Raw genomic sequence first — 72,089 nt, forward strand, 5'->3', positions numbered from 1 at the left:
TGGATAAGTAGGATGGCAAAGTGAACAAGGGTATATTTGATATACAGGTTATTGATGTCTACCTTACTAGTGTTTATAGTAGCCCCTGGGTATTTGATACTAGTTCAGTTGCTAAGAGTAGTAACTCGAAACGGGAGTTACAAAATAAATAGAGACTAGTTAAGGGTGAAGTGACGATGTGTATGGGAAGTGGTTCCAAGATTGATGTAATCATCATCGCACACTCCCTATACTTTCGAGATTAGTGTTAAACCTAAATAAATGTTATTTGGCGTTTGTGTTGAGCATAAATATGATTTGATCGTGTTTATTGCAATACGGTTATTCATTTAAAGTCAGAGAATAATTGTTGTTCTGTTTACATGAATAAAACCTTCGATGGTCATACACCCAATAAAAATAGTTTGTTGGATCTCGATCGTAGTGATACACATATTCATAATATTGATGCCAAAAGATGCAAAGTTGATAATGATAGTGCAACTGATTTGTGGCACTGCCGTTTGGGTCATATCGGTGTAAAGCGCATGAGAAACTCCATTAAGATGGACTTTTGGAATCACTTGGTTATGAATCATTTGATGCTTGCGAACCGTGCCTTTTGGGCAAGATGATTAAAACTCCGTTCTCCGGGACAATGGAACTAGCTACTGACTTGTTGGAAATAATACATACCGATGTATGCGGTCCAATGAGTGTTGATGCTCATGGCGGGTATCATTATTTTCTGACCTTCACAGATGATTTAAGCAGATATGAGTATATCTACTTAATGAAGCACAAGTCTGAAACATTTGAAAAGTTCAAAGAATTTCAGAGTGAAGTGGAGAATCATCGTAACAAGAAAATAAAAGTTTCTACGATATGATCGCAGAGGAAAAATATTTGAGTTACGAAGTTTGGCCTTCAGTTAAAACAATGTGAAATACTTTCACTACTCACGCCATCCAGAACACCACAACGTAATGGTGTGTCCGAACATCATAACCGTACTTTATTAGATATGGTGCGATCTATGATGTCTCTTACCGATTTTACCACTATCATTTTGGGGTTATACATTAGAGACAGCTGCATTCACTTTAAATAGGGCACCATCAAAATCCGTTGAGATGACGCCTTATGAACTGTGGTTTGGCAAGAAACCAAAGTTGTCGTTTCTTAAAGTTTGGGGCTGCAATGCTTATGTGAAAAAGTTTCAACCTGATAAGCTCGAACCCAAATCGGAGAAGTGCGTCTTCATAGAATACCCAAAGGAAATTGTTGGGTACACCTTCTATCACAGATCCGAAGGCAAGATCTTTGTTGCTAAGAATGGATCCTTTCTAGAGAAGGAGTTTCTCTCAAAAGAAGTGAGTGGGAGGAAAGTAGAACTTGATGAGGTAATTGTACCTTCTCCCTTATTGGAAAGTAGTTCATCACAGAAATCTGTTCCTGTGACTCCTACACCAATTAGTGAGGAAGCTAATGATGATGATCATGTAACTTCAGATCAAGTTACTACCGAACCTCGTAGGTCAACCAGAGTGAGATCCGCACCAGAGTGGTACTGTAATCCTGTTCTGGAAGTCATGTTACTAGACCATGACGAACCTACGAACTATGAGGAAGCGATGATGAGCCCACATTCCGCAAAATGGCTTGAGGCCATGAAATCTGAGATGGGATTCATGTATGAGAACAAAGTGTGGACTTTGGTTGACTTGCCCGATGATCGGCAAGCCATCGAGAATAAATGGATCTTCAAGAAGAAGACAGACGCTAACGGTAATGTTACTGTCTACAAAGCTCGACTTGTTGTGAAAGGTTTTTGACAAGTTCAAGGAGTTGACTACGATGAGACCTTCTCACCCGTAGCGATGCTTAAGTCCGTCCGAATCATGTTAGCAATTGCCGCATTTTATGATTATGAAATTTGGCAAATGGATGTAAAGACTGCATTCCTGAATGGATTTCTGGAAGAAGAGTTGTATATGATGCAACCTGAAGGTTTTATCGATCCAAAGGGCGCTAATAAAGTGTGTAAGCTCCAGCGATCCATTTATGGACTGGTGCAAGCATCTCGGAGTTGGAATATATGCTTTGATGAGTTGATCAAAGCATATAGTTTTATACGGACTTGCGGTGAAGCCTGTATTTACAGGAAAGTGAGTGGGAGCACTACAGCCTTTCTGATAAGAATATGTGAATGACATATTGTTCATCAGAAATAATGTAGAATTTTCTGGAAAGCATAAAGGAGTATTTGAAAGGAGTTTTTCAAAGAAAGACCTCGGTGAAGCTGCTTACACATTGAGCATCAGAATCTATAGAGATAGATCAAGATGCTTGATAAGATTTTTCAATGAGTACATACCTTGAGAAGATTTTGAAGTAATTCAAAATGGAACAGTCAAAGAAGGAGTTCTTGACTGTGTTGCAAGGTGTGAAGTTGAGTAAGACTCAAAACCCGACCATAGAAGAAAATAGAAAGAGAATGAAAAGTCATTCCCTATGCCTCAGTCATAGGTTCTGTAAAAGTATGCTATGCTGTGTACCAGACCTATTGTATACCTTGCTCTGAGTTTGGCAAGGGAGTACAATTTTGATCTAAGAGTAGATCACTGGACAGCAGTCAAGAATATCCTTAGTGAGGACTAAGGAGATGTTTCTCGATTATGGAGGTGATAAAAGAGTTCGTCGTAAAAAGTTACATCGATACAAGATTTTACACTGATCCAAATGACTCTAAGTCTCAACCTGGATATTGAAAGTGGGAGCAATTAGCAGAGTAGCTCCGTGCAGAGCATTGTAGACATAGAATATTTGCAAAATACATACGGCTCTCAAAGTGACAGACCCGTTGACTAAACTCCTCTCACGAGCAAAAACATGATCATACCTTAGTACTCTTTGGGTGTTAATCACATAGCGATGTGAACTAGATTATTGACTCTAGTAAACCCTTTGGGTCTTGGTCACATGACGATGTGAACTATGGGTGTTAATCACATACAGATGTGAATATTGGTGTTAAATCACATGATGATCTGAACTAGATTATTGACTCTAGTGCAAGTGGGAGACTGAAGGAAATATGCCCTAGAGGCAATAATAAAGTTATTATTTATTTCCTTATTTCATGATAAATGTTTATTATTCATGCTAGAATTGTATTAACCGGAATCATAATACATGTGTGAATACATAGACAAACATAGTGTCACTAGTATGCCTCTACTTGACTAGCTCGTTGAATCAAAGATGGTTAAGTTTCCTAGCCATAGACATGAGTTGTCATTTGATTAACGGGATCACATCATTAGAGAATGATGTGATTGACTTGACCCATTCCGTTAGCTTAGCAGTTGATCGTTTAGTATTCTGCTATTGCTTTCTTCATGACTTATACATGTTCCTATGACTATGAGATTATGCAACTCTCGTTTACCGGAGGAACACTTTGTGTGCCACCAAACGTCACAACGTAACTGGGTGATTATAAAGGTGCTCTACAGGTGTCTCCAAAGGTACTTGTTGGGTTGGCGTATTTCGAGATTAGGATTTGTCACTCCAATTGTCGGAGAGGTCTCTCTGGGCCCACTCGGTAATACACATCACTATAAGCCTTGCAAGCATTGTATCTAATGAGTTAGTTGCAGGATGATGTGTTACGGAACGAGTAAAGAGACTTGCCGGTAACGAGATTGAACTAGGTATTAAAGATACCGACGATCGAATCTTGGGCAAGTAACATACCGATGACAAAGGGAACAACGTATGTTGTTATGCGGTTTGACCGATAAAGATCTTCGTAGAATATGTGGGAGCCGATATGAGCATCCAGGTTCCGCTATTGGTTATTGACCGGAGAAGTGTCTCGGTCATGTCTACATAGTTCTCGAACCTGTAGGGTCCGCACGCTTAAAGTTCGGTGAAGATTTGTATTATGAGTTATGTAATTTGATGTACCGAAGGTAGTTCGGAGTCCCGGATGAGATCGGGGACATGACGAGGAGTCTCGAAATGGTCGATACGTAAAGATCGATATATTGGACGACTATATTCAGACATCGGAAAGGTTCCGAGTGATTCGGGTATTTTTCGGAGTACCACAGAGTTACGGGAATTCGCCGGGGAGTATATGGGCCTTATTGGGCTTTAGGGGAAAGAGAGAGGGGAGGCTGCGCGCCCCCCAAGGCCTAGTCCAAATTGGACTAGGGGGTATTGAGGAACGTAGTAATTTCAAAAAATTTCCTACGCACACGCAAGATCATGGTGATGCATAGCAACGAGAGGGGAGAGTGTTGTCCACGTACCCTCGTAGACCAACAGCGGAAGCGTTATCACAACGCGGTTGATGTAGTCGTACGTCTTCACGATCCGACCGATCAAGTACCGAACGTACGGCACCTCCGAGTTCTACACACGTTCAGCTCGATGACATCCCTCGAACTCCGATACAGCCGAGTGTTGAGGGAGAGTTTAGTCAGCACGACGGCGTGGTGACGACGATGATGTTCTACCGACGCAGGGCTTCGCCTAAGCTCCGCAACGGTATTATCGAGGTGTAATATGGTGGAGGGGGGCACCGCACACGGCTAAGAGATCTCAAGGATCAATTGTTGTGTCTCTGGGGTGCCCCCCTGCCCACGTATATAAAGGAGCAAGGGGGAGGCAGCCGGCCAAGAGGAGAGGCGCGCCAAAGGGGGGAGTCCTACTCCCACCGGGAGTAGGACTCCTCCTTTCCTTGTGGGAGTAGGAGAAGGGAAGGGGGAAGGAGAAAGAAGGAAGGGGCCGCCCCCCCCCCCTCCCTAGTCCAATTCGGACTAGCCCATGGGGAGGGGTGCGGCCACCCTTTGGGGTCTATCTCTCCTTTCCCGTATGGCCCATTAAGGCCCAATACGAATCCCCGTAACTCTCCGGTACTCCGAAAAATACCCGAATCACTCCGAACCTTTCCGAAGTCCGAATATAGTCGTCCAATATATCGATCTTTACGTCTCGGCCATTTCGAGACTCCTCTTCATGTCCCCGATCTCATCCGAGACTCCGAACTCCTTCGGTACATCAAAACTCAATAAAACTGTCATCGTAACGTTAAGCGTGCGGACCCTTCGGGTTCGAGAACTATGTAGAAATGACCGAGACACCTCTCCGGTCAATAACCAATAGCGGGACCTGGATGCCCATATTGACTCCCACATATTCTACGAAGATCTTTATCGGTCAGACCGCATAACAACATACGTTGTTCCCTTTGTCATCGGTATGTTACTTGCCCGAGATTCGATCATCGGTATCTCGATACCTAGTTCAATCTCGTTACCGGCAAGTCTCTTTACTCGTTCCGTAATACATCATCCCGCAACTAACTGATTAGTCACAATGCTTGCAAGGCTTATAGTGATGTGCATTACCGAGTGGGCAGGGAGGAGTAGAGGGCCTGGTGGTAGGAGCGGCCCCCAGACTCCACCGAGGAGGGGCTAGACTCCATCCAACAAAGCTCGCGAGAGCGGCCAATGGCAGGGGGGAGGGGAACGGGAGGCCATGGTGGGCGGCGGCGGCAGTCATCGTGGGGTTGGTGGACGACGGGGCCGGAGTGGCCGACGGTGGTGGCGCGGCCGTAGGAGCGAGGGGCTGGGCGCAGGAGTGAGGAGAGGGAGGAGCAGTCTATAAAACTCGGTGTTTAAGTCATAATGACCTGTGGCTCAAAGGCCAGAAGATGCGGGGTTGTGAGCCACGTGGTTGTTGTTGTCGCGTTCGTGGTGGATACAATCGGGGTTGTTAGACCTGAGAATGTGGCCATCGATGCTACCATCATGACCTGCTAGAGAGATATTGCTTGTTGCATCTCGTCTTGTGAGGCCTCCTCGGAGGTTGGTTGACTATCTCCGGTCTCTTCAAATGGATCTTATTCGGGCTTGACCTTTGCATCTCTGACCTCTACGTTATGGGTTGTTGGGAGCCCCACGTCGTTGTCGTCAGGAATGGAGATCACCTCATCTTCACCAGTCGCGTTGTCAAAGAGCGCGATGAGATCAGTTGTGTTGGTGCTGCAGTTAGAGACGAAGCCGTCGATGATGTAGTCCTCAGGTGAATGGTTGATGAAGCGGTTCCTGCAAACCATTGCGACGATGTGTGAGGTTTGGTGGGCTAGTGGAAGGCCATGACCTCGGAATATCAGCTTGCCCTAGCCGTCGTGGCCCTGGCGTCAACTGACAGGGCTACCGCTATGTCGTCGGCCTCTGAGTCAGAGGCCGGAGGTGAAGGCGTCATGTAGCCCGGCGCGTTTGACCAGCCATCGGCCTCCTGGCCGATCTGATCCTTCAGCCACTCTTGGTTTGTCTACTGGTACTTGGCCCCGGTGCTCCGGGTCCAGAACGGCCCGCCTAAACTACTCACGGGTGATCATGGTGACCTTCTAATTGATGAAGATGGCCATCGTGATGATTTCCCCTTCTGGTAGAATACCGGAAAAGGCCTCTAGATTGGATCGCCATAGAACAGGGAGGTGCGGGGCATAAAAAGAATAACTCCTCCGTTCTTAGGGTTTTCGGAGCAAAATAAAAATATAGGTGTCAAGAGGCAGTGGCAAGGCGGTCCATGGGGCCCACACTCCCCTTGGTTGTGTGGTGGGGGTGCATGGAGGCTATGGGGTTCCCTCTAGTGGTTCCCAAACACTATGGAAGCTTCCTGGTGAAAAATAATTTCTGGAAAGTTTTGGGTATTTTTGGAGCTCCATAAAATTGATTTTCCTGATATGATATGGCCATCATCATCTTGTGCTTGTGATCTCCATCTCCGAAGCACCGTCATGATCACCATCATCACCGGTGCGACACCTTGATCTCCATCGTAGCATCGTTGTCGTCTCGCCAACTATTGCTTCTACGACTATCGCTACCGCTTAGTGATAAAGTAAAGCAATTACAGGGCGATTACATTGCATACAATAAAGCGACAACCATATGGCTCCTGCCAATTGCCGATAACTCGGTTACAAAACATGATGATCTCATACAATAAAATATAGCATCATGCCTTGACCATATCACATCACAACATGCCCTGCAAAAACAAGTTAGGCGTCCTCTACTTTGTTGTTGCAAGTTTTACGTGGCTGCTACGGGCTGAGCAAGAACCGTTCTTACCTACGCATCAAAACCACAACGATAGTTCGTCAAGTTGGTGCTATTTTAACCTTCTCAAGGACCGGGCGTAGCCACACTCGGTTCAACTAAAGTTGGAGAAACTGACACCCGCCAGCCACCTGTGTGCAAAGCACGTTGGTAGAGCCAGTCTCGCGTAAGCGTACGCGTAATGTCGGTCCGGGCCGCTTCATCCAACAATGTCGCCGAACCAAAGTATGACATGCTGGTAAGGACTATAACTTGTATCGCCCACAACTCACTTGTGTTCTACTCGTGCATATAACATCTACGCATAAAACCAGGCTCGGATGCCACTGTTGGGGAGAGTGTTGTCCACGTACACACAGGATCATGGTGATGCATAGCAACGAGAGGGGAGAGTGTTGTCCACGTACCCTCGTAGACCGAAAGCGGAAGCGTTATGACAACGTGGTTGATGTAGTCGTACGTCTTCACGATCCAACCGATCCAAGTACCGAACGCACGGCACCTCCGAGTTCAGCACACGTTCAGCTCGATGACGTCTCGCGAACTCCGATCCAGCAGAGCTTCACGGGAGAGTTCTGTCAGCACGACGGCGTGATGACGGTGATGATGTTGCTACCGACGCAGGGCTTCGCCTAAGCACCGCTATGATATGACCGAGGTGGAATATGGTGGAGGGGGCACCGCACACGGCTGGAATAGATCAATAGATCAACTTGTGTGTCTAGAGGTGCCCCCCTGCCCCTGTATATAAAGGAGTGGAGGAGGGGGGAGGGCCAGCCCTCCTATGGCGCGCCCTAGAGGAGTCCTACTCCCACCGGGAGTAGGATTCCCCCCTTCCAAGTAATAGGAGTGGGAGTCAAGGAAAGGGAAAAGAGACGAGAAGGAAGGAGGGGGCGCAGCCCCTCCCCCTAGTCCAATTCGGACTAGGCCTTGGGGCGCGTAGCCTCCCCTCTCTCTTTCCCCTAAAGCCCAATAAGGCCCATATACTCCCCGGCGAATTCCCGTAACTCTCCGGTACTCCAAAAAATACCCGAATCACTCGGAACCTTTCCGATGTCCGAATATAGTTGTCCAATATATCGATCTTTATGTCTCGACCATTTCGAGACTCCTCGTCATGTCCCCGATCTCATCCGGGACTCCGAACTACCTTCGGTACATCAAAACACATAACTCATAATATAAATTGTCACCGAACTTTAAGCGTGCGGACCCTACGGGTTCGAGAACTATGTAGACATGACCGAGACACGTGTCCGGTCAATAACCAATAGCGGAACCTGGATGCTCATATTGGCTCCTACATATTCTATGAAGATCTTTATCGGTCAAACCGCATAACAACATACGTTGTTCCCTTTGTCATCGGTATGTTACTTGCCCGAGATTCGATCGTCGGTATCTCAATACCTAGTTCAATCTCGTTACCGGCAAGTCTCTTTACTCGTTCCGTAATACATCATCCCGCAACTAACTCATTAGTTACAATGCTTGCAAGGCTTATAGTGATGTGCATTACTGAGTGGGACCAGAGATACCTCTCCGACAATCGGAGTGACAAATCCTAATCTCGAAATACGCCAACCCAACAAGTACCTTCGGAGACACCTATAGAGCACCTTTATAATCACCCAGTTACGTTGTGACGTTTGGTAGCACACAAAGTGTTCCTCTGGTAAACGGGAGTTGCATAATCTCATAGTCATAGGAACATGTATAAGTCATGAAGAAAGCAATAGCAGAATACTAAACGATCAAGTGCTAAGCTAACAGAATGGGTCAAGTCAATCACATCATTCTCCTAGTGATGTGATCCCGTTAATCAAATGACAACTCATGTCTATGGCTAGGAAACATAACCATCTTTGATCAACGAGCTAGTCAAGTAGAGGCATACTAGTGACACTCTGTTTGTCTATGTATTCACACATGTATCATGTTTCCGGTTAATACAATTCTAGCATGAATAATAAACATTTATCATGAAATAAGGAAATAAATAATAACTTTATTATTGCCTCTAGGGAATATTTCCTTCAGGTTCTACTATTCATGAATTTGGTTCAAAGGAATGGAGCAAAGGAAAAATGTAGGATTTGTTCCTTTAGTGTTTCCTTGAAAGAAAAACCGTAAGAATTTTAATTTCCACTTGTCCTCCTTTTCAAATTACTATTCATGAAGCACAAGACTAAGAGATAGTAGCATAATAGCATTATAACCATACATTTTCTTGTGGTTTGACTTAATCTCACCATGCTTCTTTGCATCTTGTGATCTTCCAATTTGTGTGAATCAAACACCCAGATTGGCAGAAATCCTGTGTTTTTAAATTCTCTGTTTTGCACGTGCATTCCTATCCTATCCCTGTCTATTTCCTATCCCTGCATTGTTAGAATCCTCAAATTCAAACAAGCCCTTACACAATTTACTTCTGTTATAGATATGTGTCAAAGAAAACCTTGTGTGATTTGTCCTGCTTCTGCTGCGCTGTGTTCCACCCCAGCTCAGCTGCTCCAACGACGGAAGGGTTCACCACAGCAGGGATCCGCTCTCCAGACTGTCTTTCGCCGCCTCAGATCTTCTTCCCCGCTGCCGGCAGTCACGACAATTGCATTACCATCATCAACTGAGCAGATAACCTTGAGGACTACACGGGTTCGCAAGAGAGGTCGCACTCTTCTGTGTCTGCTTACGTTACGCATCACTTAATATGATGACATGCTACTTTATCATCGTGTTCACCTATTAGACTCCGAGTCAGGTCCAAACTAATGCTGAAACTTGAGTTTTTAAATGGTTGTGGGGTACATATTGGGGCAGCAATCAGTACTATTTGTCTACTATCTAGTTAATCTCGGGGTGTCTACTATGAGTTTCATGTTGGGTGCAAACAAACATTAAAGGAGCCATTATATGTATTTTTTAACTAAAGCTATTGTCTGCCTGCTATCATTGGTTTTGGGTCTATCCACAGTTTGCTACCATCACTCTGGATTTGTGCATGCACTCCTTACATAATATCACTATGTTATATTCCTATGCATGTCAGTTATTGTACACAATGGAACTGAACATGTAGAGCAAAAGAGACGAGCCTTGCGTGGCAATAAAATTTCATGTAGACTTCGCTCCATGGTGGGCGCAAAGGCAGCCCCCCTCCACCCATTTCGGATCATAATCAAGAGGAAGATAATTGTTCTGAGGGGTATTCAGAAGGAGAAGACCACTCCTATTTACCCCCTGAGGCCTTCGCTCTAACTTGGCATGCTGATGTTGGTAATATCATGCATAGGGTGCCTTGCATTGCTTACTGTATATATCAAATATGTCATCTACTTAGTTTAGACATGCTTTGTGTCAATGCCATCTGTTTAGTTTCTTTATCGTATATGTGAATCATGCAAGGCCATCTTGTTTAGCCAGGCATCATATATGTGAATTTTGCAATGCCACCCTGGTTAGCCAGTCATCTTATATGTGAATTATATCATGCCATCATTTTTTTATTACGTGTTAAATTTGTCAACAATTTTAGTACATTCAATTACTCTTCCTGTGCATCAGCCATTCGGCACGGTCATGGAAAAATCTGAAGCGGAAACGAGGTTTCAGAGCAGACAATGTTATCTGACGAAGCGCATGTCTTGATGGTTACGGATAGCTCCTTAGAGGAGGATCCAGAGACAGATGACCAGTCCTATTCCCCCCCCCCCCCGAGGTGCATGCTCTAACTTGGCAGGGTTATGTTGCTCATATCGTGCGTATGGTATCTTGCATTGCTATGTCATTTGCTTAGTTTAGACATGCTTTGTGTGAATGCCACCTGTTTAGTGTCTAATTACCATATATGTGAATTATGCGATGCCATCTTGTTGCAAGACATTATATATGTGAATTATGCAATGCTATCTTGTTGAAAGGCATTATATATGTGAATTATGCAATGCCATGCTGTTTAGCCAAGTGTCATATATGTGAATTATATCATGCTCTCCTTTTTTGTATTTCTCGTTGCATTTGTCGACAATGTTTGTATATTCAACTGCTCTTCCTGTGCATCAGTCATTTGAATTGGTGATGGAGAAATCTGGAGTGAAAACAAGGTCTTCAGAGCAGACAATGCTACCTGCTGAAGCAGATATCTTGCTAGTTATAGATAGCTCTTCAGAGAAGGATTCAGAGGCAGATGACCAGTCCTATTACCCCCCTGAGGTGTATGTTCAAACTTGGCAGGGTTATATTACTCATATCATGCATATGTTGTATTGCAGTGCTTAGTTTTTACATCATATACACAATATTGAATGCCATCTCCTTAGTTGACACATCATATATGCGATTGCCCTCTGCTCACTTGCTTAGTATATAAATCATATATTTGAATTATATCATGCCAAGATGTTTACATAGACAGCATGTATCTGAATTATGGCATGCCAACCCATTTTCTAAAGACATAATATAGTTATATCATCTCATCCTGATTACATAGTCATCATATTTTGAATTATGTCATTCTATCCATGAGTTATATCATGCCATCATGTTTCCATCGACGGCATGTTTGTGATTTATGGCATGCCAACAACTTTAACAGACACATCGTATAGTTATATCATGTCATCCTGTTTACATAGTCATCATATTTTGAAGTATGTCATTCTATCCTATTTAGTTAGCCATCATACATGTGAAATTGTGTCATGCTATCCTGTTTAATTAGCCATCATATATGTGAAATTATGTCTTGCTATTCTGTTTGGTCAGACAACATAAATGTGAATTATTTCATGCCCTGTTTTCTTCCCTACTATCCATTGCACCTCTCTATCTTACAATGTATGTACATTCAATTACTTTTCTTGTTTATCAGCCATTTCAATTGGAGGGGTGATGGCAGTATCTGTGGGAGTAAAAACATGGTCTTCAGAAAAGATCGTGCTACCTGTCGATGCAGATAGAACCATGGTTGTACTTGCCCAAGAATCAGCCCCACCACACATAACCCAGACTCACGCAGATTGAACCTCTACCCAGTTGGACAGAGAACCAGCTACACCCCTTCTAACCCCAACCCCAGCAGATAGTAACCCAGTTCCAGTTGACACAGCACTGTCTCCACCACAGAGCACCCAAACACGAGCAGTTAGTAAGGCAACTGCAGTGCCCAAAGCATGAGGACCACCACTCCGAACCCCAAGTCAACGCTTGAAGCAGAAGAAGAATTGTTCTCAGGTCAGGTTTCGTAGCTATGGTTCATACTACTTTGGTCTTGCATCACTGTATTTACTCATACCAACTAATTTCAAATTTGAAGGATGCAATTGAAACTCCAATGGCGCAACAGGTATGTTTTAAACCTGTTTCTTTAACATGTTTGCTGTTGTAACTTGCTCTATGTTGATTTCAGTTTCAATTGAATAAACAGTTATGTTCTCATGCCATGCACATTACAAGTGTTGTTATTGCTGTGTAGTTTCCCACACTTATATTCTGTCTATGCTGCTTTGTCTTAAATAGATATGATTCGAACTGTATCTATCTTGATTTGGCAACATAAACTAGAATGATATAGACCATACAGTGACCATACTACATAGATATATGTTTGTTTCATGTTGTTATCCGGTCCACCTTACTACTGAACTGGTTTACCAAAATGAGTTTCATATACTACATTGTAAACCTGTGATGTGTTTGTTTGTTTCTCTTTTAGAACGCAGATAAAATATTGGAGAAGAGTACCCCGTTATGCAATGGTAAAGGAAGTAGGCAGATAAGGTTCAAGATAGTGAGACATCCCTGTTGGTCTCCAAGAAAGCTGATAAAAACTATATTGAAGACACTGAGACAACCCCAAAGTCCTGTCTTGATGTAGTGTTCGAGTTACTGGCTACTACTGCTGGCACCAGCTCATCGAACTCGCTGCCTGAATTAGTTCGGCTTCTTGAGTCTCAACTTCAAGTTCAAAGACATCGATCAGATGTTATGCGACAGGAAGCCGAAGGACTGAGGAAGTCCCTGCAGAATTCAGATGCATACTTTCTGGTGCAACATCAAGTGTTGGAGGATTTAAGCGCCAAACAAGGGAAAGTTAATAAGCTTGCTCGGCATCTTGCCAGCATTATGGGTACCCAGGATATTGTTTCTTGAGCTCTTCTGAAGTGGTTTTAGTTCTGGACTTGTTTTGCTGCGGCGTTTATTTGCACCGGTCGCCAACTTTGACAACCAGTGTATATGATATGCTGCTTTGTTCCCTATATTTGCACTGGTGGCGAACATTGATGCCCAGTGCATGTAATATGTGTAATAGCCGTGATAGCCTAGCGTAAGTTTCTTGCTTACTTATTTCCTTGTTGTCTTGTTTATTTGTTTGCTTGTAGTCAGTGCAGTTCTTTTTCCGCGATTTGCTAGTGGCCGCAATAACCTATTTTTTAAAACTAGGCCACAATAACCATGGGCTACATATTTACTGTAGTTACCATGGGCCTCCTACGGGCCATAGAAACAATGGGCCTTCTAAGGGCCGTAGAAACAATGGGCCTTCTACGGGCCGTAGCATCAATGGGCCTTCTACGTGTCGTATGATCGATAGGCCAAACATGGGCCAATAACAGACTGCGTTATGGGTCGTAAATGGGCTAGATTTGGAATCGTCCGTTCATGGGCCGACAATAACGGGCCATCGTTAATCGGCCTATTTGATGACACTACGAAAACGGCCCAACGGATTAACGGGCCGATCGTAATCGCGGGCTGAATTTGGCCCACAAGCAGAAAAGGCCAGTAATGGGCCGTAAGTAATCGAATGCTGGAAATGAGCCCAAGAATAAATGGGCCCTGAGAAGGCCGAAAGATAACACGGGTTGGAAATGGCCCAATGGAATAATGGGCCGTTAATGGGTATAAAGAGGTACACTGTTCATTGTGGGCCAGATTCACCATGGGCCGTTAATGGGCCAAGAGTTACAAATGGCCACGTATGGGCCGAAAGACATCATGGGCCATACATGGGCCGAAAGTTACAACGGGCTGAAATCATATTGGATGGCCCAGATGAAGCTACTGGGCTTGATTCCGATAGGCCATAACGGGCCGTGAGTTAGCGGGCCGTAAATGGGCTATACGAACAGGCCGTTAACAGGCTTTCCATCGGCCGGCCCGTTACCTTTTGACCAAGTCAAACGGGCCGGTGTTTTCACCGGAATGGGCCTCTGTTGGGCCGTGCCACGTGTCGACGTATCATAGGCGCCTTCTGTCCAATGAATGGATGACATCTGTCCCAACGGTGAGCCAACACGTGTTTCCTCCGGCCAATGAGAATTTTACACGTGGAAAATCCTCATTGGTCCGGGCTGTTAGCGGGTTATCGGATCCAAAACTGGACCCGATAGCTTAACGGCGACCCACTACGGTGGATGCCACGTGTCAGTCAACCTTGACGAAATCACTTCCATGATGCGCGATTTATCGTCATGGAAGTGGACACTTCCGTGATGATAATTTTGGTAATGTCATGGAACACGTCTACGACAGCACATGTATGATTATCTTGATTCTGTCATAAAATCGTCATGGATGTACATGCATGACAGAAAACATGACCTACTGTGACAAACACGTATCATCACGAAAGTGTATTTTTTTGTAGTGGTATAGGATGATGGAATCCTATCGTAATTGCACTCTAGAGGGAAATTTCAAGATTTTACTTCATAACTTTTATGTTGGGCTTAATATGTCCCATAGGCAACTCTTGGATTTCGCTGCCAAAGGAAATTTTATTGAAATTGATCCCATCATCGCGTATGAAATTATAGAGGGAATAGTAGGAGTACTACCCCCACAAAAGGGATTGCATCATACTCAAGAAGAGACGCAAGTTTTTGAGAAACTATGCAAAGTAACAAATTTTTTGCAAAAATCTCTTGAACCTCTCAAAAATGTTAGCGGGAACCTTCACCACATGAATATGTTGATCACTCCTTGCAATAAGCGGTTGGATGCCCTAGATCTAAAAATCTCCGAAAATGACGGGAAGCGAAAGGAACCTCCCGGATTCGAGCATAACTCCAATAAAAAGATAAAGGCCAAAGATGATAATACTTAGATCTATTTGTGTTTTTATGCCTAGCTAAGGGCGTTAAACCATAGCGCTTGTTGGGAGGCAACCCGGTTTTATTTTTTGTTCTTGCTTTTTTAGGTCCTCTTTTGCTTTGAATAAATCATCTAGCCTCTGGTTAGATGTGGTTTTGTGTTTTAATTAGTGTTTGTGCCAAGTAAGACCTATGGGATAGCCTATGATGATAGTTAATTTGATCTTGCTGAAAAACAGAAACTTTTGCGCTCACGAAAATAATTTTTATTTTTTTCTGGAGAGTGATTTTTAGTTGATTTTTTTGTAGAAGATTAATAGACAAATTATCTAGGACTTCCTATTTTATCAGGATTTTTGGAGTTACAGAAGTATTCAAAATATCCAGATTGCTACAAATTGTTCTGTTTTTGACAGATTCTGTTTTTCGCGTGTTGTTTGCTTATTTTGATGCATCGATTGCTAGTATCGGGGGGTATGAACAATGGAAAAGTTGGAATACAATAGATATTACACCAATATAAATAAAGAATGAGTTCACAACAGCCCCTAAAGTGATGATTTATTTTCTTATACTAACGGAGCTTACGAGATTTTTTGTTGGAGTTTTGTGTTGTGAAGTTCTCAAGTTTTGAGTAAGGATTTGATGGACTATGGAATAAGGAGTGGCAAGAGCATAAGCTTGGGGATGCCCAGGGCACCCCAAGGTAATATTCAAGGATGTCAAAAAGCCTAAGCTTGGGGATGCCCCGGGAAGGCATCCCCTCTTTCGTCTTCGTCTATCGGTAACTTTACTTGAGGCTATATTTTTATTCACCACGTGATATGTGTTTTGCTTGGAGCATCTTGTATGATTTGATTCTTTGATTTTTAGTTTGCCACAATCATTCTTGCTGTACACACCTTTTAAGAGAGACACGCATGAATCATGATTTATTAGAATGCTCTATGTGTTTCACTTATATATATTTTGAGATAGGCAAAATTTGCTCTAGTGCTTCACTTATATCTTTTTAGAGCACGGCGGTGATTTTATTTTATAGAAATTGATGAACTCTCGCACTTCACTTATATTATTTTGAGAGTCTTTAGAACAGCATGGTAATTTGCTTTGGTTATAAAATTAGTCCTAATATGATAGGCATCCAAGAGGGATATAATAAAAACTTTCATATAAAGTGCATTGAATACTATGAGAAGTTTGATTCCTAATGATTGTTTTGAGACATGAGGATGGTGATATTATAGTTAGTTGTGAATTTGAGAAATACTTGTGTTAAAGTTTCTGAGTCCCGTAGCATGCACGTATGGTAAACCGTTATGTAACGAAGTTGGAGCATGAGATGTTTTTTTGATTGTCTTCCTTATGAGTAGCGGTCGGGGACGAGCGATGGTATTTTCCTACCAATCTATCCCCCTAGGAGCATGTGCGTAGTACTTTGTTTCGATGACTAATAGATTTTTGCAATAAGTGTGTGAGTTCTTTATAACTAATGTTGAGTCCATGGATTATACGCACTCTCACCTTTCGGCCATTGCTAGCCTCTCTAGTACCGCGCAACTTTCGCCGGTACCATAAACCCACCACATATCCTTTCTCAAAACAGCCACCATACGTTCCTATTATAGCATTTCCATAGCCATTCCGAGATATATTGCCATGCAACTTTCCACCGTTCCGTTTATTATGACACGCATCATCATTGTCATATTGCTTTGCATGATCATGTAGTTGACATCGTATTTGTGGCAAAGCCACCGTTCATCATATTTTTATACATGTTACTCTTGATTCGTTGCACATCCCGGTACACCGCCGGAGGCATTCACATAGAGTCATATTTTTGTTCTAGTATCGAGTTGTAATTCTTGAGTTGTAAGTAAATAGAAGTGTGATGATTTTCATTATTAGAGCATTTTCCCATGTGAGGAAATAAAAAAAGGAGAGAAAGGCCAAACAAAAAAGAAGGCCCAAAAAATATATAAAAAATAAGAGAAAAAGAGAGAAGGGACAATGTTACTATCCTTTTTGCCACACTTGTGCTTCAAAGTAGCACCATGACCTTCATGATAGAGAGTCTCTTATGTTGTCACTTTCATATACTAGTGGGAATTTTTCATTATAGAACTTGGCTTGTATATTCCAATGATGGGCTTCCTCAAATGCCCTAGGTCTTCATGAGCATGCAAGTTGAATGCACACCCACTTAGTTTTTTTTAGCTTTCATAAACTTATAGCTCTAGTGCATCCGTTGCATGGCAATCCCTACTCACTCACATTGATATCTATTAATGGGCATCTCCATAGCCCGTTGATACGCCAAGTTGATGTGAGACTATCTCCTTCTTTTTGTCTTCTCCACAACCACTGTCTATCCCACCTATAGTGCTATGTCCATGGCTCACGCTCATGTATTGCGTGAAAGTTGAAAAGGTTTGAGAATGTCAAAAGTATGAAACAATTGCTTGGCTTGTCATCAGGGTTGTGCATGATTTAAATATTTTGTGCGATGAAGATGGAGCATAGCCAAACTATATGATTTTGTAGGGATAAGCTTTCTTTGGCCATGTTATTTTAAGAAGACATAATTATTTTGTTAGTATGCTTGAATTATTATTGTTTTTATGTCAACATTAAACTTTTGTTTTGAATCTTACTGATTTGAACATTCATGCCACAATAAAGAGAACTACATGGATAAATATGTTAGGTAGCATTCCACATCAAAAATTCCGTTTTTATCATTTACCTACTCGAGGACGAGCAGGAATTAAGCTTGGGGACGCTTGATACGTCTTCAACGTATCTATAATTTTTGATTGTTCCATGCTATTATATTATCTGTTTTGTATGTTTTATATGCATTAATATGCTATTTTATATGATTTTTGGGACTAACCTATTAACCTAGAGCCCAGTGCCAGTTTTTCTTTTTCCTTGTTTTAGAGTTTCGCAGAAAAGGAATACCAAACGGAATAAAACTTTCACGATGATTTTTCTTGGACCAGAAGACACCCAGGAGAGTTGGAGTGCAAGTCAGAGGAGCCTCGAGGCAGCCACAAGGGTGGAGGGCGCGCCCAGGGGGGTAGGGTGCGCCCCCCGACCTTGTGGGCCCCTCGTAGACCCCCTGACCTAGATCTTCCTCCTATATATACTCTTATACCCTAAAAACATCGAGGAGAGCCACGAAACCACTTTTCCACCGCCGCAACCTTCTGTACCCGTGAGATCCCATCTTGGAGCCTTTTCCGGTGACTTGCCGGAAGGGGATTCGATCACGGAGGGCTTCTATATCAACACCATCGCCTCTCTGATGAAGAGTGACTAGTTTAGTTCAGACCTATGGGTCCATAGCTAGTAGCTAGATGGCTTCTTCTCTCTCTTTGATTCACAATACAAAGTTCTCCTCGATGTTCTTGGAGATCTATTCAATGTAATACTCTTTTGCGGTGTGTTTGCCGAGATCCGATGAATTGTGGATTTGTGATCAGCTTATCTATGAATATTATTTGAATCTCCTATGAATTCTTATATGCATGATTTTATATCTTTGCAAGCCTCTTCGAACTATCGATTTGGTTTGGCCAACTAGATTGGTTTTTCTTGCAATGGGAGAAGTGCTTAGCTTTGGGTTCAATCTTGCGGTGTCCTTTCCCAGTGACAGCAGGGGCAGCAAGGCACGTATTGTATTGTTGCCATCGAGGATAAAAAGATAGGGTTTTCATCATATTGCTTGAGTTAATTCCTCTACATCATGTCATCTTGCTTAAAGCGTTATTCCGTTCTTTATGAACTTAATACTTTAGATGCATGCTGGATAGCGGTCGATGTGTGGAGTAATATTAGTACATGAAGAATCATTTCGGTCTACTTGACACGGACGTGATGCCTATATTCATGATCATTGCCTTAGATATCGTCATAACTTTGCGCTTTTCTATCAATTGCTCGGTAGTAATTTGTTCACCCACCGTAATAAATTATATCTTGAGAGAAGCCTCTAGTGAAACCTATGGCCCCCGGGTCTATTTTCCATCATATAAGTTTCCGATCTACACTTTCAGTTTCCTATTTTCTTTACTTTGCAATCTTTACTTTCCGTTGCATGAACCAAAAATACCAAAAATATTACTTTACCGTTTATCATCTCTATCAGATCTCACTTTGCGAATAACCAAGAAGGGATTGACAACCCCTTTGTCGCGTTGGTTGCAAGTTGGTGTTTGTTTGTGCAAGTATTCGATGGCTTTTGCGTTGTCTCCTACTGGATTAATACCTTGGTTCTCAAAACTGAGGGAAATACTTACTCTACTTTGCTGCATCACCCTTTCCTCTTCAAGGGAAAAACCAACGCAAGAGAGATAGCATCTGTTCCCAACGGATTCGTTCTCTTGAAAAAAAACATAGAAAACCAGACCGACACAAACCTAGAGGACACAGCCAAGAAACCGACAGATCCTAATTGGCGCACGGGTCGCTGCTGAGCGACCGCGTGCACACCCTAGCTTCACACTGCGTTTGTTTGGGCCGGCCCAGCTAGCCGTTACCGGTTTTGGAAAGGTTCTAGAACATTCCCAAACTCGTTTTTTTCTTATTTTTCTTTCTTTCGTTTTTTTCTCCTTTTATTTTTTGGCTTTTCGATTCTATTTTAATTTTCGTTTTTATTATTTTCTAAATTTTGGGAACATTTTTTCAATTGGTGATTTTTTTAATTCAAACATGTTTTCAAATCAGGGAACATTTTTTGAAATTCAAATTTTATGCATCGAAACCTTACAAATGTCCATGTATTTTTTAAAATGCCATCATATTAAAAAAATGTTCACTGAATTCAAAAAAATCTCAAATTCATAATTTGTTCATCCAACTCAAAAAAAATCACTAAATTTAAAGGTTTTTCATCAAATAAAAAAATTCATCAAAAGTGAAAAACTATTCATCTGGAATTCAATTTTTTTCATACAAATACAAAAATTCTCATCAAAATTCGTAAATTTTTCATTTTTCCAAAAATTTTAACATGTTTTTGAATTCGTGAATATTACTTGCATTTATGAACATTTTTGATTATTTTTCAAATCCCAAACATTTTAAAGAAGAAAAAAAACACAAAAAGAAAAAAAGAATGAAGAAAAAAAGGGAACCCCGCCCCATACCTAGGCCAGCCCAAAGACGCACGTGAAAGCGAGGGGGCGCGCCCCTAGTTTCCCAACATGCAGGTCGCTGTATAGGAGCTCCCAACGAAACCTCGCTATTAGAAGTCAATTCGTGTGATATGTCGAAATCACTAATTAAGGGAGCGTTTGGATCTCTAGCCAGCTTACCTCGCTAGGCAAGGCAATCCTTGCCGACAGAGGCAAGCCGATTTGGCTAGCTCGGTCAACCGGAGAAAAAGCTGGAAACCGCAGGATACGAGGCAGGCTCGCTCGGGAACCAAATCCCTCGCTTCCTTGCTAGGCCAGGCTAAGCCAGCACTTGCCGGATAACCAAACGCTCCCTAAGTAGCACTCTTTGCAAAGGTCACTCCCACCTCCCCAGGTTGCGAGTCGCAATCTGGGAGTTTTTCTTTTTTTCGTAAATCCGTTTATTCAAAACGTTTTATCTCTTAAACCGTTCGTCCAAATCTCGAATTATTTTCACGTTGGATTCCTCATGTCGAGCTTCAAAACGAGATCCCATATTGACAGTTTTGAAGAACTTTTTTCACAAAAAACGGACGAAAATACTGAACGGAGAGTCCTTTTTTCCCCTTTCCTAAAGAGGCACGACGTGCCTCTCACGGAAGCAAATCCATGCATCCACGAGAAGTAAATTGGTGCCTCTCTTGAAAGGAAAAAACACGTTTTTTTCAATTTCCAAGAGGCATGACCGTGACTTTCGTGAAAGCAAATCCGTGTCTTTCACGGAAGGAAAAAACACATTCTTTCTGTTTCCGAGAGGCACGACCGTGCCTCTCGTGGCAGGAAAAAAGAAAACTCATTTTTTTCGTTTTCGAGAGGCACGGGCGTGCTTCTCGCGGAAGGCAAAAAAAGTGTTTTTTCTGTTTCCAAGAGGCATGGCCGTGCCTTTCGTGAAAGCAAATCCGTGCCTTTTACGAAAGAAAAAAAGAAAACACATTTTTTTGCATTCTTTTTCAAAAGTTAAAAAAGACCGGTGAAAAACCAAAAAACTAAAAAAAATAAAAGAAACCAATATAAAAAGCCAAAAACATGTGCAAAAAAAACTAAAGAAAGCGCCCAGAACACGACATGTGACGGTCGCTGAGAGCGTGTCAAGTGACGCACTCCCAGCCCACCCCAAGTGACCCTTGAAGGGCTCCGGAAGGAGCAATCTTCAGTTAGATGCTCCCGCGATGGCCCGCGTAGCACAACCCAGATGGCCAGGTCTAGTTCAACCACCTGCCAAATGGGCCAGGTACCCATTACCTCAAAAAAAAATTGGGCCAGGTACCCGCGGGCATCGATGTATATATGGCCAGGTCTAGGGCAATTCCTATTTAGCGCTGCAGGCGCCCGTTACAGTGCAATTTGCAAACGGGCGCCTGCAGCAGTTCAAGCTGGGCCGGCCCATTCTATGTCTTTCGAAATGTCAAAAAGATTGCTACTGAAAGGGGGAATCGAACTAGCAACCAGTTCATCGCAAGCCCTCAGATCTTGCCACTAAGCCACCGCTATTAGATCTGACATCTTCCATCGTCTTCTCTTCTTATCTTATATTTCGTTTCCTGTTTTCTTCGTTTTCCTTTTTCCTGTTTTCTTTTTTCCTTTTTCTTTTTCCTGCTTTTGCTTTTTTTCTCTCCTTTTTTTCTTTTATATTTTCCTCTTCTTCCTGGTTTGATGAACCTTTTTTCAAAATTGATGAACTTTTTTTAAATACGACGATTTTTCTTTCATATTCGATGATTTTTTCTCAAATCGGTGAACTTTTATTTCAAATTTGTGAACTTTTTTCAATATCAATGAACTTTGTTTCAAATTCGATGAACTTTTTTAAAATCATTTTTTTTTCAATTCAGATGAACTTTTTTAAAATTTGGATGAACTTTTTTCAAATTGGTGAACTTTTTCTCAAAATTGATGAACTTATTTTCAAAACCAATGAACTTTTTTCAAAATCAATGAAATCTTTTCCAAATTTGTGATTTTGCTTTTAAAATCTGTGAACTTTTTTTCAAACTTGTGAACTTTTTCTCAAGACGACGATTTTTTTTCAAATTCGTGAACTTTTTTTAAAATCGTTGAACTCTTTTCATTTCCACGAACTCTTTTGAATTTCTATGAACCTATTTTTTTCAACTTTGTACCTGTTTTCAGTATATTTTAGAATTCTGTTTCGAATTTATACTTTCTTTTTAAAATACTTTACTGGATATATATAATATATGTTAACAAGAGGAAGGGTCAAATAGAGGTTTTTCCTACTTGTGGTCAACGGAATGAGCGTGACCTGGTGGTTATGAGCGACTGCTCTTGACCCTTGCGCTTGGAGTTCAAATCCCGGTATTCACGAATGTCTACAGGAATAATCTTTTTTTTTCTGCTGTATTTTAGAGCAGATTGTTAGCAATGTTGTAACTGGGCCGCGGCCTACTGCTGGTCGCTGTAGGCGCCACTTGTCCAACGGGCGCCTACAGCGCCGACTAGGAGTTCCCCAGGTCTCAAAAAAAAAAAAGGAGCTCCCCAGGTCTAGTTCAACCAACTGCTATTCTTTACGAGTGTTCGCCTCACAACGCCGTTCCAATTGACCGGTCGCCTGCCTCCGCCCCCTTCCCGAAGTTTCCGCGCTCCACCATTTCGCCATGGCCGGCGGCGGCATCTTCAGCAGGGCGCTGAGCTACGTCGTCAACGAGTTCCTCGTCGAGGGCCTCGCCAACAAGTATGCTTGCCTCCCCATCCCCTCCCTCCCTCCCTTCAGAACTTAGGTTAGATCTACGCGTCGTCGTCTCGCGAAGGTTTCGTCGTCGATTTGGTTTGATTGATGCCATGCGGATTGGTAGCGCTTCGTCATCTGGTCCTTGGGAGGATCGGCTCTCCGGTCGATTCGTTCCCTTGAAGCCACATCATCTCGTTGTATCGCGGGCTTGCCATTTCATGTGCCCTCGCAGGGTTTCCCCATGACGCAGGGTGCGGCACAGCTCTTACACACATGCTGCTGTTAATGATTTGTTCTAGCATGCGTGCGGTCTGTTTGTATTTTTGGGATTTGAGTTTAAATCATTATTAGGAAAAAAGGTCATTTTTTTGTACTTTGGTCTAAAATCCCCCAAATCCAACGAGTCCTCCGCGAAGGTGATGAACCTTTGCAGACCTGTAATGATTCTTGCGAGCATGATCGCTTGATTCAAAGAACATCTAAGGGACCGAGTCGGCACATAGGTTTCCCAAGAGGCAAACATATGTACACTCTGTAAACAAGTTTCTTGCATGTTCAATTTTGTTTTTTTAGAAATTTGTGTGCTTCATATGGAATGGCCATCATAGACCTGTAATGATTCTGGTTGATAGGTTCCCCTAATTTGAAGTAAACCAAAGGTGTCGAGTTGAGGTGTCATCTGAATTCTGTTGCCAGAGCTATTTGCTTTGATAGGCTCGTTTTGTTTCATGGTTTGATTGAAATGATGTATTCGTGGCAACAGTGACGAGTTCTTACAGACCTATAATGATTCTTGCGGAAATGATTGCACAGTTCAAAGAACATCTAAGGGACTGAGTTGTTATTCAACATTCGCATTACATTTGTGTGTTGTGCTTCATTCCCTGTTTGCCCAACAGTTACTATATGTGTTTGTGTCCTTTCTCTTGTTTGACGATTATTAGCTGGTAATCAATTTGATTTTTCATGAAACGATGAGTTCTAGCAGACCAGTAATGATTCTTGCAGGAATGATCGCACGATTCAAAGAACATCTAAGGGACTGAGTGTGCATGGAGCATTTGCACTAGGTTTTTGGTATATTATGTCTTAATTTTTGTCTGATGTATATTTATGGTTTTGTTGCCCCCTTATTTGAACAAAAATAGTATTTCCCTCCTATCTGATGACCTTGACTGCATCTCTTTTCTGGAGAATGGAAACATTTTGTTTTACCGCTGTTCAAGAAAATTGTCAGAATTGCCATGGAGGACGGTGAAGATTGATATTTGGTCTTGTTAGCCATAACTGGCATTTGTTTGCCTTGCCGACTACCCAAATTCTCAGTCCTCCTATCACATTATCTTGTTGGTTTGCCCTTTTTTTGTTTGTTTGGCCGATGATTCAACTAAACTAATAGACAAGCATATGTCTCAACTCTCTTCATGTGGAAAGCATAATTATCAATGAGGTTGAACTCTGTTTGTTTTTGTAGTTTCTTTTATTGGTCTGCAAGCTCGGGTGATGATTACAAATGCGTAGTTCAGATGACCAAACTGTGATTACTTGAATAAAATGGTCATTCACTCCTATCTGACGACCTTTGTCTGCCTGTTTAATTTTGATTAAAATTGCATTTGAGAAACCTTAACCTAGCCAGTTAAATTATTTTAATTTGATCAAGGAAACTGGAGAGAGCATGCTATGTGAGCAAATCCATGTGAGCTGTGCCACCTTGCCGAGGATTAATTTGGCTGAGTTGCCTTCAATTTCTGATGCCTATAATGATGATTTGATGTCAGCAATGAATTTCCAAGAGGGTGATGATTTCATATTTGTCGTCCCAGTCTTAGTGTCCGCTTTGGTGGATCTGTGCTGATTGACATACTTCTGAATCTGGCTCTGTAAATGAATTGGTTTGATATTTGATTTTAAAATTATGATTGCCTTAGCTCCTCATGAGCGGGTATGAGTTTGTGCCCTGTGCTTTGGATGAGGCGGAGCTTGTTGAGTTTTTCTTGTGCTGTCTTGTTAAATGTTACTCTGTTGTTCAGGAACCACACTCTTGCAGCCTTCTGAAATATTTTTGTCTGCTTTAAATGTTACTTTGAGATACCATAGTTTCCGTTGTTCTTGATTTCTGTTTCTGTCTGTTTTACCTGCCTTGTCGCTGTTCTTTCTGAGTAAGATGTTTTTTAATCTGCTTTGTTTAGACTTGCATGTTGCTGATATCTATGTATGTGAACAAATCCATGCGAGTTGTGGCACTTAGCCAATAATTCATTTCGCTGAACTGCCTTAAACTTCTGATGGTTATAACCATTCTACTAAACATGCCTTAGTGTCAGCATTGAGTATCCAAGAGGATGATGATTTCATATGTCGCCCCAGTCTTAGGGTCCGCTTCGGGTGGATCTGTGCTGCTTGACTTACTTCGGATTCTGACTCTGTAAATGAATTTTTGTTATTTCTCTTAAAATTCTGATTGATTTATGTCCTTGAGCTGGTATCTGAGTTTGTTTCCTATGCTTTGGATGAGGCGGAGCTTGTTGAGTTTTTCTTGTGTCATCTTGTTATATTTTACTCTGATGTCGAGTAGCCACCGAGGAGTATTATTAACCGCTTTGTTTAGGCACCATGAGTTTCCCTTGGTATCCGTTAGTTTCTGTTTAGTTACCTTGGTGCTGTTTGTTCTGAGCAAGATGTTTATTTTTACTGTGCAGCCGTGCCTTCCAGAGGTTTGCTGTGAGGACCAACAGGACTTTGGAGGATCTCTCTTCTAAAGGTAATGTCACTATACTGATTTCTTAATGCTTGAGTGTCGCTCATTAATGTTTCACCAACTTCGCTGAATATTGGTTTGAGAATATCTTGTCTGAACGTTAGCATCACTGATTTTTGTAGTGATTTATATGTAAAATCATTTTGTTTGTGGTAGAAATTTGTCATATATCTTCATATTACACCAATTGCAGATATGTATTGATTGTAGTTTATTTTCCTGTTATGAAGATGCTATACAGTATGAGGATATTTTTTATGCGCGTTTGTGTTTCATTGTTGATCACATTAGTTGAAACTATGGTTTCAATTTTAATGCCTTATTTGTGCTAAAAAGCTGACAAATTTTGCTTCTCTATCTTCAGCTAAACAAGCGAGGGAGGAGATATCGGAGCAATTCAAGGATGCTCGTGGACCCAATGATGTGAGTTAAAGCAAACCTTTTACGTGGTTCATTGTTGTAGCTCTTGTTTAAAATGCTACAGTTGACTGAATAAATCTTTGTCGCTGCAGCGCTTCAAGCAGTGATGCCCGTTCCGAGTCATCTGTTCTTGCCCTGGTTCGGGATGCCATCCACAAGTGGCCATTGTATAAAATCCGAATCTAAATTATGTTATTTTCTATTTAGAAATTGAGAACTAGACGCAGTGCATTATTGCATTTCTGCAGCCTGCCCAACGGAAGTAATTCGAGAGGAGAGACTCTCCTTGGCTGGGCCTCCGTTTTACAAATTTCTATGCTTAATGTTGTTTTATGAGTAGTAATATGTACCATCGCAGTCTATCTGTTGTTATGCCCTTGGCTGGCAAATCTATATAACTCTGGCTGCGTTGACAACCTGGAAAGATTTTGCCGCTCAATTTGTCGTTTGTTCTTCTTGCGACCCCGGAGCCACTGGCGTGCTTAAGTTTGAAAAAGAGGCCATTTAGGGATGATAATAATACGACCGCTCCAGTGTTCAGTGAAAGCAAAGCGGAGTGCCTTCCATAAAAAAAAACTCATACTCCTACAATGGAAACGGGAACGATAGATACAAACGTGAATTAACACAATACCGTGAATGTTCGCTAAATTTGTTAATTTTTACTTGCAACTGGGTTTACTTTTTTCGTTCTTCTTCTCCGGTCCTTCTATGCTTATTAATGTTGTTTTATGAGTAATATGTACCATCGCAGTCTATCTGTTGTTATGCCCTTGCCTGGCAAATTTATATAACTCTTGACTGCGTTGATAACCTGGAAAGATGTTGACGCTCAATTTGTCGTTCGACTGAGACTTTGTTATGTCCCAGTTGATATATTCACAATATCTTACATTGAGATGTATGCAAAATTTCCTTCTTCTTTCTTCTTTTTTACATGTTATGTCATTTTACTGTGATCTAGCCACACCCTTGGTCGTTCGTTCTTCTTCGTTTGTTCTTCATGCGACCAAGGAACCACTTAGGCCGTGATTGAATTGTCGTGTTTCCTCTAATACACCTGTAAAATAAATACAGGCCTCGGCTCGTCGTTTCGTTTCCAGCCGAAATTTGCTACGCCGCCAGTAAGATACAAGTGTAAAGAAAACATCCCCGTATTTTTTTCATGATAATACGTGTCTTATTTATATCATAACGACCATAGTACAAGTCACGTACATGCCGACCTGACAAAACTGAAAAGACAGCCGAACGCTAGTTTTTGCACACAGGAACATCAGCAAGAAGTAAAATTACAAACAAGACTGCAGAATCCTCTGAGCTTGACACCAACGTCCTTCACCTGCCTCTGGCACCATCATAGCAGACACCAAAGGAGAAAATGACGGATCACCTCCACACCCGAGCTCGACGCGGCTCCATCGCTGATATGCAGCTTTGCGGACCTCCAAGGTGGCTCGCCGATAAAGGCGAAACCATTGCCGTTGAACGAATCAGGCCGGGGCAACACTCCGGACACGCCATCGAACTCCAGATCTGGCACCCCCGCCCAACTAAGACGTTGGAGGAGGAAACCATACCTGCATGCCACGAACCACGAACCCAGATCCACCATCTTGCAGATGTCGTCGATGCAGACCACAATCTGCATCCGCTCCTGGACTACCTCCCAAGCTCCACGCCGGCGCTGGAGCAAACGCCGTCGCACAGCGAAGCCCGAGGACACAGGTCCACCACGAGGATGCCACCGCCGCCGCACCATCCTTGCTTGAACAGTCCGGTTTCCAAATCCACCCTAAAAGCGGATCGTCTCGTTGGGGAAGGATCTGAAGATTTATTAGTCGCCGCCGCCATCAATCGCCGAAGCCATGACGATGAACAACCCAAAACTCTAATAAACTAAGGCCTAAAACAATCCGCACGCGTGGATCCAGCGACCCCCCTCACCACCGACGATCGAGGTCGTCAGCAGAGGGGAGCCGCCGGAGGACGGCGGAGGAGGAAGTCGCCCTGACGGCAGGAGGCGATGGCCTTTCTTTTCTTCTTCTGGACATCCCCGTATTTACTTACAACCATTCCAAGCGCGCCCTTAGGGGTAATAATACGACCGCTCCAGTATTCAGTGAAAGCAACGCGGAGTGCCTTTCATAAAAAAAACTCAATACTCCTGCAATGGAAACGAGAACGATACATCCAAACGTGAATTAACACAATGAGAATTTAACCGTGAATGCTGGCTAAATTTGTTATTTTCACTCGCAACTGGATTTCCATTTATCGTTGTTCTTCTCCTGTCCTTCTGCGAGAGTTCCTAAGAAATTTGTGTATTTGGCCGAACCCTCTGGCTTCGAGCCCCCGGGTGACCGGTCGCCGTTGATGAAGGCCACCACCGCGTCCATCTCCTTCGCCGCCTTCTCGCCGTCCGGCTGCAAGAGAAAGTAGACGTGGTTCTCGCCGGGCGTCTCGTACAGCCGCACCTCGCCGCCCCACCCACTCGCCCTGAGCTCCTCCACATACGCGCGGCCCCTCGCGCTCAGCACGTCCAGCCCCGCCACGGTCACCAGCACGCGCGCGCACCCCAGCCGCCGCCACTCCTCTCTCGCCATGGCCACCGGGTTGACCACCGGGTCGTCGGCGCCGTACCTCCCCGCGCAGACGAAGCTCCATATACGGTCGTTCAACCGCCGCTCCTCCGGGTCCCGCGTCTCCGACGGCACCGGGCGCTTCCCCCAGAAGTACGGGTCTAGCAGCGCTATGCCCTTGATGGCCGCGCCGCCGTCCAGGCCCTCCCTGCCGGCGCGCATCGCCATGTTGTGCGCGATGTTGCCCCCGGCGCTGTCGCCCACCAGGAGCAGCCGCGTCAGGTCGGCGCGGCGCGACAGCCAGGGCTCCGCCCCGGACCGCGCGCTCCCGAGCACCCATCTCAGCGCCGCCCACGCGTCGTCGTAGGCCGCCGGGAGGGGGTGCTCCGGCGAGAGGTGGTAGTCCACGGACACGACGAGCGCCCCGGCCTTGGACGCGAGCGCGTTGAGGTACCGCTGGTACGTCGGCGAGAAGGCAGACTCCGTGACGAACCCGCCGCCGTGGTAGAACACCACCAGCGGCAGCCTGTCGCCGCGCCCGCTCCTCGTCCTCGTGCTGTTGCCGAGGCTCGGCAGGTAGAGGCGGACGGCCAGTCCCGCGGCGGCGTCGATGACCGCGTCCTTGGAGGCCACGCCGGTGGCGGGTTCCAGGGAGGCCGGCACGGTGTCCGTGCCCACGAAGCGCTCGACGCGGCCGCTCTTGTAGCGCACCAGGAAGGGGAAGAAGAAGAAGTCGACGTCCCCGTCGTCATCGGCGGAGGCCGGCAGGCTCTGGGGAGCGCTGGCAGAGGGAGCGAGCAGCGCACCCGCCATGTTAAGCAGGAGCAACAGCGCGGAGGAGATGCTCCCAGCCATGATGCAGGGGTACCAAGATGACTGAGCTAGCTATACCTTTTATGCGACACTGCTCTTGCTAGACTAGCTCCGGCTGGGACGGCAGCGGGAGGGAAACAGGAACCGTAGCAATACCATACACAGCCACAGCGACGTTGAGGAAATTAATTAGGAACAGTATAGTACTAGGTCGACAAAGTTGAATGTATTTTTCTTGGTGCCGACGGTGAATCAGCTTGCGCCACAGGCTGCGTGTGTTTGTCAGAGAGGCACACGTCCCGGTCGGAGCGCGAGGCCGCTACGTATCTTTCGTGGTTGGAAATTATCGAAGAGGCTGCCAGAGTTTGGCCGGGCGGAGCTCATCAGCTCGAGACAGCGTTGCACCGGCCGGCAACGGCAAGCTCGAGAATCCCAACGCCGCGACATGAAGAGAATCTCAACGCCGCGGAATAGGGGGATCGCACTTCTCTTGGAATCCAGGTCCGGGGATTTTCGCTTTTCTGCCTTGCCCCTACAACTTATGTGATTTCCCGGGAAGCAAACGTCACCAACGTGAGCTAGTTCTTCATGGGCATGGTTTGGTTGCATGCATCCCTCTCAGCCAGGGTTGCAACCAAACATCCGTGTTTCTACTCAGCCGGGCTGGAGGGAATACACACAACTAAATTATGTACAGAACTCATTTTTTCATGTACTCATTCAGCTAGATTTAATTAGACAGACCATAGATGCAAGAAGGACAAAATCCACATATGACGCGTTTGGTTGACATCTTTGTTTTTAGGAATTTTGCCTGTTTGAGCTAATGTATGCAAAAATCAAACATATGCATGTAGTTTGGTTGACTACATTGAGGCTGAAGTAATTTTTACCGCGGTGTGTGGTTGTCTGCGTCGCTATTGTTAGACAAACTACACTTTATTTGGTTGCAAATGGCATAAGGCGTGATCACCACTCCTCACTAGTGATGATCTTAAAACACAAACGGGTTGAACATCGTCTTCAGTCCTAGCTAGAAAACAAATGACAGTTTATCCTAGCTACAAAAAAATATTGGTACAAATTAAGAGCCATATGGCTACATAGGAGAAAGTTCATCGATGCTAACTAAATGATAGTCCATCCTCTTCTTCTTCATCATCATCAGCACCATCATCATCTTCTTCTTCTGCTGCTCTACTGGTGGTTCTTCTTCTCTTATGATGTTGTCTCTTCTTCTTTTTCAGATCCCTGTCTGACCTCTGTTATCCCACATTGCCTGAGCCCACTTTATTATTTTGTTCTTTCAGGCTTCATTGTCAAACGCCTCCACACCATGGCTGGAGCTGACAACATCATCATATGTCTCATCTTTCTCCTCCGGCACAAGTTCATCACAACCCCATTGTAGGATCCAGTTATGAAGGATGCAACATGCAAAAACAAACTTAACGTGGGTAGGCTAAGGGTGGAATGGCTTCTGATCCAGGATCTTAAACATATTCTTTAGAGTTCCAAATGCCCTCTCAAACATAACTCTTAAGGGTGGAGTGTCTGAGATTAAACAGTTCATGTGAAGTCCTAAGATAGTTCCTGCAAGAGAACTCGTTCGGATAATATCTGGTTTTCCTGAGGGTGGAAAAACACCCAGCTGACATGCATAGTCAGCATCTCCTAGGTAGAACTTGCCATCGGGGATATTGATGCCATCAGGTCTACTCATGCTGTCACTTAGAATGTTAGGATCATGTGCTCATCCTTCCCAGCCAGCTAGCACATATGTGAACTTCAGATCGAAGTCAATAGCAACAAGAACATTCTGGCTTGTGTATTGCTTTCTCCCCCTGTATGCTACAGATTGTGACCTCGACACTCGAGCAGTGACATGAGTACCATCTATTGCCCCAATGCAAATTCTGAAATGGCATGAAGAGATAATGTTATGGCTATAACAGAACAATACAAGCATGTCAAGGCATGAATTAGGAGTGGTGCTCACCTTGAAATAAGAATACAATCCTGGGCTAGTGCGAATCTTGCTAGGAGTTTGTCCGGTTGGTGACCCGATCATCTCTTCTCTGAGCTCCCCAACAGCATACAACACTTGCATGAAATATCTGATAATGGTCTCCATTGATCTCTTGAACGTCTTGTGGATCACCCTAAATAACCTCTGGTTATGACCTACAACATGGAGGAACATGACAACTTGCTCTTCCACAACGGCGTGGATGCTATCTTCTAGTAGCCCCCTGCTCTTGAACATCTGCACAAGCCTGACGAAAGGTGCTCTTTTCATTCGAAGCATCCACAGAGCCTCGGTGTCATTGCAGTTGTAGATGTAGTCCATATTTACTATCCTCGCATGGTCCTGGATTGACATTGGACCATACTGTATGACACATTTGTTCCGATGAACAACTCTTTTATGGAGCAACATGATCCAGGCATGAACCACAGCTATCAGCGATGCTGTTTGAATTGCAAGCTTCATCTGTTCGTCCACAACCTAGGTGACATCCATGGTGCGGTCACCACTGGCGCAATCGATCCTACACCGTCCTAACAAACAACCTAACAGAGAAGGGAAGGGGGGGGTTGTATGTTGCTTACCAGCTTCGCGGTGGGACAGGGGCATGGCTGAAACGAAGATGGCCATACAGAGTTGAAGATGAAGGGGAGAAGAATCTGGTGCTGCCGGAGAGAGTTGTTGCCGCCGTCGCTTCCGCAGATCTGAGTAACTGCAGCCGCCGGTGCCAACAATAGAGGAAGGGCTTGTCCTAGAGCTAGCTAGGGGTGAGCGAGTAAATGGGGGGTGAGGCTATATTTCGCGCCATACCGCCTCCACCGATTTCTTTCTCCCGCCATCTCTGCCTCGATCCCCCCTTGCACCACGCCCTACGTTGTGTTCTATTTTTGTGCCCGACTCGGTCTAGATCGCTGGAAACGGCTGATCGAGCATTTCCAGTGAGCCAGGCTCTGGGGTGCTTTAAGTTTCGTGTGTGAGCCAGGCCTCCGCAGACGCAACCAACAAGTTTGTTTTCATCGCCCGGGTCTGGTTGGGCTGTATGCAGCGTACCGAACGCGTTCATAGGTAACAATATATTCCCTTGAGCTCCAGATTGTGCACAAGCAACTTTGACGGCTTCTTCGAAACAACCTGGAGAAATTATGATGGAAATAAGCTCTAGAGAAACCACATTCCAATTATCGACTTATGTTCCTCTAGCTTATTTTCCCAATTCTCTAATGAAAATATTGTAATACCTCTAACCTGTAACTGTTGGGGAATGTAGTAATTTCAAAAACTTTCCTACGCACACACAGGATCATGGTGATGCATAGCAACGAGAGGGGAGAGTGTGTCCACGTACCCTCGTAGACCGAAAGCAGAAGCGTTAGCACAACGCGGTTGATTTAGTCATGCGTCTTCATGATCTGACCGATCCAAGTACCGAATGTACGACACCTCCGAGTTCAGCACACGTTCAGCTCGATGACGTCCCGCGAACTCCGATCTTGCAGAGCTTCATGGGAGAGTTCTGTCAGCACGACGGCGTGATGACGGTGATGATGTTGCTACCGACGCAGGGCTTTGCCTAAGCACCACTACGATATGACCGAGGTGGAATATGGTGGAGGGGGGCACCGCACACGGCTGGGAGAGATCAACAGATCAACTTGTGTGTCTAGAGGTGCCCCCTGCCCCCGTATATAAAGGAGTGGAGGAGGGGGAGGGTCGGCCCTCCTATGGCGCGCCCTAGAGGAGTCCTACTCCCACCGGGAGTAGGATCCCCCCTTCCAAGTAATAGGAGTAAGAGTCAAGGAAAGGGAAAAGAGAAGAGAAGGAAGGAGGGGGCGCAGCCCCTCCCCCTGAAGGAAATATGCCCTAGAGGCAATAATAAAGTATTATATATTTCCTTATATCATGATAAATGTTTATTATTCATGCTAGAATTGTATTAACCGGAAACATAATACATGTGTGAATACATAGACAAACAGAGTGTCACTAGTATGCCTCTATTTGACTAGCTCGTTAATCAAAGATGGTTATGTTTCCTAGCCATAGACATGAGTTGTCATTTGATTAACGGGATCACCTCATTAGGAGAATGACGTGATTGACTTGACCCATTACGTTAGCTTAGCACCCGATCGTTTAGTATGTTGCTATTGCTTTCTTCATGACTTATACATGTTCCTATGACTATGAGATTATGCAACTCCCGTTTACCGGAGGAACACTTTGTGTGCTACCAAACGTCACAACGTAACTGGGTGATTATAAAGGTGCTCTACAGGTGTCTCCAAAGGTACTTGTTGGGTTGGCGTATTTCGAGATTAGGATTTGTCACTCCGATTGTCGGAGAGGTATCTCTGGGCCCACTCAGTAATGCACATCACTATAAGCCTTGCAAGCATTGTGACTAATGAGTTAGTTGAGGGATGATGTATTACGGAACGAGTAAAGAGACTTGCCGGTAACGATATTGAACTAGGTATCGAGATACCGACGATCGAATCTCGGGCAAGTAACATACCGATGACAAAGGGAACAACGTATGTTGTTATGCGGTCTGACCGATAAAGATCTTCGTAGAATATGTGGGAGCCAATATGGGCATCCAACTCCCGCTATTGGTTATTGACCGGAGAGGTGTCTCGGTCATGTCTACATAGTTCTCGAACCCGAAGGGTCCGCACGCTTAACGTTATGATGACAGTTTTATTGAGTTTTGATGTACCGAAGGAGTTCAGAGTCCCGGATGAGATCGGGGACATGACGAGGAGTCTCGAAATGGCCGAGACGTAAAGATCGATATATTGGACGACTATATTCGGACTTCGGAAAGGTTCCGACTGATTCGGGTATTTTTCGGAGTACCGGAGAGTTACGGGAATTCGTATTGGGCCTTAATGGGCCATACGGGAAAGGAGAGATAGACCCCAAAGGGTGGCCGCACCCCTACCCATGGGCTAGTCCGAATTGGACTAGGGAGGGGGGCACCCCCTTCCTTCTTTCTCCTTCCCCCTTCCCTTCTCCTACTCCCACAAGGAAAGGAGGAGTCCTACTCCCGGTGGGAGTAGGACTCCCCCCTTTGGTGCGCCTCTCCCCTTGGTCGGCTGCCTCCCCCTTGCTCCTTTATATACGGGGGCAGGGGGACACCCCAGAGACACAACAATTGATCCTTGAGATCTCTTAGCCGTGTGCGGTGCCCCCCTCCACCATATTACACCTCCATAATACCTTTGCGGAGCTTAGGCGAAGCCCTGCGTCGGTAGAACATCATCATCGTCACCACGCCGTCGTGCTGACGAAACTCTCCCTCAACACTCTGCTGGATCGGAGTTCGAGGGATGTCATCGAGCTGAACGTGTGTAGAACTCGGAGGTGCCGTACGTTCGGTACTTGATCGGTCGGATCGTGAAGACGTACGACTACATCAACCGCGTTGTGATAACGCTTCCGCTGTCAGTCTACGAGGGTACGTGGACAACACTCTCCCCTCTTGTTGCTATGCATCACCATGATCTTGCGTGTGCGTAGGAATTTTTTTGAAATTACTACGTTCCCCAACAGTGGTATCAGAGCCTGGTTTTATGCGTTGATGCTATGCACGAGTAGAACACAAGTGAGTTGTGGGCGATATAAGTCATACTGCTTACCAGCATGTTATACTTTGGTTCAGCGGTATTGTGAGATGAAGCGGCCCGGACCGAAATTACGCGTACGCTTACGCGAGACTGGTTTCACCGTTGCGAGCACTCGTTGCTTAAAGGTGACCGGCGGGTGTCTGTCTCTCTCACTTTAGTTGAACCGAGTGTGGCTACGCCCGGTCCTTGCGAAGGTTAAAACAGCACCAACTTGACAAACTATCGTTGTGGTTTTGATGCGTAGGTAAGAACGGTTCTTGCTAAGCCCGTAGCAGCCACGTAAAACTTGCAACAGCAAAGTAGAGGACGTCTAACTTGTTTTTGCAGGGCATGTTGTGATGTGATATGGTCAAGACATGATGTGATATAATTTGTTGTATGAGATGATCATGTTTTGTAACCGAGTTATCGGCAACTGGCAGGAGCCATATGGTTGTCGCTTTATTGTATGAGATGCAATCGCCATGTAATAGTTTTACTTTATCACTAAGCGGTAGCGATAGTCGTAAAAGCAATAAGTTGGCGAGACGACAACGATACTACGATGGAGATCAAGGTGTCGCGCCGGTGACGATGGTGATCATGACAGTGCTTCAGAGATGGAGATCACGAGCACAGTGCTTCGGAGATGGAGATCACAAGCACAAGATGATGATGGCCATATCATATCACTTATATTGATTGCATGTGATGTTAATCCTTTATGCATCTTATCTTGCTTTGATTGACGGTAGCATTATAAGATGATCTCTCACTAAAATTTCAAGATAAAAGTGTTCTCCCTGAGTATGCACCGTTGCGAAAGTTCTTCGTGCTGAGACACCACGTGATGATCGGGTGTGATAAGCTCTACTTTCAAATACAACGGGTGCAAAACAGTTGCACACGCGGAATACTCAGATTAAACTTGACGAGCCTAGCATATATACAGATATGGCCTCGGAACACAGAGACCGAAAGGTCGAGCGTGAATCATATAGTAGATATGATCAACATAGTGATGTTCACCATTGAAACTACTCCATCTCACGTGATGATCGGACATGGTTTAGTTGATTTGGATCACGTAATCACTTAGATGATTAGAGGGATATCTATCTAAGTGGGAGTTCTTAAGTAATATGATTAATTGAACTTAAATTTATCATGAACTTAGTCCTGATAGTATTTTTGCAAATTATGTTGTAGATCAATAGCTCGCGTTGTTGTTTCCCTGTATATATTTTTGATATGTTCCTAGATAAAAATTATGTTGAAAGATGTTAGTAGCAAAGATGCGGATTGGATCCGTGATCTGAGGATTATCCTCATTGCTGCACAGAAAAATTATGTCCTTGATGCACCGCTAAGTGATAGACCTATTGCAGGAGCAGATACAGACGTTATGAACGTTTGGCTAGCTCAATATGATGACTACTTGATAGTTTAGTGGACCATGCTTAACGGCTTAGAATCGGGACTTCAAAGATGTTTTGAACGTCATGGACCATATGAGATGTTCCAGGAGTTGAAGTTAATATTTCAAGCAAATACCCGAGTTGAGAGATATGAAGTCTCCAACAAGTTCTATAGCTAAAAGATGGAGAAGAATCGCTCAACTAGTGAGCATGTGCTCAGATTGTCTGGGTACTATAATCGCTTGAATCAAGTGGGAGTTAATATTCCAGATAAAATAGTGATTGACAGAATTCTCTAGTCACCATCACCAAGTTAGTAGAACTTCGTGATGAACTATAGTATGTAAGGGATGACGAAAGTAATTCCCGAGCTCTTCGCGATGCTGAAATCGACGAAGGTAGAAATCAAGAAAGAGCATCAAGTGTTGATGGTTAACAAGACCACTAGTTTCAAGAAAAGGGAAAAGGGATAGAAGGGGAACTTCAAAAGAATGGCAAGCAAGTTGCTACTCAAGTGAAGAAGCCCAAGTCTGTACCTAAGCCTGAGACTAAATGCTTCTACTGCAAAGGGACTGGTCACTGGAAGCGGAACTGCCCCAACTATTTGGTGGATAAGAAGGATGGCAAAATGAGCAAAGGTATATTGGATATACATGTTATTGATGTGTACTTTACTAGTGTTTATAGCGACCCCTCGGTATTTGATACTGGTTCAGTTGCTAAGAGTAGTAACTCGAAACGGGAGTTGCAGAATAAACAGAGACTAGTAAAAGGAGAGGTGACGATGTGTGTTGGAAGTAGTTCCAAGATTGATATGATCATCATCGCACACTCCCTATACTTTCGGGATTAGTGTTGAAACTAAATAAGTGTTATTTGGTGTTTGCGTTGAGCATGAATATGATTTGATCATGTTTATTGCAATACGGTTATTCATTTAAGTTAGAGAACAATTGTTGTTCTGTTTACATGAATAAAAACCTTCTATGGTCATACACATCAACGAAAATGGTTTGTTGGATCTCGATCGTAGTGATACACATATTCATAATATTGAAGCCAAAAGATGCAAAGTTAATAATGATAGTGCAACTTATTTGTGGCACTGCCGTTTAGGTCATATTGGTGTAAAGCGCATGGAGAAACTCCATACTGATGGGATTTTGGAATCACTTGATGCTTGCGAACCATGCCTCATGGGCAAGATGACTAAAACGCCGTTCTCCGGAACTATGGAGAGAGCAACAGATTTGTTGGAAATCGTACATACAGATGTATGTGGTCCAATGAATATTGAGGCTCGTGGCGGATATCGTTATTTTCTCACCTTCACAGATGATTCGAGCAGATATGGGTATATCTACTTGATGAAACATAAGTCTGAAACATTAGAAAAGTTCATATAATTTCAGAGTGAAGTAGAAAATCATCGTAACAAGAAAATAAAGTTTCTACGATCTGATCGCGGAGACAAATATTTGAGTTACGAGTTTGGTCTTCAATTAAAACAATGTGGAATAGTTTCACAAATTCATGCCACCTGGAACACCACAGCATAATGGTGTGTCCGAACGTCATAACCGTACTTTATTGGATATAGTGCAATCTATGATGTCTCTTACCAATTTACCACTATCGTTTTGGGGATATGCATTAGAGACAGCTACATTCACGTTAAATAGGGCACCATCAAAATCCGTTGAGACGACGCCTTATGAACTGTGGTTTGGTAAGAAACCAAAGTTGTCGTTTCTTAAAGTTTGGGGTTGCGATGCTTATGTGAAAAAGTTTCATCCTGATAAGCTCAAACCCAAATCGGAGAAATGTGTCTTCATAGGATACCCAAAGGAGACAGTTGGGTACACCTTCTATCACAGATCCGAAGGCAAGACATTCGTTGCTAAAAATGGATCCTTTCTAGAGAAGGAGTTTCTCTCGAAAGAAGTGAGTAGGAGGAAAGTAGAACTTGATGAGGTAACTGTACCTGCTCCCTTATTGGAAAGTAATTCATCACAGAAATCTGTTCCTGTGACTCCTACACCAATTAGTGAGGAAGGTAATGATGATGATCATGTAACTTCAGATCAATTTACTACCAAACCTCGTAGGTAAACCAGAGTAAGATCCGCACCAGAGTGGTACGGTAATCCTGTTCTGGAGGTTATGTTACTAGACCATGACAAACCTACGAACTATGAGGAAGCGATGATGAGCCCATATTCCGGGAAATGGCTTGAGGCCATGAAATCTGAGATGAGATCCATGTATGAGAACAAAGTATGGACTTTGATTGACTTGCCTAATGATCGGCGAGCCATTGAGATTAAATGGATCTTCAAGAGGAAGACGAACGTTGATAGTAGTGTTACTATCTACAAAGCTAGACTTGTCGAAAAAAGGTTTTTGACAAAGTTCAAGGTGTTGACTACGATGAGATTTTCTCACTCGCAGCGATGCTTAAGTCTGTCCGAATCATGTTAGCAATTGCCACATTTTATGAACTATGGCAAATGGATGAACAAAACTGCATTCCTTAATGGATTTATTAAAGAAGAGTTGTATATGATGCAACCAGGAGGTTTTGTCAATCCTAAAAGTGCTAACAAAATATGCAAGCTCCAGCGATCCATCTATGGACTGGTGCAAGCATCTCGGAGTTGGAATATATGCTTTGATAAGTTGATCAAAGGATATAGTGTTATACAGACTTGCGGTGAAGCCTGTATTTACAAGAAAAGTGAGTGGGAGCACTACAACATTTCTGATATGTATATGTGAATGACATATTGTTGATCAGAAATAATGTAGAATTATTCTGCAAAGCATAAAGGAGTGTTTGAAAGGAGTTTTTCAAAGAAAGACCTCGGTGAAGCTAGTTACATATTGAGCATCAAGATCTATAGAGATAGATGAAGACGCTTGATAAGTTTTTCAATGAGTACATACCTTAACAAGATTTTGAAGTAGTTCAAAATAGAACAGTCAAAGAAAGAGTTCTTGCCTGTGTTACAAGGTGTGAAATTGAGTAAAGACTCAAAGCCCGACCACGGCAAAAGATAGAAAGAGAATGAAAGTCATTCCCTATGCCTTAGCCATAGGTTCTATAAAGTATGCCATGCTGTGTACCAGATCTATTGTATACCCTACACTGATTTTGGCAAGGGAGTACAATAGTGATCTAGGAGTAGATCACTGGACAGCGGTCAAAATTATCCTTAGTGGAATAAGGATATGTTTCTCGATTATGGAAGTGACAAAAGGTTCGTCGTAAAGGGTTACGTCGATGCAAGTTTTGACACTAAATCTAGATGACTCTAAGTCTCGGTCTAGATACATATTGAAAGTGGGAGCAATTAGCTAGAGTAGCTCCGTGCAGAGCATTGTAGACATAGATATTTGCAAAATACTTACGGATCTGAATGTGATAGACCCGTTGACTAAAATTATCTCACAATCAAAACATGATCACACCTTAGTACTCTTTGGGTGTTAATCACATAGCGATGTCAACTAGATTATTGACTCTAGTAAACCCTTTGAGTGTTGGTCACATAGAGATGTGAACTATGGGTGTTAATCGCATGTTGATGTGAATTATTGATGTTAAATCACATGGCGATGTGAACTAGATTATTGACTCTAGTGCAAGTGGGAGACTGAAGGAAATATGCCCTAGAGGCAATAATAAAGTATTATATATTTCCTTATATCATGATAAATGTTTATTATTCATGCTAGAATTGTATTAACCGGAAACATAATACATGTGTGAATACATAGACAAACAGAGTGTCACTAGTATGCCTCTATTTGACTAGTTCATTAATCAAAGATGGTTATGTTTCCTAGCCATAGACATGAGTTGTCATTTGATTAACGGGATCACCTCATTAGGAGAATGACGTGATTGACTTGACCCATTACGTTAGCTTAGCACCCGATCGTTTAGTATGTTGCTATTGCTTTCTTCATGACTTATACATGTTCCTATGACTATGAGATTATGCAACTCCCGTTTACCGGAGGAACACTTTGTGTGCTACCAAACGTCACAACGTAACTGGGTGATTATAAAGGTGCTCTATAGGTGTCTCCAAAGGTACTTGTTGGGTTGGCGTATTTCGAGATTAGGATTTGTCACTCCGATTGTCGGAGCATGGCACTCCTCTCCTCCTTGAGCTCATGGAGCTCCACGTCCTTGGCCCTGAGCTCCGCATCCTTGTGAAAGTGCAACTATCCCTGTGTGGTTTTGGTAATGATTAACAACATATAGCTCATTGAACTAATGCTATTTCAAGATAAATATTTCAGGAAAGTTCAATGATTGGCATGGCATGGATTAGGAATGTGGACCCCTCAAAATGCTAAGGACAAAAGATTGACTCAAGCTCTAAAGTTCAAGACTCTACATTTTCTATTTCAGTGATCCAAGATCACACTGAGTCTATAGGAAAGTCAATACTATTAAAAGGGGATGAGGTGTTGCTTAATGGCTTGCTTGCTCAAAATGCTTAGTGATATGCTCCAAAAGCCCTCAACCACTTTCTCATATCCACATATGTCCCAAACCAAAAGTCAAACTCGGCCCTACCGATTTGATCTATCCAGCGCTACCGAGTTCATTTGACATAGCCACTGCCAGAAACCCTAGTCACTTCGGTCTAACCGATAGGGATCTCGGTCTTACCGAGATGGGATTACAAACTCTCTGTTTCCCTTCGTAACATTTCGGTCTAGCCGACATGAGCGATCGGTCTCACCGAGTCTGCAATGCAAGCTCCCTGTTTCCTTTTCATAATGCTTTGGTCTCGCCGAGACGAGCGAATCGGTCCCACCGAGATTGCCTGACCAACTCCCTGGTTCGCTTATTACCAAAGTCGGTCCAACCGAGTTTGTGTAATCGGTCAAACCGAGATTACGTTATGCCCTAACCCTAATGATATCGGTCCCACTGAGTTGACGTGTCGGTCCCACGGAAATGCCTAACGGTCACATTATGAACTAAATCGGTCCGACCGAGTTTTCTGATTCGGTCCCACCGAGTTTGGTGAATTGTGTGTAACGGTTAGATTTTGTGCGGAGGCTATATATACCCCTCCACCCTCTCCTCATTCGTGAGGGAAGCCATTAGAGCGTGCCTACACTTCCAGCATTCATTTTCTGAGAGAGAACCACCTACTCATGTGTTGAGTCCAAGATATTCCAATCCAACCATATGAATCTTGATCTCTAGCCTTCCCCAAGTTGCTTTCCACTCAAATCATCTTTCCACCAAATCCAATCCTATGAGAGTGAGTTGAGTGTTGGGGAGACTATCATTTGAAGCACAAGAGCAAGGAGTTCATCAACAACACACCATCTATTACCTTTTGGAGAGTGGTGTCTCCTAGATTGGTTAGGTGTCACTTGGGAGCCTCCGACAAGATCGTGGAGTGAACCAAGGAGTTTGTAAGGGCAAGGGGATCGCCTACTTCGTGAAGATCTACCCTAGTGAGGCAAGTCCTTCGTGGGCAATGGCCATGGTGGGATAGACAAGGTTGCTTCTTCGTGGACCCTTCTTGGGTGTAGCCCTCCATGGACTCGCGCAACCGTTACCCTTCGTGGGTTGAAGTCTCCATCAACGTGGATGTACGATAGCACCACCTATCGGAACCATGCCAAAAACATCCGTGTCTCCAATTGTGTTTGCATACTCCATCCCATCCCTTTACTTTCTTGCAAGTTGCATGTTTTACTTTCCGCTGCTCATATACTCTTTGCATGCTTGCTTGAATTGTATTGAGATTGCTTGACTTGTGCTAAATTGCTAAAATCTCCTAAGAACTAAAATTGGGAAAAGGTTAAGTTTTATTTGGTCAAGTAGTCTAATCACCCCCCTCTAGACATACTTTCGATCCTACAATTGGTATCAGAGATTCGGTCTCCATTTGCCTTGATTTCCATAGCTTTTGGTGATCATAGCCTTGGTTTCACAACCTAGGAGAGTATGGCGTCTAGCGAGGGAAATTACCACCGTAGAGGTCCCTACTTTGATGGTACTAATTTTGCTAGTTGGAAGCATAAGATGAAAATGCATATTCTTGGACATAACCCCGCCGTTTGGGCTATTGTGTGTATTGGCTTGCAAGGTGAATTCTTCGATGGGAGAGAACCGAACCGTGAAGCTACCGCGGAAGAGTTCAAGATGCTGCAATAATACGCTCAAGCTTGTGATATCCTCTTCAACGGATTGTGCCCCGAAGAATTCAACAAAATCAGCCACCATGAGAATGCAAAGGAAATTGGGATACTTCGATTGATATGCATGAAGGTACCGACTCCGTCAAGAAATCCAAATTGGATGTGCTTCAAAGTCAACTTTAAAAGTTCAAAATGAAGGATGGTGAAGGTGTCGCTGATATGTACTCTAGGCTTGCTCTCATCACAAATGAGATTGCCAGCTTAGGAAGTGAAGAGATGACCGATAAATTCATCATGAAGAAGATCCTAAGAGCCTTGGATGGAAAATATGATACCGTGTGCACATTGATCCAAATGATGCCCAATTACAAAGATCTCAAGCCAACGGAAGTCATTGGAAGAATTGTTGCTCATGAGATGTCACTCAAGGATAAGGAAGAGCTTCACAACAAGTCAAGTGGTGCTTAGAAAGCCTCATGTGATGCTCCTACATCATCAAGTGAGAAACAAACCTTCAATGAGGAATTGAGCCTAATGGTGAAAAACTTCAACAAGTTCTACAAGAGTAGAAGCAAGGAAAGAAGTTCCAAGTCAAGGTCCTACAATGACAAAAGATCTTCGAGTCGTGAACGTAATTGCTACAATTGTGGAAGACCCGGACACTACTCCAATGAGTGTACGGCTCCCTACAAAAGGAGAGAAGATTCACCTAAAAGGAGAAGTAGAAGAGAAGAATCACCACCAAGAGAGAGAGAAGGAGTAGAGATGATCATTATGAATGAAGAACCTCCCGGAGAAGCAAGGATTCAGAAAGGAAGGACAAATCATCAAAGAGCTACACAAAGCGAAGACATCAAGCTCATGTTGGTGAATGGTTATCCGGCTCCGACTCCGACCATCACTCTGAGAGAAGTTGTCACTCCGACTCCGAATATACTCAAGATGAAGGTGTTGCTGGTCTAGCACTTGTGTCAACCAACTCCTACGACATATTTGACTCACCAAATGAAGGAATTGGAACATGCTTCATGGCTAAAGGCCCAAAGGTATCACACCCTGAGTATGTTGATTTCAATAGTGATGAAGATGACTTGTTAGGTGATGATGGTTTACTTGTTGACAACTCTAGTGATGAATACTATGATGAAACATCAATTAATCATGCTAATCAAGATAAAATGAATGACAATGATAAGGAGAAGATTGAGCATCTAACTAAAGAACTAAACACTCTTAAGTTAGCTCATGAAACTATCTTGGAAGATCATCGAGAACTTTTAAAGACTCATGAGTAGTTATGCTTTGAAAAGCTCAACCTTGAGCAAGAGCATGAGTTTCTAAAGGCAATCAATGATGATCTTCGCAAGAAAAGTTCTTCTTACATTGCCAAGCGTTTACTCTTATCTACTTACATGCCTCAAGTAAAATCTAGCAACAAGAGTAAGAAAGATTCTTCTTCTAATAGTATCAATAATCATGCTAAATCCAATGTTTTTGCTTCTAGTAGTTCTCTTGATTCCACTAATGATTCTATTACCCAAGTTACACTTGAGCAAGAAAATAGCTTATTGAAAGGAATTATAGAGAAAAGTGTTTACAAGAGCCTTGCCGTAAGTAAGCAATTTGCAGAAATTGTACGCAAGCAAGGAAAGCACCGGAAGAATCAAGGTTTTGGTTTTGAACGAAAGTCCAATGCCAATGGAGTTGAGTGGGAAGAAGATCAATACCCCAAGACGAAGTTCGTTCCTCAACAAGAGAAGTATGATCCTACTTCTTTCCAAGGGACACAAGCTCAATATGATCTTCCACCACAAGACCACAAGCAAAAAGGCAAGGACAAGCTTCAAGAGGAGATTGATGCATTTGAAGAAGTTCCCAAGGCCTTGGTCAAGTGGGTTCCCAAGACTACACCAAGTTCCACTTCATCAAGTTCTACTACAACCCCAAGGATTCCCATCAAGATGATGTGGATCCCAAAGAAGAAGAACTAGAGAGTTCTTGAGGGTGACTCCACCAACACACTTCACTCATATAATTTTGGCAAGGACGGGTGCAATCAACTTCCACATCTTGCACTAGTTCAAGGAGTCACAAACCCTCTTGTTGTTAGACAAGGGACAAGGTAACATAATGCTTTCATGGACATCATCTTGTGTGTGGATCACTCTATGTCTATGGATATCCTTGTTTTTTACTTGTGGGACTAACCCGTATAGGTATTGAAAGTGCAACTCACTCCAATGGATAGCTCCGAAAGATCTACATCAACATTGAGCATCCACATCTTCAACACCTACATGAAGTCATCATAGACAAAACCAAGGTTAGTTCATCCCTCTTAGGGGGGATATCACATCTAGGGGGAGCTTTACTCTAAGAATTGAGCTAAAGCAACTCTAATGGTGTGAACACAACAATGCTTGATGTAAAAGTGATAACCCCACTTGTGCTTAAACGATGAGTATGACCTATGATCAAATGTTCTCATTTAACTCCTAAGTCAATATACTCATATATAGATGACCTAGTCATCGCAAATTGCTTGATAGATGCTAGAATGATTGTGCATGCTTTGCCACATATTTCATTTGCCATTTTATTGTGTGAGCATGTTGGTCGCATATTTTACTCATTCGAGGACATCCACTTGTTGCTTTGATTGTTTTGCTCTTTTTCTTTTGCCAAGTGGATGGATAAGAATGCCTAAGAACCTTTTCTAGCTATCTGTTCGCACACGAACACGCCACCGTGTACCCTCGACACCGGGGGTGATGCACCGCAGCTCACGTCGAAGGAGACCCGACCGACAGCGCGATACGCAGGACAGTCGGCGGGCGCTTTTGAAGACCCGAAACCCCACACGCCCGGGAGGGACCCCGTCAGGGAGTGCTACGGCTATGGGCTGCCCTAGGTCGATTCGCTCGCCCCTAGAGCCTCGTGGATCGCTGCCCTCCAACGCGAAGAACGAACGAAGAACGAGAAAGAAAGGTACAAGGATAGAGGGTAAAAGTAGATGAACACGAAAGTGTAATTGATAGATTGGTTCGATTGGTGTTGTTCAATCGTCCGTCACCCCTTAGGTATATAAGAGGCGGCTGGACTTCCCGTGCAAGGAAAAAGTTTGGATTCACGTCCAAAACCCTAATCAAATTCGGATTGGTTTTATCCGAACTTTCCAAAACTGTTCGGTCTAAAACTGGCTGCACCTTGCGGGTCTTTTTTGTGGTGGTAAACGACCTCGGATGGAAACCAGTCCAAAAGCAATCTTGATCACTTCGACGAGACGAACAACTTTCATGTTGAACGTTTTTTCATCAGAAGTCATCCCGAGGGTCAAATCGCTCGCGTAAAACAGCTAATTATTCACGCAGCTCATCAGACATACCCACATATGTGTCTGGTTCCGGGCGTCATATTTTTCTCACTGGAGGGTCGCGCTGTGTGGGCTCTAACTTTTGCAGACAACCTCGTATTGGGATGACCTTTATATGAAAATCGATCGTTTCGACGAGACGCACAACTTCCGTGTAGAACACTTTTCCATCCAAGATCATCTGAATAACCTCTTGAGCCCATCTTCAACTTCTCATCCGATTGACTATCACAGCCTCCACCCCGGCAAGCTTTCCACCCGGCTAAACTTTCACACCGGCAAGGTTTTCACCCCGGGATGCTACTTTATGATCATGCCACTTTTGAGCGTCAACACTATCTATGCTTTTCTCGTCTGAAACTCTATTCATGCTACATCACAAAGTTTGATCAAGTCAGATTCGAACCACTCTGTGTGAGGAGCACTCGGAGTCCCCGATTCGTCATAGACTTAAACTTCCAAAACCTTTTTGTGCATTTCGGTCTGACCAAGACATCCATTTCAGTCAAACCGAGTTCACTAAGTTGATCTAGGTTTCCATCTCGGTGCAACCGATTTGAACACTTCGGTCACACCGAGTTGCAGCAACATGCTGGAGACTATTCAAAGCTTCTTCCCCAGCGGAGTCGCCAAAAAGTGTGTTCGCACACGAACACGTCACCGTGTACCCTCCACACCGGGGGTGATGCACCGCAGCTCACGTCGAAGGAGACCCGACCGACAGCGCGATACGCAGGACAGTCGGCGGGCGCTTTTGAAGACCCGAAACCCCACACGCCCGGGAGGGACCACATCAGGGAGTGCGGCGGCTATGGGCTGCCCTAGGTCGATTCGCTCGCCCCTAGAGCCTCGTGGATCGCTGCCCTCCAACGCGAAGAACGAACGAAGAACGAGAAAGAAAGGTACAAGGATAGAGGGTAAAAGTAGATGAACACGAAAGTGTAATTGATAGATTGGTTCGATTGGTGTTGTTTAATCGGCCGTCACCCCTTAGGTATATAAGAGGCGGCTGGACTTCCCGTGCAAGGAAAAAGTTTGGATTCACGTCCAAAACCCTAATCAAATTCGGATTGGTTTTATCCGAACTTTCCAAAACTGTTCGGTCTAAAACTGGCTGCACCTTGCGGGTCTTTTTTGTGGTGGTAAACGACCTCGGATGGAAACGGTCCAAAAGAAATCTTGACCACTTCGACGGGGCGAACAACTTTCATGTTGAACGTGTTTTCAGCAGAGGTCACCTCGAGGGTCAAATCGCTCGCGCAAAACAGCTAATTATTCACGCAGCTCATCACACATACCCACATATGTGTCTGGTTCCGGGCGTCATGTTTTGCTCACTGGACGGTCGCGCTGTGCGGGCTCTAACTTTTGCACACGACCTCGGATTGGGACAAACTTTATATGAACATCGATCTATTCGACGAGATGCACAACTTCCGTGTAGAACACTTTTCCATCCAAGATCATCTGAATAACCTTTTGAGCCCATCTTCAACTTCTCATCCGATTGACTATCACAGCCTCCACCCCGGCAAGCTTTCCACCCGGCTAAACTTTCACACCGGCAAGGTTTTACCCCGGCAAGGGTTTCACCCCGGGATGCTACTTTATGATCATGCCACTTTTGAGCGTCAACACATGCCCCCCTGTTTTTCGGCAAAGCTAGCGTGCCGAAAAATAACTTGTACCAAGTTTGTTCTAAGGACGATGTCGACACTCCATCAGCCATTTATATGTTCTTAGGATGATAAGTATATATCGTGCATGTCTTGTGTGAACTTTTTGATCCAAACTTGGGTGAAATCTTCTCAGCTTCATTAACAATCCAATGATAAAGTTCCATGGATATGTATTTCAAGGTCATCCTCCGAACCATATTGTTCACCTTTTTGCTAGGATTTTGTAGATAATCAAAAATAGACTTTCTCCAATCCGTACTTCCGCCTGCATAAAAATTTCATTAGTGGCCGAAGCTGTGGACTTCGGTTCGGCCTTACCTATGTTGACAAGACGAAGCATCGGCTATTGAGAGAAATGCAATACACCATGATTAACATACTAGCCGGATGCTTGCTGTGCCAACTCTTTCAAATTGTCATGTCTAAATATATGGACAATTTTAAAGCAACTCAAGGTAAATTTTGCATCTAGACATACCCCAATATAAACTATAAGTGATTCGTCAAAACATTGATAACCCTTGGATATTTGTTGAACTGCTCATAACGAATCACCGAAAGCCTCAATATCTATAGCACCTATAGCAAGTAAAAGATTCAATCCGAATAACGATGCATATTCGGCTTTGATTAATCGTGCATAAAAGTATTCTAAGCGGCATGAGGCTTCAAAAAAAAGTACCATCAGGAGATATATAAACAACACCAACACTTTGGGCATTGCTACGAATTGAACCATCAAAACATAATCTCCATAGTACTAGAAAGACAACGCTAATATCAATATTATGCATGTCATTAATCCGATGTTCAGTAATAAAATCAGCTATGATTTGGCCTCTTATAGATCTCAATGATGCACAAGCCAAATCATATCCAAACAAAGTATAAGCCCACTAGCTAATTCTGTAACTATGAATTGGTCTATGCAAAATATATTCAATGACATCGGTCATGATGTCTGAACTCCATTCAATCATAATATAAGCATGCATATAAACTTCCATGAGCACGTACCTTGTCTCACTCTCCAATCGAACTAAGGACGATGTTTAAAATACTACATCGGCCATGCATTGACATATTCTTAGGACGATAGATAAATATCGGCTGTTACCATGTAAACTTCATTCAAAGCACATATAGCCGAAATAAACAAATGAAATGACAAATCAAGTATTTCGGCCCTTTGGATCAGCAACAAACTTGTAGCTAATCAAACGTATAGTGACTTGGTAATACGCTTTCATAATGTAAGAAATTATATTGCATCCATGGATTAAAATAAGCCCATTGAGGGTTACCAACCATACCTGATGACGAATTCCATGGCATAGGCGTTAATGGCATAGTTGAAAAATATGGATAATGTGTAGATCGAAGATGCTGAAACCTTCGGCTTGGTCCTTCACAGTTTTCACTCTTTTCCTTCTTCACCTTTGTCGCACTTCTTGTAATGGAAGCTTTCACATAATTCTTATTTCGAGCACTTCCTTTGGGAACCCATGCCATGTTCCTTTCTTCAAGTTCTTGTGCACTAAGTTTTTGTAATTTCTTCTTTTGCCAATACGATAAGCCGAGTGGGCATCTCGGTTGTGATTCTGTTTTGACCAATGGCAATTCCTTTTTGGCCTTGTGCACTTTCAACTTCTTCTTTTTCATATTTGGCACTTTGATTCGCAATAATTGGTTGCTTCGTCTCATTGCCTTTAGTAGCCAATGTCAACACTTTAATTGGCTCTTTTTCATTTGAGATCAAATCCGAAGTTGCACTCTTATGACCATCTCTTTTAACACGATAAACTTGTTTGACCACCTCTTTCTTCTTCCTTGAGTTTGGACCGATTCCTTATGATTGAAACGGTCTTTAACATGTGATTGTTCAAATGTTGATCTTCTCGGAGCTGCATAATATTGATGAGGTGATTTAGAATATGATGGACAGTGTGCCGTTGATTTATACTTGTTCCATGATTGATCTGAATAATAGTCAACATAGGGAGGTATCCATGACATTGACATTGGTGGCCCAAAAGGAGGATATGGAGTCTGTTTGCTCAATTTCTTCCTTCGCCAATCCCAGTCTTCAAATTTATGCCTTGGGGGTGACTTCGATGCTTTTGTTTCACTCGGCCGATAAGCACTCTTTGCCTCACTTACCTTCTGATATTTTTTCAATAACTGCGCGAAAGTGACTTTCGGCTTTTTATCTTTGTGCTTACCACGACCCTTACTTTCTGTTGTCTTTCTTGCATCGATCTTTGGATATTCTTGTTGCCCCCCAGTGCTAGTTGCCTCTGATGTAGCTTTGATGTAATCATCGTCTTCATAATTGCCGGCTTGAATAAATTTTTTACGTGAAGAATTGACCCCATCATCTTTAGTCTATGCCCGTTTGTCTTGGGATGAGTCAGCTTGCAGCTGGGGTAACACCTGATCCTCATCAAGATTACTGTTAGCCGGCTGGCCATCATCTTGTGTTCCATTAATTTCCAATCGTCTTTTGACGGCCGATTGTGTGACTTGATGAAGAATGTCGTGGTATCTGATTTTTTGCTTGAATGAATTGGTCATTCGCTCTTCTCTTGATGGCTCAATATGACGATCTTCTATGATAATTGGGTAAGCCAGCGATGCACCAATGATGAGATCAGCTATGCCCAAACTGAAAGTAGGCTGCTCGCCCATTAACCGATACTGTGATATCGGCTGTGGAATTAAACAACCGAGTGATGTCGGATTAACATCGTCTAACTCGGGCATGCATCGTCTTTTGTCCTCCTTTTCTGATTTTTCTCAATCGGCTATCTTGAAGGACATTGAATCTAGCTTTATGTTTCTGCAACCAAAATAGTTACAAAATATATGTCTCATCTGAGACCAAATGTGAGCCAGGCATGAAACAATCAAAGTTGTCCATATGAAAATAAAGCTTAGCCTACATAATGGTGACAACTTTGGTTGGAACAGATTGCCACTATTACCCTCTATGAATGGTTCAATATGTTGACCGACATAACTAGTGACAAGATTATTCCTAGCAAACAAATTACTTATCTCGACTGGTATTCCAATATTAATTAGAAGTGCACTGGAAGATGCATCAATAGTATGATTTTGACCGAATCGAAAGACAACTAAACTATCGGCTAGGTGTACCTCTGTGAAGACATCGGGCGAACATGATGTCAGCACAAGAGGAACAATGCTTTGATCCGCCTCTGGATAACTCTCCAATGCTTCGAGTTCATCTTCTGGATCACGTGCCGCGTCACTCGGATTGCATGCATAGATTTCACTCAGATTGCCCGAGTAGATTTCACTCGGATGCTCTTCGTCAGTTGAACTTTGCTCGGCTACATGTTCTTGTTCTTGATGTTCATCGTTAACCGAACTGTGTTCGGCCATATTACTTTGTTCTTGATGCTCATCAATATCTTTAGCACGAAACTCATAGGGTAGCATGTCAGCTCCCATACATCCAGAAAAATCAAGCATAGCTAATTTGCTGCGTTTGTCGTTCCTTTGTTCAGCAAAACATGCATCTTCTGTTTTGGTACACTCGGTGATAACTAGTTCAGCATTAGCTTGTGATGCACTCGGATGGCTCGATGCACTTGGCTGGAACGATGCACTCGGCCTTAACTGGCTCGATGCACTAGATATTGTTACTATGCACTCGGCTTCAACCGTCTCTATGCTCAATCCGGTTGCAACTGAATTCACCATTGTTCTGACTTTAAGCAAACCATTCGACTCGGTTGTAGACGACTTAGTCATATTTGTATTGGCCTCAACCGAATCAATAGGATTAGCTGAGCCAATATTCTTTTGCTGATTTGCTGGTGAAGCATCTTTTTTATTCTGCCTTAACATCACAGAAGGGTCAACAAGATTGCTGCATGGAGGAAGGAACTTGACATATTCTTGCAAATATTCTTCTTCACGCTTCTTCTTGAGTGCTTCATAAGCTTGTCGATATTCTGTTGGTAATTCCTCAAGAGTTGGTGTAGTAAAATTATTGATGCAATCTCCTGTGAGCTTTGGCTTGACCTCGTCCATTCGGTCCACATGTTTTTCTTCAGACTCATCTTTAGATGGATCAGCTTGCATGCCGAAATTTTGCAATTGTAGAGGGGGTGTATAACATGCTGCAACAATAGGCGAGGACATATGCGCTGTTGTTGAATATTTTCTCTTGACAATTTGATCAATCGGCAACAGTTCGTCTTCTTGCAAAACCCTAGCTCTTATTGCCTCATAATCAGGAACCAACCCCTTATCATGTTGCTCAAGGCAAATAGCACTAATCTTCTTATTTTGGGCTAAACACTTCAATGCAGCCAGAGGCACCTCATCTCCTGCAATATCATACATAAATGCTCTTGTAGAATCTCCATTCACTCGGCCATAACCATGAAGGTGAGCCGAGTCATGAATATTTTTAGCTGCATATGTCGCTGAACAATTAAAATCATGTGGTGTAGTATATGATGATTGGGGATAATCAGCCAAATAGCTAATGGAAACGTGGCCGATTCTCCCATCCATCGGCATATTTGGGGATGAATCCGCATATTGCGAGTTGGCTGCCGATGGATAAAACTGTGAGATGCCCTTCTGTACATGAGGTGTCATATATCTATCACTCGAACAAATCGTGTTGTTCACCGGCATATTGAAAGATGTTGCCAATGCACGAAAGTTCAGATTCATAAGTTGCATGTCGCGATTCTGTAGATTCCAAGTTTCTCCAACGGAATAACTAGTCGAGCTTTGCTCGTTAGGGCTAGCCGACATGACATGTCCATTGAAAGATCTAGCAACATCAACATAATGACTATTTGCATCTACGTCAGGAGATTGATGATACATGTTACCGTTGTAGATTGCAGCCGCTTGATGACGTTCTCCTCGTAGCAAGAACATGCTGGAGACTGTTCAAAGCTTCTTCCCCAACGGAGTCGCCAAAAAGTGTGTTCGCACACGAACACGTCACCGTGTACCCTCCACACCGGGGGTGATGCACCGCAGCTCACGTCGAAGGAGACCCGGCCGATAGCGCGATACGCAGGACAGTCGGCGGGCGCTTTTGAAGACCCGAAACCCCACACGCCCGGGAGGGACCACATTAGGGAGTGCAGCGGCTATGGGCTGCCCTAGGTCGATTCACTCGCCCCTAGAGCCTCGTGGATCGCTGCCCTCCAACGCGAAGAACGAACGAAGAACGAGAAAGAAAGGTACAAGGATAGAGGGTAAAAGTAGATGAACATGAAAGTGTAATTGATAGATTGGTTCGATTGTTGTTATTCAATCGGCCGTCACCCCTTAGGTATATAAGAGGCGGCTGGACTTCCCGTGCAAGGAAAAAGTTTGGATTCACGTCCAAAACCCTAATCAAATTCGGATTGGTTTTATCCGAACTTTCCAAAACTGTTCGGTCTAAAACTGGCTGCACCTTGCAGGTCTTTTTGTGGTGGTAAACGACCTCGGATGGAAACCAGTCCAAAATAAATCTTGATCACTTCAACGAGACGAACAACTTTGATGTTGAACGTTTTTTCATCAGAGGTCATCTCGAGGGTCAAATCGCTCGTGTAAAACAGCTAATTATTCACGCAGCTCATCAGACATACCCACATATGTGTCTGGTTCCGGGCGTCATATTTGGCTCACTGGACGGTCGCGCTGTGCGGGCTCTAACGTTTGCACACGACCTCGGATTGGGACGACCTTTATATGAAAATTGATCGTTTCGACGAGACGCACAACTTCCATGTAGAAAACTTTTCCATACAAGATCATCTGAATAACCTTTTGAGCCCATCTTCAACTTCTCATCCGATTGACTATCACAGCCTCCACCCCGGCATGCTTTCCACCCGGCTAAACTTTCACACCGGCAAGGTTTTCACCCCGGGATGCTACTTTATGATCACGCCACTTTTGAGCGTCAACACTATCTATGCTTTTCTCGTTTGAAACTCTATTCATGCTACATCACAAAGTTTGATCAAGTCAGATTCGAACCACTCTGTGTGAGGAGCACTGGGAGTCCCCGATTCGTCATAGACTTAAACTTCCAAAACCTCTTTGTGCATTTCGGTCTGACCAAGACATCCATTTCAGTCAAACCGAGTTCACTAAGTTGATCTAGGTTTTCATCTCGGTGCAACCGATTTGAACACTTCGGTCACACCGAGTTGCAGCAACCGCTTGCGATTCTGCAATCTCGGTGCCACCGAGTTGTTCCAGTCGGTCACACCGACAGGGTTGGGATATAAATACCCACCGGTGAGATTTTGGAAAATACTTCAAAACCCCTCAGCCCGTGCATGTCCTGCTCTGCCTCCTCGGGTCTCTGAATCGCCTTCTCGCCGCCAGCGACCTCCCGGCGCTGGTTTCTGCCGCCGTCGACGGAATCTGCTCCGCCGTCGCCGCCGTAGCGAACACCCGCCGAACTAGGGTACGTGTTCGACCCCTTGTGCTGTCTTTTTAACTCCGATTCCTAGCACGAGGACAATGCCATGATTCTTGCCACGAATGAGATTGATCTATCCAGCTAAATATTCCTTAGGGTTAGCTCTCCGCAGAACTCATCTCGGACCGACCGAAACATAGAAATCGGTCTCACCGATTTGGCTTAGGCCATTGCACATGCGTTTTACGGTCTGACCGAAAACTGCAGATCGGTGTGATCGAGTTCAATATTCTGTGAAACCCTAGCAATCTCGATGCCACCGAACTGTGACTCGGTCTAACCGATTTCTCTAGTTTAGGTTCCAAATGTTGCTTCGGTATCACCGAGTTTGTCAATTCGGTAGCTCCGAGATCATTTCTGTAGAGAACTAAGACTAAGTTTTTGACTCACTTGTTTTGCGAAACCTCTGTACTTTGTGATGCTCATCTACTCTACCTCATCTATAATCTATTCACAGGGTTTGCTGTCAGTTGCTGCCAAGATGTCTGACCAGAGTGACAGCCAGAACAGATCTGAACAGCAAGAGAATTTGAGTGAGGCCACTAGTCCCTCAAGCAGCTATGATGGGCAGCAGGAGCACACCTAGTAACTTGCCCAAGGCAGCCACTAGAGCAAGGAAGAAGAGAACCTCAGATTCTGAAGATGAAGATTATGTTGCATCTGAAGATGAGGCCATCTCAAAGAAGAGAGTGGTGAAGAAGGAGTTTGGCATTGCTGCATCCACTAAGCCTGGCATGAACAAGAAGGCACCAGCTAGGAGGATTCCAACCTCCAAGCCAAGAAAGGTTGCCACAGGACAAACTATGAAGTTCACAATTGAATCTGATGAAGGAGAGGCAGCTGGTGATGACAAGAAGAAGAAGAGGGCAAGAACCACTACAGCCAAAGTTCTTGGAAAGTCAACTATGGTGAGAGATCCATCTGATGATGAAGAGGAAAACGAAGAGGATGCTGCTCCAGCACCTAAGGCACAAAAGCTTATGGGAGATGCAATCAAGTCAGGGGCTGCTCCTAAGCCCAAACCTGCTGCTCCAGCTACCAAGTCCGCACCCAAGAGGAGCACAAGAAACATCCCTGCTGAGGAGAAGAACAAGGCCCTAGTGCCTGAAGCTGAAGAAGAAGAAGCTGAAGTGTCACAGCCCTAGAATTGCTTGTAGTTAATTGCATGAAAGCATTCATGTCATCATGTTTAATTCAAATGAATTTGAATTGGGGATGACCAAACCCTAGCACCAAATGAATTCAACTAGGTTCAAAATAAAAATATTTTCATTAAACCCAAAATGCCCTTCAAAAATGTTCATTATTTATGGAAAAAGGTTAAAACCTTTACCAGAGGTCATGCACATTTTTCCAAGGCATTTATGGTCTTTGAGTTAATTCAAACATATTTGAATTGGAGCTATTTAAATGCCATATACATTTTTGGTGCTCCAAAAATGTTGGAAATTGTTATGGGTCACTAGAATAATTCAGACAGCACCCCTAATTATTTCCAGGATTTTATAAAATGGTTTAGTATTTTACTAAATCAAAACAAAACAAATTAAACTAGAAAACAGAAACAATTAAGTAAGAGAGAGAGAGAGAAGGCCACTGGGCCCCTCACCTGGACATACCTGGCGCCCCACCACGGCCCAGGAGCTGGCCCAGCCCACCAGAGCCGCCACCGTCTCCCACCTCGCGCCAGAAGGACGCCAGAGGGACGCCGGGCGTGTGGTCGCCGCGCGCGAGGCCACCTCCTGCTTCCGCCGCTTCTGGACGCCTCCACGAGTGCCACGGCACCTCCCCGACCCCCTCTCACTTCTCCCTCACTCGCTGCACTCCCTCCCCTCCCCTGTCTCTCTCCCCGCAGCACCACCGAACGGAGCCGTCGCCACCGTCGCCGTTGCCGTGGCCACCGGCCACCCCTCGCCCCGCCGATGAGTCCACGAGCTCCGCCTCGACGCCTTGAAGCTCCCCCTCAACGCGAGCATCGCCGGACGCCCTGTCGCCTCGCCATCGACCCGTCGTCTCCGCGCACGGCCGTGCATCGCCGCCGCCAAATTCCGACGCCGTCCGTGCCTCCCCGAGCTCGCCGAGAACCTCTTCGTGACCGCGGTGAGCACCCGGTCATTTCCCCCCTAACCCTGCTCCCCGTTTGGTTGCCGTAGCACCGTTCCCCACGAGCACCGAACCACGCCGCCGCCCGAGCTTCTCGCCGCCGTGGCCACAGTCATCATAGCTCCCAACCGAGCACACCCACGTGCTCACCGCGCCGCGTAGGTGCCGTAGGAGCTAAGCACGCCACTCAACGACCACCGCAGCCCCGTTCCCGAGTGCGCCCGAGCTCCGGCCGCCGCGGTCGAGCCCCTCGCCATCGCCTCCGGCCACCCCAGGCCCGACTGGCGCCACCGCCCGACGCGCGCTGGTCTGGGCTCTCGAACGAGCCCAGCCACGCTGCGAACGGGGCACCACAGCCCGTGCCCGAGTGCCCCGCCGCGTCTGCTGCCGCCGGCGGCTAAACGCCGGTTAGGTGACATGGCAGATTAGGTTAGCCACTAACCCCGTGGTTAGTTTAACCCAGTGACACTGACACCGGGCCCCACGACGGGTCAAAGCTGAGTCAACGCGGGGTTAAACCGGAGTTCAACACTGTCTCAATGACATGCGGGTCCCACCGTCAGGTTTGACCGTGGTTGACTGCTGACGTCGCTATGACACACTGCTGACATCATAAATACATTTGCTGGGATTTTCTTATTTAGAAATAATTCAGAAAATTCCAGAAAATGCCCTAACTTCTAAAATTCATAGAAATTCAACCGTAGCTCCAAATGAAATGATTTATATATGAAAAATTATCAGAAAAATCCAAAGAATCTGTTTATGGCATCCTCATGCATGTTTGAACAACTTACAGCCACTGTATATGACAATTCAAATAAATGGCATCTGAAATGTCTTATATGGAGTTTGAATTTGAACCTAAGGTTCAAACCAACTCCATTTAATATGTTGCTAGCTGCATTAGCTCAAAACACATTCATATTGCCATGTCATGATCATGCATCATATTGTGCATTGCATTGATTGTGTTTCCTCTCTGTTGCCGGTATTGTCCCCTCTCGATAGCCGTGTTTCCGACGATGAGTTCGATGACACTAATGAAGACTCAATGCTATCTTCGGAAGTGTCAGGCAAGCATAAACCCCTTGTTCATTCCGATACAATCCCACTCTCTCGCTCCTGCTCTCTTTACTGCATTAGGACAACAACGATTCAACTGTTACTTGTTGCGGTAGTTGAACCCCTTATCCTCTGCATGACCTGTCATTGCCACAGTAAATAGATGAAACCCACTAGCATGAGTAGGAGTTGTTTGAGCCCTGATGTGCCTACTCATTCATGCTTGTTTGTCATGCCTGCTATTGCTTAGAGTTGTGTCAGGTCTGATTCATCGGGGATGAATTGGAATGGTGATGAACATGTCCTACTGTGTGTGAGCTAAGTGTGTGAACACGATTTGGTAAAGGTAGCGGTGAGAGGCCATGTAGGAGTACATGGTGGGTTGTCTCATTGCAGCCGTCCTCAGGAACTGAGTTCTGTGTTTGTGATCCATGATACAGTTACTACCACGCATTGGGCCCGAAACCAATGGACCCTCTCGGCTTCTTAATCACCCTTGTCCTCTGTCCAGGAGTTGCAAGTAGTTTCTGGTGTTTGTAGTATGCTGGAGGCCGTGGGCAGCGCTGACCGGAGGGGTGGGCTGTGATGCGGTAGGCACGTGGCCGGGCATGCCGGGCGCCCGTTTGGTGTCTCGGAACCCTGCACACATCGTTCGGGGCCGTATGTGGAAACCTCGGCCGGACTCCCTGCGGATGGAACCTGAATAGGCGATAAACCTGGACTAGAGACTTGAGTGTTTAGGTAGGCTGTGGCCGACACCCTCGCTGGGCCTCCGCTTGAAGGTTGCCGAGTACATGTCGTGTAAACGGCGGTAAGTGGTGAGAGCGTGTGTGTCGAAGTACACCCCTGCAGGGTTAACATCATCTATTCGAATAGCCGTGTCCGCGGAAATGGACTTCTGGGTTGCCTATAACAGTTCATAGACAAGTGAAAGTGGATACTCTAAAATGCGCAAGATAAGCGTGAGTGCTATGGATGGCGTTCTCGTAGGGAGACGGGAGCGGATCCATAGTGGAGTATTGATATGGTGAATATGTGGACTCGTGTGCGCCACCTCAAAAGAGTTGCTTGCAGTCGTAGTTCAGGATAGCCACTGAGTCAAAGCTGGCTTGCTGCAGTTAAACTCCACCACCCCTTTGTTGATACCGATGCATATGTAGCTAGTTCTGATGTAAGTCTTGCTGGGTACATTTGTACTCACGTTTGCCTATTTTATGTTTTGCAGAGAGACGTCAGTCTCGCTAGTAGTTCCGTGTGGACTTCGACGTTTAGCTTGATACCTCAGCTACGATCTTGTGCCCTCGGCAGGATCTGGTAGATAGTCAGGCTTCTCAGCCTTTTTCATTTGTAGATGTCTGTACTCAGACATGTTAAGCTTCCGCATGTGCTTTGACTTGTATGCTCTGAATGTTGGGTCATGAGACCCATGTTTGTAATATCTGGCTCTTCGGAGCCTAATGAATAAATACTCTGAGTCGTAGAGTCTTGTTGTGATGCCATGTTGTATTTGCACATATCGAGCATATTGTGTGTATGATTGAAATGCTTGGTATGTGTGGGATCCGACAATCTAGTTGTCTATCCTTAGCAGCCTCTCTTATGGGGAAATGTAGTCTAGTGCCTCCTTGAGCCATAGGTACCGGTCCTGCTAGCCCAGCACTACTGCTCTGGACACTTGACTGGCCGGCATGTGTTTCATATCGTTCCGGTGTCTGTCCCTTCGGGGAAATGTCACGCGGTGACATCCGGAGTCCTGCCTAGCCTGCTACAGCCCGGGTTCCCGGAGTCCTGTTAGCCCAGCGCTACAGCCCAGATTCGCACGCTGCTGACCGACACGTTCGATGTTGATTCATGTATGCCTGTCCCCATATGTTAGTGCCGCTTTGGGTTCACGACTAGCCATGTCGGCCCGGGTTCTCTGTCATATGGATACTAGCGACATTATCATATACGTGAGCCAAAAGGCGCAAACGGTCCCGGGCCATGGTAAGGCGACACCCGTGGGAATACCGTGCGTGAGGCCGCAAGGTGATATGAGGTGTTACAGGCTAGATCGGTGTGACTTAGAATCGGGGTCCCGACAGCGTTGGTATCAGAGCCTGACTGCCTGTAGGATTACCAAGCCAAACTGGTCGAAGTTGAGTCTAGAAATGCTTTAGTTATATAAGGGAATTGATTGTGGAAGGGAACGTAAGGCTCTTTTTACTCCTTTACCTTATGCCGTTCTGATCTGAGTCACTCTCTTCTTTTCTACGGGGGTTAAGAACTAGGCTTCTCATCTTTCTATCAGGATCACGTGTTACTAATCCGTAGACTCGTAGGATTGTTGGTCTCAAGCCTCAGTTCAGTTTCTACCACTACAGTGTGTTGTTAGTTGAACTTGGAACCTTGATATGATGTTGTTGAGTGGTTATGCCACCATTTTGTAGGATGTCTCAATCCTTTGAGCATTTACAGCCGTTATGCTGTCCGAGTCATCCCAGGTTTCTAAACAGTCTGATACATTTGCAAATCCCTTCCTCCCGTACCTGATGTCCTTTTGGGCCGGATTAAGCACACTAATTGGTCTGTTGAGGTACTCCGTTACCTCGTCGTGTATGTTGGAGTTATTATTATGACCCTAGGTGTCTTAGAGGACCACTTAGTAATCTAGCAATGCTTGCATCCCCAGTGTGATGATTCTGGCCATTATTCTTGAAAGCATCCCGTGATGCCATTTAGTTAGTAGGTATTCTATTTCTGGGTTCTTGAACCCAAGATTCACTCTACTTAACTCGTGTAGCTAGTGTTTGTTCGTTCCTTTAGGTTATTAGTAACCTTTGCATTAGTCCTCGAGGTCCGTGGTATATCGTTCTTCCAAATACCATGAACCATTCTTGGCAGGAGTTCTTCTGAACCAAAAGGTCACGACCAGAGTGCTCTTAATGAGTTCTCCATTCTACATTGTGACTCTGCCAGTCCTACCTTTCTGCATGGGTTATCTAGAAGAAACTTGTTGGACTTGGTTCGACATACTAATCTATGCATCCACAACTCAGAAAACCATATGTTCCTTTGAGTTGTCCCTCTTTAGTTATTTTCTGGCCCTCGTCTATCAATTGATAGTCAGGAGTAATTATGCATTTGTGTTATCGATGCCTATTATTCTTGTGGTCTGTCAAGCCATTCTAATCCGGAATGACTAGGAGAAACAAACTCCAGTACCTCGTCCATCTCTGGGATTGGGTCGAAGTAGTTGTATTCCGCAGATCAAATGCCTAACCAGCTTTTGTTCTGTTCTACCCTGGAGCGTTACCATCTTTATGTCAAGAATGTCATGAGAATTGCACCACCTCTTATGAATTCTTGATTTAGTGATACTCCTCACCATCATCACTCATTCTTGGTCCCGTGTTGTTGCAACCGGAATGCCGACAGGTGAACTCTGATGTGTGAAATCTATACTCCTAGCAACTCCGTTGCTTGGTAGTTAAAGGACAATTATTTCATCCTTAGCGTGTTGGTTATTGAATCACCATCCTGAGGTTGATCGTGCTACCTAGTCCATATTCCCGGTGTACTTTTCGATCAATGAGTTAGGATAGTGTCAGTCCTTGCTTATTCAGTCATATCGTCTTGCCCTGAAAAGCAAGATTGTTCTCGATCTTAATAACAGTCGGTGGATCGTGATTTTCCAAATATCTTCTTGGAAGTACCACCAGGTTGTCCCTGACCGATGTGTTGAGTTTGTGAACAAGTTGGTTTTCCAATAAACCACCCCTTCTCCAAGAATCTGTGTTGGATACCCCTGAGCTAGTTGGTCAAGCTAAACAACAACTTGGAGAGTTGGAAGATAAAAGGTTGTCTAACTTAGTTCATTTCCAAAGGGATATCTTGTGTCTGTGTGTGTTGAAGAAAGATGATATCTTCATTGATTGATCCTCGTGATCAATTGTTGGATCTATTGCCTTGTCAATACTTTGATTTGAGTGTGGGCTATCGTCAAATCAAACCAGAACCAACGATGTTCATAATGTTGTCTTACCCGTGGTTGATCCCTCGAGCATACACCCTTATATCTTTTGGGTCTGACCAATGCGATCACCATGTTCACATAGTTATGGAAATACATTTATATGGAAACCTGGATGAATTGTTGTTAAGCCCATTGACAACATTTCATCTTGTCCATGACTCGCGTTGAACATCCAGTTAGTGTTGGGAACTTTTGAAAGCACTTCCTTTGTGCTAGTTCATGAAGCCTATGTTTGGATGAAAGGAGTGACTTCCTCTAATTCATGTGCACTTGGTGTAAGTTGCCGCCGTGAATTCCAGAAAGTCAATGTTGTTTCCTCTGGAATCATCCCAAGTCAATCATGCACGTGCAAAGTATCCTGTGGTATGATAGACTGATCATCTTCATTCCATATGCATCCCTAGCACACCAAGCCACTGATTGATTTGTTCAAGATAAAGGAGTCTGTTCTAAGGTGAATTCTTTGGACTTCCACGCGTGGAGACTTCGATGTCATTAGTGATGGTTCCCCACCTGAACTCGGTAGCGTTTTGTTGTAAGACTACTATGTGGTCATGCTTGTCTTGGACAGTGTGTTCACAGGTTTGAGCAGAACCAGCTCGTGTTTTGGAGCTTGCTATCGTAGTTCATCCCCTGAGAATCTCGCAACGTCATCTCGTCGATTTGTGTTGCAAACCTTAATTTTCTTTCTAGACTTGATGAGTCTGGAATATACTGAAACCAACCAGATCTGACTCTCAGGCAGATATGATGGTTGGAACATTTCCCAGAATTATAATATTGCCCTCTCGATAACCGGTAAAGTGGATGTCGTGGCCAACACAACCAGCCGGAAGGCCTGTTATTGTAGTATCTTGATTGAGGAAGTTGGCCACCTCCCCATAAGGATTTCCTAGGATTTATTCCACTAGTTATTCCTTATGGATTCTTGTGCTCCCGAAGTCCGACCTTTTACTTGATGTTCTAGATACCAAACCATATCAATAAATGGGTTACGCTACCACATCAAGGAGAACATTAGAAGTGGAGTGCTAAATGTCTCTCGGTCGATCATCCAGATTGCTTCTTTGGCATTGCTAAGGAAAAATCTGAGAAAGTGTTGTCCTCCTTTGCACCTGCATCCTCCATCACTAATCATCATGGTAGTATGATGTGTTGCCAAGATCCTTGACACGGATGTTGGTAAAACCTGGATGAATATGGAAATGCTCAAGTTCTTGAGAGCACGCACAAGCACTAGGTGTTATCATCGGCACTAACTGGAATTGCTCCCAGTTTCCTTCGGTTATGCTAAACCTTTCAAACAGTAGATTCACTCTCTACTGTTGAGCTTCTCCCCAGTTACTAGAATCATTCCTAGCATTTCCATTTTTGTTCCCAGCTTGCACCGTCATTGTGCCATCCTACCTTGGATTACCCTTCCCAGTAATTACTGATCAAGATCATCTTCAAGTGGTCTTACCATAAGTCCCATTCATTTCCGGTGATAAGCAAATCACCCCTTGTGTTGTCTTCAACAAGGTAGTCCACATCGTCCATCCTAGCCCGAGTGTGTCGTTCTCCCGAACTCCCTCGAACGATCGTTTGTGATTGCCTTAAGTTGGTATAAAGAGTTTCAATGATACTTATATCAAAAGTAATTCTTTTTGCCACTTAAGGAATATTTCTACGAGTCACCCTTCCCAAGGTGCCCCGTTGTGGAATCGTGGCAATTATCTCCTCGCTACTTTGAAACCATGCACCATCCTACCTAAGCGTGGGATTGTTGCCCACCAAATCAAATCTCATCGTTTGCTCTTCCATCTCCCTCGATGTATGTGTTGAGTCTCAGCTCAAGAGATACTCAACGTCGCATTCCGTGAGTTGATCGTGAGTTGCTCGATCTTTAAGGAGATCGATTTCTATAGAATTTTCCCTTGTCGTCATCGTGTCGGATGAAGATCTCGAAAGCAAAGACGTCAACGTTAATTGAAGCAACGGATCAACATCTTCGCGAAGAGCAATTGGATCATGAAGATGGTGTTAGCCTGTGTCCCTCTGTCTTCTTACCTCACGTCTTGAATCTCGGGACGAGATTCTTGTTTAGTGGGGGTGAGTTGTCACAGCCCTAGAATTGCTTGTAGTTAATTGCATGAAAGCATTCATGTCATCATGTTTAATTCAAATGAATTTGAATTGGGGATGACCAACCCTAGCACCAAATGAATTCAACTAGGTTCAAAATAAAAATATTTTCATTAAACCCAAAATGCCCTTCAAAAATGTTCATTATTTATGGAAAAAGGTTAAAACCTTTACCAGAGGTCATGCACATTTTTCCAAGGCATTTATGGTCTTTGAGTTAATTCAAACATATTTGAATTGGAGCTATTTAAATGCCATATACATTTTTGGTGCTCCAAAAATGTTGGAAATTGTTATGGGTCACTAGAATAATTCAGACAGCACCCCTAATTATTTCCAGGATTTTATAAAATGGTTTAGTATTTTACTAAATCAAAACAAAACAAATTAAACTAGAAAACAGAAACAATTAAGTAAGAGAGAGAGAGAGAAGGCCACTGGGCCCCTCACCTGGACATACCTGGCGCCCCACCACGGCCCAGGAGCTGGCCCAGCCCACCAGAGCCGCCACCGTCTCCCACCTCGCGCCAGAAGGACGCCAGAGGGACGCCGGGCGTGTGGTCGCCGCGCGCGAGGCCACCTCCTGCTTCCGCCGCTTCTGGACGCCTCCACGAGTGCCACGGCACCTCCCCGACCCCCTCTCACTTCTCCCTCACTCGCTGCACTCCCTCCCCTCCCCTGTCTCTCTCCCCGCAGCACCACCGAACGGAGCCGTCGCCACCGTCGCCGTTGCCGTGGCCACCGGCCACCCCTCGCCCCGCCGATGAGTCCACGAGCTCCGCCTCGACGCCTTGAAGCTCCCCCTCAACGCGAGCATCGCCGGACGCCCTGTCGCCTCGCCATCGACCCGTCGTCTCCGCGCACGGCCGTGCATCGCCGCCGCCAAATTCCGACGCCGTCCGTGCCTCCCCGAGCTCGCCGAGAACCTCTTCGTGACCGCGGTGAGCACCCGGTCATTTCCCCCCTAACCCTGCTCCCCGTTTGGTTGCCGTAGCACCGTTCCCCACGAGCACCGAACCACGCCGCCGCCCGAGCTTCTCGCCGCCGTGGCCACAGTCATCATAGCTCCCAACCGAGCACACCCACGTGCTCACCGCGCCGCGTAGGTGCCGTAGGAGCTAAGCACGCCACTCAACGACCACCGCAGCCCCGTTCCCGAGTGCGCCCGAGCTCCGGCCGCCGCGGTCGAGCCCCTCGCCATCGCCTCCGGCCACCCCAGGCCCGACTGGCGCCACCGCCCGACGCGCGCTGGTCTGGGCTCTCGAACGAGCCCAGCCACGCTGCGAACGGGGCACCACAGCCCGTGCCCGAGTGCCCCGCCGCGTCTGCTGCCGCCGGCGGCTAAACGCCGGTTAGGTGACGTGGCAGATTAGGTTAGCCACTAACCCCGTGGTTAGTTTAACCCAGTGACACTGACACCGGGCCCCACGACGGGTCAAAGCTGAGTCAACGCGGGGTTAAACCGGAGTTCAACACTGTCTCAATGACATGCGGGTCCCACCGTCAGGTTTGACCGTGGTTGACTGCTGACGTCGCTATGACACACTGCTGACATCATAAATACATTTGCTGGGATTTTCTTATTTAGAAATAATTCAGAAAATTCCAGAAAATGCCCTAACTTCTAAAATTCATAGAAATTCAACCGTAGCTCCAAATGAAATGATTTATATATGAAAAATTATCAGAAAAATCCAAAGAATCTGTTTATGGCATCCTCATGCATGTTTGAACAACTTACAGCCACTGTATATGACAATTCAAATAAATGGCATCTGAAATGTCTTATATGGAGTTTGAATTTGAACCTAAGGTTCAAACCAACTCCATTTAATATGTTGCTAGCTGCATTAGCTCAAAACACATTCATATTGCCATGTCATGATCATGCATCATATTGTGCATTGCATTGATTGTGTTTCCTCTCTGTTGCCGGTATTGTCCCCTCTCGATAGCCGTGTTTCCGACGATGAGTTCGATGACACTAATGAAGACTCAATGCTATCTTCGGAAGTGTCAGGCAAGCATAAACCCCTTGTTCATTCCGATACAATCCCACTCTCTCGCTCCTGCTCTCTTTACTGCATTAGGACAACAACGATTCAACTGTTACTTGTTGCGGTAGTTGAACCCCTTATCCTCTGCATGACCTGTCATTGCCACAGTAAATAGATGAAACCCACTAGCATGAGTAGGAGTTGTTTGAGCCCTGATGTGCCTACTCATTCATGCTTGTTTGTCATGCCTGCTATTGCTTAGAGTTGTGTCAGGTCTGATTCATCGGGGATGAATTGGAATGGTGATGAACATGTCCTACTGTGTGTGAGCTAAGTGTGTGAACACGATTTGGTAAAGGTAGCGGTGAGAGGCCATGTAGGAGTACATGGTGGGTTGTCTCATTGCAGCCGTCCTCAGGAACTGAGTTCTGTGTTTGTGATCCATGATACAGTTACTACCACGCATTGGGCCCGAAACCAATGGACCCTCTCGGCTTCTTAATCACCCTTGTCCTCTGTCCAGGAGTTGCAAGTAGTTTCTGGTGTTTGTAGTATGCTGGAGGCCGTGGGCAGCGCTGACCGGAGGGGTGGGCTGTGATGCGGTAGGCACGTGGCCGGGCATGCCGGGCGCCCGTTTGGTGTCTCGGAACCCTGCACACATCGTTCGGGGCCGTATGTGGAAACCTCGGCCGGACTCCCTGCGGATGGAACCTGAATAGGCGATAAACCTGGACTAGAGACTTGAGTGTTTAGGTAGGCTGTGGCCGACACCCTCGCTGGGCCTCCGCTTGAAGGTTGCCGAGTACATGTCGTGTAAACGGCGGTAAGTGGTGAGAGCGTGTGTGTCGAAGTACACCCCTGCAGGGTTAACATCATCTATTCGAATAGCCGTGTCCGCGGAAATGGACTTCTGGGTTGCCTATAACAGTTCATAGACAAGTGAAAGTGGATACTCTAAAATGCGCAAGATAAGCGTGAGTGCTATGGATGGCGTTCTCGTAGGGAGACGGGAGCGGATCCATAGTGGAGTATTGATATGGTGAATATGTGGACTCGTGTGCGCCACCTCAAAAGAGTTGCTTGCAGTCGTAGTTCAGGATAGCCACTGAGTCAAAGCTGGCTTGCTGCAGTTAAACTCCACCACCCCTTTGTTGATACCGATGCATATGTAGCTAGTTCTGATGTAAGTCTTGCTGGGTACATTTGTACTCACGTTTGCCTATTTTATGTTTTGCAGAGAGACGTCAGTCTCGCTAGTAGTTCCGTGTGGACTTCGACGTTTAGCTTGATACCTCAGCTACGATCTTGTGCCCTCGGCAGGATCTGGTAGATAGTCAGGCTTCTCAGCCTTTTTCATTTGTAGATGTCTGTACTCAGACATGTTAAGCTTCCGCATGTGCTTTGACTTGTATGCTCTGAATGTTGGGTCATGAGACCCATGTTTGTAATATCTGGCTCTTCGGAGCCTAATGAATAAATACTCTGAGTCGTAGAGTCTTGTTGTGATGCCATGTTGTATTTGCACATATCGAGCATATTGTGTGTATGATTGAAATGCTTGGTATGTGTGGGATCCGACAATCTAGTTGTCTATCCTTAGCAGCCTCTCTTATGGGGAAATGTAGTCTAGTGCCTCCTTGAGCCATAGTAGTCCGCTAGCCCGTCACGGGCCCAGCACTACTGCTCTGGACACTTGACTGGCCGGCATGTGCTTCATATCGTTCCGGTGTCTGTCCCTTCGGGGAAATGTCACGCGGTGACATCCGGAGTCCTGCCTAGCCTGCTATAGCCCGGGTTCCCGGAGTCCTGTTAGCCCAGCGCTACAGCCCAGATTCGCACGCTGCTGACCGACACGTTCGATGTTGATTCATGTATGCCTGTCCCCATATGTTAGTGCCGCTTTGGGTTCACGACTAGCCATGTCGGCCCGGGTTCTCTGTCATATGGATACTAGCGACATTATCATATACGTGAGCCAAAAGGTGCAAACGGTCCCGGGCCGTGGTAAGGCGACACCCGTGGGAATACCGTGCGTGAGGCCGCAAGGTGATATGAGGTGTTACAGGCTAGATCGGTGTGACTTAGAATCGGGGTCCCGACATGAAGCCCAAGTGCTAAGGAAGCTCAAACCAAAGATCCCAGACCAGAATGACACACATCCAGTGGCAGAGGACATGAGCATCAGAAAGGATGCATGTTTGAGACTTTGGAGGAAAGTGACCCTTATGCTGTGAGAAGGAGAACTGCTGTGGATTACAGGTTCCACACTAAGGAACAACAAGACTTTTATGAAACCATTCTGCTTGACAACAAGCCAATAGTCTGTGATATGAGATGGGTTGACTAGACATACATCAGAGAGAATGAAGATCACTTCCCAGGTGTCTATGATTGCTTCAAGCACTACAAAAAAAGACACATCCGTGACATTTTGGGTCGAACGATTTTTTTCCTGTCATACTTATGACACTTCTATGACGATAATTGTGACAAAACTCGGTATCATCATAGATGTGGTGGGATCCTACTTCTATGACAAAAAATCATGACAGAAAATGGGCTCTTCGTCCTGGGCGGGCCGGAGACGCAGCTGCATGACATTCTTTGGGCCGTCCATCACGGAAAAAACTGTGGTAGAAGCGAGGACGAGGAAAATTTTGGGGAGTTCCCGGTTACGGTGGGTGGTCGGGGGCCTAGCGATGCGTGTTTCTCTCGTACACGTACGCGCATGTGTGCGAGGCGTTGGGCTCTAACTGAACCCAAGCGAGGCGTCGTCTAACTGAACCCGAGCGATTGCACTGTAGGCTACGCGTTACTGAACCCGGGCGATCGAGCGATTCCTTCGCTACTGCTGCTAACTGAAGCCGATCGATGCTGCCTCTGGATGAACAGTGAGTGTTGCAAGGGGGATTTTGATGAACAGTGAGCATTGGGGGGGGGGGTTTGGATGAATAGTGAGCGGTGGGGGTGGATGAACAGGACCCCGTGGTGTTGCCTTTGGATGAACAGGACCTCGATCGATCGAGCCGGTTGGGGCTGGATGAACAGGACCCCATGGAGGGCTGGATGAACAGGACGACCCCGTGGAGGGCTGGATGAATAGTAGACGGTGGAGGGGTGGGTGAACAGTAGCCCGTGAAGGGGTGGTTGAACAGGAGCCCGTGGAGAGGGGTGGTTGAACAGTAGCCGGTGGAGTAGCGCGCGGTGGAGGCTGGATGAACAGGAGCCCGTGGATGAACACTCGCAGGTGGAGGCTGGAGGAGGTCAACGGTGGATGAACAGTAGCCCGTGGAGGCTGGAGGAGGTCGACGGTGGAGATGAACAGTATCCCGTGGAGTCCCGTTTTGCGGTACGCCACACCCCTCCCGATGAACAGGACCCCCGTTTCGACCGTAGCACTCCAACACAAGTCCGTTTCGTCCGTTTTGCGGTACGCCACACCCCTCCTGATCAACAGGACCCCGTTTCGACCGTAGGAGGTCCAACACAAGTCCTTTTCCTCCGTTTTGTGGTATGCCAGACCCCTCCCGATGAACAGGATCCCATTTCGAACGTGGCCGGTCGAACACAAGGCCGTTTCCTCCGTTCTGCGGTACGACAGGCCTTGTTTCCATCACCTGTTCCATCCAAGCCCTCCCGATGAACACGACGACGCATTCCGTTCCGACCCAGCCAGTTGGCTCCCCATGAACACGATGAGGACGTTGTTTCTCTGTTCCGACCCAACCATGTACACGAGCCCTGGCCGTACGTATATATGCACGAGTAGGGGTTCGAGACCTCGCCCATATGTACTTACGTGCCCGTATTTTCTTTCTTGCACACTGACCGCTGTTCGTACGTGTACATGCTACGTGCGCTCCTCTACTACGACACGTGCGCGCCTCTACATCGACCAGTATGTACGTACACGTTCGCGACCAGAATGACAACGCTACGTAGGCTTCGACCAGGTGGGTCCCGACTGTTAGGCACTTCCTTGCGTGCGAAGATGTAGCTGGTGGGTCCCAGCAGTCAGGGGGGCGAATCATTTTTTTGGCCCGGACGCACTTCCTTGCGTGCGAAGATGTAGCTACTGGGTCCCAGCTGTCAGGGGGGAAACATTTTTTTCGCGAAATACAGTGGCCCGTCCGGTGGGTCCCAGCTGTCAGGTGGAGGAATCATCATTTTCCGCGTAATAAGGAGGCACTTCCTTGCTGCGGCCGTGGACCTAGCTGTCAGCCTCTCCACGTACAGTCCACATCTGACGGAAGTCGTTCCTTGACCATGTTGACCACGCCGCGCCGAGAGCACCACGGCGGTGGAAGACGGCGAGGCCTAGGAAGGGGACGACGCAGAGTCGGGGAAGACGCGGCAGTGGATGCCCACGCGGAGAGGAGTACGAGGGTTCATTGGTTCGGCTGCGTTATGATGCTGCCGTCGCCGCAGAATCTGGCCAGCGGTGGGAATAGTAGGGGGCGGTGAGGCCTCCGCGGCAGCACAGCCGGCCACGGGAGACAGGAGCAAGCGGCACGGCCGGCGCTGCTTTAGGCGGCTGGAGCACGAAGACGAGTGGTTGAAGAAGCACTACGGCCATTGGATGGACATCGTACACTACTAGGAAAAGGGCTATAGATGATATGGACACTAATGGCGCAGCAGACATGTGGTGCGCCACTACTATATACTAATGGCGCACCATGTGTTGGTGTGCCATTAGTGTCAAAATACTAATGGCGCACCACATCCACGGTGCGCCACTAGTAACAATTTTTTTTAATTTTTTTTCAAAACTAGTAATGGCGCACCAGGGGATAGTGCGCCATTACTAGTTAAACTAGTAATGGCGCACCACATCCACGATGCGCCACTAGTAATTTTTTTTTTCATTTTTTTTCATTTTTTTTATTTTTTTCCAAAACTAGTAATGGCGCACCGTGGGAGTGGTGCGCCATTACTAGTTGAACTATTAATGGCGCACCACTCCCACTGTGCGCCATTACTAACCTGACCCAAAAATTTCACCGAATGCACCCCCCCTCGTGGACCGCCTTTTCAGTTAAAAAAAGAAAATGATGGAAATGTCAAAAAAATAAAAGAAAATAAGTTTCCATGTGATATGTGGTCTAGTTGTTGGGAAAATTTACAAATATGAATTTCGACTTTATTTGCAAAATCTCTCTGGAATTTGTAAAATGGGTATAACTTTTGCATACGAACTCGGATTAAAAAGTTTTTTATATGAAAAATCATCTACTCGAAAAGATACATCCGAATTGAACTGGGGGAACCCTGTTAAACATTTTCAAAATCCTCAAAAACCTAACTGAAAAAAGTTACGGGGCTTTCAAGATCTAGAGGCAAAAAAAATTCAAAAAATTTCAAACTTACTAGTGGCGCACCGTTTGCTAGGTGCGCCACTAGTAACAGAAAAAAATTGGTGTAGAATTTTTTTTTTGGAATTTTTTTTAAAAAATGATACGTAATATGACCGGGAAGTTTGAAATATTTTTCAAAATTTGATCATACTCATGAACATGAACAAAGTCCTAGACACCAACAAGGTTTAATAGGATTGATATGGTAGATATACTCGTGAGGTGGTGCTGGGTTTGGATAGAACTGTGAAGTAAAGCGTGCTCGGGCTGGAGTAGTGTGAGGATGGGTGACCTTCCAGAAGTTTGACCACTTAGTGCGATTTGACTTGAGATTAAGCATATTGACACGAGATTAAGCCATAGTGACCCGAGATTAAGAAAAAAACGAAAAAAAAATTTTAAAAAAATTTTAAAAAAAATTTCTGAAAAAATATTTGAAAAAAATTGTTACTAATGGCGCACTTCTATGTGGTGCGCCATTACTAAGTCAGATAGTAATGGCGCACGGCGTGATGCGCCATTAGTATACCAGATACTAATGGCGCACGAGTGGTGCGCCATTAGTATTTAATACTAGTGGCGTGGTACTACTGGCGCACCAGTAGTGCGCCATTAGTAGGCAAAACTGGTGCGCCACTACTAGGCCTTTTCCTAGTAGTGGTATGGTCACTGGAGCTAGAATCGTTCATATTGACTAAGTTGACAAAGCCCTTCGTCCCCGTCATCTTAGTAGGCCCACAAGTCAGCCTCCCACCAAGGAGGGTCCCCGCTAGCAAGGGGAGTATTCATTTTTTGGTGCGTAATAAGGAGACACTTCCGGTGGGTCCGAGCTGACAGAGGGGGGAACGTTTTTTCGTGAAATACGGTGGCTTGACCGGTGGGTCCCCGCTGTTAGATGGAGGAATAATTATTTTGCGCGTAATAAGGAGGCACTTCCTTGCGGCCGCCGTGGACCCAGCTGTAAGCCTCTCCACGTACAGTACTCTTCTGATGGA

At 44.9% G+C, this 72,089-nt stretch overlaps 2 protein-coding genes, 6 non-coding genes and 1 pseudogene across 8 annotated transcripts; 8 read left to right on the forward strand and 1 right to left on the reverse strand.

The window, feature by feature from the left end:
* Window positions 1-22,868: 22,868 nt before the first annotated feature.
* Window positions 22,869-26,709, forward strand: LOC123053860 (uncharacterized). Its single transcript, XM_044477445.1, has 4 exons — window positions 22,869-23,092; window positions 25,792-25,853; window positions 26,215-26,273; window positions 26,363-26,709. The coding sequence occupies exons 1-4, from the start codon at window positions 23,016-23,018 to the stop codon at window positions 26,375-26,377; spliced, it is 213 nt and encodes a 70-aa protein (XP_044333380.1). The 5' UTR covers window positions 22,869-23,015; the 3' UTR covers window positions 26,378-26,709.
* On the forward strand, window positions 23,500-23,586 carry LOC123056267 (small nucleolar RNA SNORD25). Its single transcript, XR_006426697.1, has one exon. It is a non-coding gene; the product is annotated as a small nucleolar RNA SNORD25 (small nucleolar RNA).
* Window positions 23,845-23,932, forward strand: LOC123056266 (small nucleolar RNA SNORD25). The gene has a single exon (XR_006426696.1). It is a non-coding gene; the product is annotated as a small nucleolar RNA SNORD25 (small nucleolar RNA).
* LOC123056268 (small nucleolar RNA SNORD25) lies at window positions 24,054-24,141 on the forward strand. The gene has a single exon (XR_006426698.1). It is a non-coding gene; the product is annotated as a small nucleolar RNA SNORD25 (small nucleolar RNA).
* LOC123056354 (uncharacterized) lies at window positions 24,339-24,418 on the forward strand (annotated as a pseudogene).
* Window positions 24,581-24,673, forward strand: LOC123056313 (small nucleolar RNA snR60/Z15/Z230/Z193/J17). The gene has a single exon (XR_006426737.1). It is a non-coding gene; the product is annotated as a small nucleolar RNA snR60/Z15/Z230/Z193/J17 (small nucleolar RNA).
* LOC123056374 (small nucleolar RNA U31b) lies at window positions 24,885-24,971 on the forward strand. The gene has a single exon (XR_006426756.1). It is a non-coding gene; the product is annotated as a small nucleolar RNA U31b (small nucleolar RNA).
* Window positions 25,431-25,516, forward strand: LOC123056375 (small nucleolar RNA U31b). Its single transcript, XR_006426757.1, has one exon. It is a non-coding gene; the product is annotated as a small nucleolar RNA U31b (small nucleolar RNA).
* Window positions 26,710-28,489: 1,780 nt separating the features above from the next.
* Window positions 28,490-30,182, reverse strand: LOC123049588 (probable carboxylesterase 12). Its single transcript, XM_044472482.1, has one exon. It carries the CDS (start codon window positions 29,705-29,707, stop codon window positions 28,523-28,525), a length of 1,185 nt encoding a protein of 394 aa, XP_044328417.1. The 5' UTR covers window positions 29,708-30,182; the 3' UTR covers window positions 28,490-28,522.
* Between the last annotated feature and the right edge of the window lie 41,907 nt (window positions 30,183-72,089).

The sequence above is a fragment of the Triticum aestivum genome, chromosome 2D (genome assembly GCF_018294505.1).
Source record: "Triticum aestivum cultivar Chinese Spring chromosome 2D, IWGSC CS RefSeq v2.1, whole genome shotgun sequence".
Lineage (NCBI taxonomy): Eukaryota > Viridiplantae > Streptophyta > Magnoliopsida > Poales > Poaceae > Triticum > Triticum aestivum.

What these genes read in the sequence shown, in the direction of transcription:
- LOC123053860 (XM_044477445.1), top strand. Translation starts at nt 23,016, where the DNA reads ATGGCCGGCGGCGGCATCTTCAGCAGGGCGCTGAGCTACGTCGTCAAC. An exon ending in GTCGAGGGCCTCGCCAACAA is followed by an intron (nt 23,093 to 25,791) that starts GTATGCTTGCCT and finishes TTTACTGTGCAG; the next exon opens with CCGTGCCTTCCAGAGGTTTG. An exon ending in GGAGGATCTCTCTTCTAAAG is followed by an intron (nt 25,854 to 26,214) that starts GTAATGTCACTA and finishes CTCTATCTTCAG; the next exon opens with CTAAACAAGCGAGGGAGGAG.
- LOC123049588 (XM_044472482.1), bottom strand. Translation starts at nt 29,707, where the DNA reads ATGGCTGGGAGCATCTCCTCCGCGCTGTTGCTCCTGCTTAACATGGCG.